The 72,089-nt window shown below is 36.7% G+C and overlaps 6 protein-coding genes and 1 pseudogene across 6 annotated transcripts in view; 3 read left to right on the top strand and 4 right to left on the bottom strand.

Moving 5' to 3' along the window:
- Positions 1-362, bottom strand: part of LOC132618466 (putative UDP-rhamnose:rhamnosyltransferase 1) — a 1,539-nt gene extending 1,177 nt beyond the window's left edge. Inside the window, exon 1 of the mRNA XM_060333515.1 lies at positions 1-362. This exon is cut by the window's left edge and continues 1,177 nt beyond it. Within this exon, the coding sequence (XP_060189498.1) occupies positions 1-338 (338 nt within the window). The 5' untranslated portion in view covers positions 339-362.
- A 13,790-nt stretch (positions 363-14,152) lies between these two features.
- Positions 14,153-14,995, top strand: LOC132620249 (uncharacterized). The gene is made up of 2 exons (XM_060334928.1): positions 14,153-14,434; positions 14,534-14,995. Exons 1-2 carry the CDS (start codon positions 14,300-14,302, stop codon positions 14,993-14,995), a joined length of 597 nt encoding a protein of 198 aa, XP_060190911.1. The 5' UTR covers positions 14,153-14,299.
- Positions 14,996-26,711: 11,716 nt separating this feature from the next.
- On the top strand, positions 26,712-27,460 carry LOC132616610 (uncharacterized). Its single transcript, XM_060331150.1, has 2 exons — positions 26,712-26,825; positions 26,906-27,460. Exons 1-2 carry the CDS (start codon positions 26,717-26,719, stop codon positions 27,364-27,366), a joined length of 570 nt encoding a protein of 189 aa, XP_060187133.1. The 5' UTR covers positions 26,712-26,716; the 3' UTR covers positions 27,367-27,460.
- An 8,198-nt stretch (positions 27,461-35,658) lies between these two features.
- Positions 35,659-36,381, top strand: LOC132620248 (secreted RxLR effector protein 161-like). The gene has a single exon (XM_060334927.1). The coding sequence runs from the start codon at positions 35,659-35,661 to the stop codon at positions 36,379-36,381; it is 723 nt and encodes a 240-aa protein (XP_060190910.1).
- Positions 36,382-41,610: 5,229 nt separating this feature from the next.
- LOC132618085 (uncharacterized) lies at positions 41,611-42,856 on the bottom strand. Its single transcript, XM_060333139.1, has 3 exons — positions 42,725-42,856; positions 42,486-42,593; positions 41,611-41,945 (listed from the first exon to the last, which is right to left on the bottom strand). The coding sequence occupies exons 1-3, from the start codon at positions 42,806-42,808 to the stop codon at positions 41,694-41,696; spliced, it is 444 nt and encodes a 147-aa protein (XP_060189122.1). The 5' UTR covers positions 42,809-42,856; the 3' UTR covers positions 41,611-41,693.
- Positions 42,857-62,475: 19,619 nt separating this feature from the next.
- On the bottom strand, positions 62,476-67,001 carry LOC132618874 (UDP-glycosyltransferase 91C1-like; annotated as a pseudogene).
- Positions 67,002-71,650: 4,649 nt separating this feature from the next.
- The window catches only part of LOC132620247 (uncharacterized), a 4,243-nt gene continuing 3,804 nt past the window's right edge, over positions 71,651-72,089 (bottom strand). Inside the window, exons 2-3 of the mRNA XM_060334926.1 lie at positions 71,990-72,089; positions 71,651-71,659 (exon numbers count right to left, since the gene is read on the bottom strand). The exon at positions 71,990-72,089 is cut by the window's right edge and continues 853 nt beyond it. Of these exons, the coding sequence (XP_060190909.1) occupies positions 71,651-71,659; positions 71,990-72,089 (109 nt within the window). The remainder of the gene's footprint in view (positions 71,660-71,989) is intronic.

Below are 72,089 nucleotides of genomic sequence, written 5' to 3'. Positions count from 1 at the left end.
GGCCTTTCGCGCGTGATGAATCGCTTGATTGGCTCTTCAAGGAGATCATAAGCTACTTTTAAATAGCCTATTTTCTCATAAGGAATGTCAACAGATGCCTCAGCATCATCAGGCAAATCATCAACTTTTGGCAATGGAAATTCAACTAAATTTACTAATGATGCTAAATTAATGGGAACTTTAGGGAGTCTCTTAATATTTTTGGGGGTGGAAAGGAAAGAAACGTGAACTCCTTCTTTGGCTAGAGCTATAGAAAGTTGAAAAAAGGGCTGCATGTGACCAAATGCTAACCACGGCAACATTACAACATGAACAACACCATCTTTTCTCATGTTCATTGTTTTGTTTGTTTGAATGAAACTTTTTGCTCTATATTGTTTCAAGTGCATAGTGAGCAAAAAATTAACGTCCCTCTACATATATTGAATTATGATTTAATTAGGTTACTTAAATTAAAATGGCAGGTAATCTATTTATCTATATATCTAAATCATTCTACTAGGAAAGTCATTGAATTATGATTTATTTAGGTTACTTAAATGAAACTGGCAGGTAATCTATTTATCTATCTATATATATATATATCATTCTACTAGGAAAGTCATTTATCTTTTCCTTTTTATATTATGATTTAGGTGACTTAGATGATAATGGCAGATAACATATCTATATCTATCTATCTATCTATCTAATTGGAGATAAGAGAGGTGATGTGACACTCTCTACGACTAGAAAAGTCATTTATATATGTATATATTTTTTTATTATGATTAATTAGGTGACTTAAATAATAGTTTTAGGTAATCTATTTATACATCTATATTATTATGGAGAGATGATGTGGCATTCTCTATGACTAGGAAAGTCATTTGTCTTTTTCTTTTTAAAATTATGATTTAGGTGATTAGTTAAATGATAATGACAGGTAATTCTATCTACATTTGTATATTTTTGGACTTAAAGAGAGATGATGTGGCACTCTCTATGTCTAGGAAAGTCATTTATCTTTTTTTTTTTTTTTAAAAAAAACTATGATTTAATTAGGTGACTTAAATGATAATGCCAAGTAATCCATCTTTCTATATATCTATCTTTTTAAATCTATATAAGTGTAAGAGAGAGTATATTTTTATTTAATTATTCATATTCTCAACCATCTCAAATACCTAAAACGTGAGAAAATTTAAAATTTAAGAGGGAGTAAAAAAGAAATCCCTTTACGAGATATTGGATCTTGTATGGACATATATATATGGTTCCATTTGAGAAAGAAGTAGAACCAATTAATTAAATATTTTTGGTGATTTGTTCATCAATCTGAAACTAAAGAAATGCAGGGCAATTCTCCCTTGGCAAGAAAAATAATAATGCAATAAGCATAGCTTTCTTGCTAAAGGAGAATAGCCTGCTATTCTTGTACTCCAATTCTTGAAATTTCCTTGACATACTTCATATTTGTTCACCATCATTTATATAGTCACTTCATTCGCATAATTCACTTGGATATATGCTGAAGAAAAGAATGCCATATGGCTATTGTCTATATTAAAAGAATCTTAACATTCCCATGGTGGCCAATAGAACATATAACTCCATCATGACTTTGTTATCGTCTTGTATTTTAGTGTATAAAAAAGTAAATATACAAAGAAACTAATGAAATTTAACATCTATTATATATATAGAGAAAATAGTTATAGCCTTACAATGTAATTCTCTGTATAAGGAGATTCTTATGAACCCCCTTGCAGCGAGGCGATGACGTTGAGGGAAAATGTCCAAATTTGCCCCACGTACTAGATAAATTTTTCAAGTTTGCTTCGTTACACTTTTGTTCGGTTCATAACCTTGCCGTTATATATCAAATTGTTTCGCCTTAACTGTTGCCTTTAATGGAGCTCCAATGCGTTAAATGGATGGACTCCACATGTCCAAATTTTTTGAGAAAAATGATATTACAAATTTACCCCTCAACCTTTTACTACGATTAAAATTACCCTCAGATTGGTGTCCCATTAGGGGGTCAACGGCAAAAATAACGACACAAGTAATATTAGACCAAAAGTTTGATGACAGAACAAAATTGCTCAATTTGGAATTGTATATAGGTGTTTATATTGCACGGACTATACAAAAATGCAATACTTTTAGAGAATCCGATACATAACCATCGGTATTTTTGAAGAGTTCGAAACAACATAGGTTGGCGTCACTTTCATTCTCAAAAGGAGAACGCCTTTCCATAGAAAACTTGGCTCCTAATGTCGGACATCCTAAGATAACAAGAAAGCATATACCAATAAATGCCATTAAGACTACAACAGCTATATATTCTCATGACTTTAATTTCTTTTTTCATGGAATCTTGGTCAAAAGCTTTAGAGATCTCTGCCTTTTACCCTTTTGAGATATTATGCTGTACAAAAATAAAGATTGGACATAGGTTTTTTGTTGCTTTATCAGAAGTGTCACAATGATTTGTTAATGGTGACATAATTCTGATCATAAACTCTAAAATACACTTTACTTCTAATTGGAAGGTAAAGATATTCCAATGATATTCTACCTCATTTTTTACTAGTTATATATGAAAAACTTGGAAACTTGTAAAAATAGAGGAAGGGGACAAGAAAAGGAACTCTTTTTTCATTACCAAACAAGAGAAAAGGTCCAGATTCGTCTTCGTATTTTGTGTAAAGGCCGAACTTCATCTTTTGTTAAAAGTTTGATTCATTTATGTCCTCGCCATAATGTTGACTGAATATTTGCCCTGATTAGTCACTAATGGACCTATATTATATAGGGAAAAGGTCTTAAAATTGTTCTTCTTGGTTAGAGAAAGATCTAGTCATCTAGCCTTGCCATCCAGCAAAATAGATTACACAGAGATTGCACTCGTTTCCATTGCACATCCTTTTACCACGTCAGCGCTGGTCAGTCCATCATCAATCATTTTACTTGTCACAGGAGCAACTTAATTTCTATGTCCCAACTTGACTCATCAGCCTAGATAACCTTTAAATTATTTTTCGGTAGTTAGATTAATATTGCAACGAAAATAAAGAACACAAGGGGAAAATGTTAGGATTTAAATCCCAAATCCGACCTTTGTAAGCAGGTTCCCAGGAAAGATTGGAGGGTCACAGCTGGACCACTTAAATACCAACCTCCTTAGGCAGAACCTACTTACGCAGTGATGTAAGTGAAGAATAAATAGCACACACAGATTTATAGTGGTTCACCCTCAATGTGAGAGCTACGTCCACGTTGCTGCTGCAGATCTTATTAAAGAAGAAATATTACAAGTGTTTACAACACTCAACCTCACAACCCCAATCCCAATTACACTCAAGAATTTTACCACAGAAAATTCTCTCAAAGACCTTCTCTTACTTAGGCCTTTCACTAAGAGTATTTCTCTTAGATTTTTTCTCTCTTGGGATGTGTATAGCAAATGATCTTAATGATCTCTTACAAATGAACCATAAGCTACCTATTTATAGGAATGAATTTCCTATGATGAGGTAAGCGCTTACATCACAACTATTATGAGGTAAGCGCTTACATCACGACTATGTGAACAAAAGAATTGACTTGTTTGGCCAATTCCACACCTAACAAATCTCCCACTTGAAGACTAATTTTAATTTGTCTTCACACTTTGATCGATGCAGCAGCTCTTTCCTACTTTCATACTTCGTGCAGGCCAACTGAAGTTGAGCATAGATTCAGTTTGTCTATCGTCACTGCCTTTGTCAGCATGTCTGCTGGATTCTGACTCCCTGCGATCTTCTCAAGCACTAGCGCTCCATCTTCCAAAGCTGATCTAATGAAATGGTACCGGAGTTGTATGTGCTTCGTTCGAGCATGGTAAACCGGGTTCTTTGCCAAATGAATGGCGCTTTGGCTATCACAATATAGCACACTTCCCTCGTGGTCCTGATCCAATTCCCGCAGAAAAGATTGTAGCCACATCATTTCCTTTGTGGCCTCCGTCACAGCAACGTACTCAGCCTCACAACTAGAGAGAGCTACTATCTTTTGCAACTTGGAAACCCAAGAGATTGCAGTACCTCCGAAGGTGTAAACATACCCGGATGTGCTCTTTCTGCTATCAATATCACCACCGTTGTCAGCATCAACATACCTTTGCAATCCTGTTTTTGATTTTCGGAAATACAGAGCTGAACTCGAGCTGCCTTTCAGATATCTGAATATCCACTTCACAGCCTCCCAGTGTTGCTTTCCCGGATTGCTCATAAATCGGCCGACAACTCCCACTGCATGTGCAATGTCTGGCCTTGTACATATCATTGCATACATAAGACTACCGATTGCAGATGCATAAGGTATCTTGTCCATCTGCCTCTTCTCATCCTCGGTTGTCGGCGACTGATCCTTTGACAACCGAAAGTGTCCAGCCAAGGGAGTGCTGACTGGCTTGGCATCATGCATGTTAAACCTTTTGATAACTTTCCTCACATATTCTTCTTGTGAGAGTTTGATGCCCTCCTTGCTTCGGTCGATTCGCATCCCAAGGATTTGCTTTGCAGCTCCCAAATCCTTCATTGCAAACTCTTCCGATAACCCCTTTTTCAACCGATCAATCTCCTGTAGGTTTGCTCCTACGATTAGCATGTCGTCGACATAGAGTAGCAGTATCATGTACGAGTCTTCAATTTTTTTGAAGTAACAGCAGTGATCTGCCTCGCACCTTGAAAAATCAGCTTTCTTCATAAAGCTGTCAAACTTTAAATACCACTGTCTTGGAGCCTGTTTTAGTCCGTACAGACTCTTTTGAAGTTTGCACACCAGATTCTCCTTTCCTTTGATTTTGAATCCCTTCGGCTGTCGCATGTAGATTTCCTCGTCTAGATCACCGTGAAGAAATTCAGTTTTCACGTTCATCTGTTGCAGATGTAGATTTTCCTTTGCTACCAGCCCAAGAACAGTTCTGATAGTCACCATCTTGACTACGGGAGAGAAGATCTCCGTATAGTCAATGCCTTCTTTCTGTTGAAATCCCTTTGCAACCAGCCTTGCTTTATAACGCTTGCTTCCATTGGGTTCTTCCTTTATCCGATAAACCCATTTGTTTTGCAATGCCTTTTTATCCTTTGGCAACTCGGATAATTCCCATGTATGATTTGCCGATAGTGAATCCATTTCATCCTTCATTGCCAGCTCCCACTTAGTCGATTCATCGACTTGCATTGCTTCTTCATAACATTCCGGCTCCCCTCTATCAGTGAGTAGAATGTAGTTGAGGGATGGAGAGTACCTGTGAAGCGGCTTCCTGATCCTGGATGATCTACGCAGCTCTGTGATTGGCGTCTGTTCATTTGTTTCAGAATCAGCACTTTCATCAGCATCTTCTCGGATTGTTTGTTCCTCTGCCTCGGTTGTACCTGGCTGCGGCTCAGGTGCCGGAAAGTCCCTCAAATCGACTATTTTCGATTCCTTGTCCTGACATTCTGAATTCTTTTGCAGCTTGTCTTTGTACAGTACCTCTTCGTTAAAGACAACATTCCTGCTTCGGATGATCTTCCGATTTTGTTCATCCCAAAATCGGTACCCAAGCTCGGTGTCACCATAGCCAATAAAGTAACACTTCTTTGATTTTGGATCAAGCTTGCTTCTAGCCGTATCATCATTATGAACATATGATAAGCAACCGAACACTTTCAGAAATGAAAGATTTACCTTCTTGCCACTCCAGACTTCTTCTGGAATTCTGAAATCCAAGGGAACTGACGGTCCTCGGTTAATTAAGAAGGCCGCGGTATTGACTGCATCTGCCCAGAATGTCTTGGGCAGTCCAGAGTGTATTCTCATACTCCGAGCACGCTCGTTCAACGTTCGGTTCATTCTTTCGGCTACTCCATTCTGTTGCGGCGTTCCAGGAATAGTCTTCATCATCTTGATCCCATTATCGGCACAGTACCGTTTGAAATCACCATCAGTGTATTCTCCGCCGTTGTCGGACCTCAAACACTTCAACTTGAGGTTTGTTTCATTCTCGACCATGGATTTCCATCTTTTGAATACACTAAACACATCGGATTTATTTTTCATAAAATAAACCCATACCTTCCTGGTTGAATCATCAATGAAGGTCACGTAGTAGTGTGATCCTCCAAGGGAGGGTACAGTGGTAGGTCCCCACACGTCTGTGTGCACCAATTCCAGCTTTTCGACCTTCAACTCTCTGCCTGCACTTGAGAAGCTTACTCGCTTTTGTTTTCCGAGAATGCAGCTCTCACACGTATGAAGGTCCACCGTCTTCAGCTCCGGAATTAAACCATTTGTCACCAACAGATTCATCCCCTTCTGGCTGATATGCCCCAGCTGACAATGCCACAAATCTGTCTTCTTTGTGTTGTCAACCACAGCAACAGTATCACGACAGCTAGCCGTCATGTAGAGAGTGCCAATCTTCTTTCCTCGGCCAACTACCATAGCACCTTTTGCCACCTTCCAAGACCCATTACCAAAGTTGAGATCATATCCTTCATCATCAAGCTGACCTACTGAGATCAGGTTTCGCATCAGCTTTGGAACATGTCTAACTTTTGTAATCTTCCACGAGGATCCATTTGACATCTTCAAATTAATGTCTCCCATGCCAACAACGTCTAGCGGCTCTCCATCAGCTAAATAAACTTTGCCAAGATTCTCAGCCACGTAGTTTGTCATTATATCATGATGTGGGGTGGTATGAAAGGACGCTCCTGAGTCAAGCACCCAAGAGTCTATCGGGCTGTCAACCGATAGCAACAACGCATCGCCAATGTCTTCCGTAGCAGCGTTGATTCCAGCCCCCTTGTTGTCCTCCTTCTTTGGCGCCCTGCAGTTCTTCTTGAAGTGACCTGGTTTTCCACAGTTCCAACAATCAAATGTTCGTCCTGGTCTGGATTGACCCCTGCCATTCCTTGACTTCGATCTGCCCCTATTTCGGTTGTAGTTTCTGTCATAATTTCTGCTTCTGTTTTCAACATTAAAAGCAGAACTCGTCGATGCCTCTCCAGAATCTGTCCTGCGCACTTCCTCAGCAAGGATACGATCCCTAACATCGTTGAACTTTAGTTTGTCACTGCCGACAGAATTACTAACCGCTGCTCTCATTGGCTCCCAGCTATTTGGTAGGGATGCCAACAAAATTAGAGCTTGCACTTCATCATCGAAGTCAATTTTTACCGATGACAATTGATTTACAATGGTATTGAATTCATTTACGTGTGCAGCAACATGAGCATTTTCCATCATCTTTAGATGAAATAGTTTCTTCATGAGAAATACCTTATTATTTGCCGAAGGTTTCTCATACATGTCAGACAATACCTTCATCATATCTGCAGTGGTCTTCTCCTTTGCCACATTGTGAGCAACGTTCTTTGACAGCGTCAGCCGAATGACTCCCAGAACTTGTCTGTCGAGGAGATTCCAATCTGCTTGCTTCATCTCCTCTGGTTTCGGACTCAGAGGTTCATGAAGCTTTCTGCCATATAAATAATCTTCAATTTGCATTCTCCAGAACGCAAAGTCTGTACCATCGAATTTACCGATGCCGTGCGTCGTACCATCTTCGCCTCCCATCGTTTCTAAATCACAACACAACCTGTTGCTCTGATACCAGTTGTTAGGATTTAAATCCCAAATCCGACCTTTGTAAGCAGGTTCCCAGGAAAGATTGGAGGGTCACAGCTGGACCACTTAAATACCAACCTCCTTAGGAAGAACCTACTTACGCAGTGATGTAAGTGAAGAATAAATAGCACACACAGATTTATAGTGGTTCACCCTCAATGTGAGAGCTACGTCCACGTTGCTGCTGCAGATCTTATTAAAGAAGAAATATTACAAGTGTTTACAACACTCAACCTCACAACCCCAATCCCAATTACACTCAAGAATTTTACCACAGAAAATTCTCTCAAAGACCTTCTCTTACTTAGGCCTTTCACTAAGAGTATTTCTCTTAGATTTTTTCTCTCTTGGGATGTGTATAGCAAATGATCTTAATGATCTCTTACAAATGAACCATAAGCTACCTATTTATAGGAATGAATTTCCTATGATGAGGTAAGCGCTTACATCACAACTATTATGAGGTAAGCGCTTACATCACGACTATGTGAACAAAAGAATTGACTTGTTTGGCCAATTCCACACCTAACAGAAAATCCCCACCTTTACATTAATACAAAACATACAAAGCACACCCTCACTTGCTATGGCCACAGTTCATCCAAATCCTACTTCCACTCGACAATATCACAAGCCAATCAATGCCACAATAATACTTCTCAAGCCTAATTAGACTTTAGAATACTCTTTTGAAACCCTCACATTTCTTTTTAGTATTACTTGTAGAATGCCTCACGATTTTCCCACCTCTCTGACTAAGTACAAAGCTACACCTATACTACCTCCATTTCAATTTATGTGAACCTTTTCGGAGTACGAGGGTCAAATTTTATAACTTTGACCATAAATTTTAACATAGATTTTTCAAGTTTGTAAAAATAAAATTTATATATTTAGAAACTACGTAAAAAGTAGTTAAGTCATGATAATTTATAATTCAAATAATTTAGAAAAAATGTATGAAAAACATGGCCAAAGAACCACCTCGTAGACTCCCCAAATAGTAACATGTTCACATAAATTGAAACAGAGGGAGTATAACACATCTGACAACCTTTGACTTTTGCAAGCTTGTTGTACCAACTAGGGGGTGGGCATAGTTTGGATCAACTTGAAATCCAAATCGAAATCCGAATATTTTGTATATTTGGTTTAGATTTTTAGATTATGGATTGGACTTAGGACTTTATTTTTATAATTTTTAGATTTCGGATTGGATATTGGGTTTAGTTCAAACAATTTTATACCTTATATTTTGCCCTACCGATATTGTATGTGTCCAATACTAATTATTCCAAAGACAATCGATTAGTATTAGTACGCTACAGCCCTACCCATTATAATATTACGTCCAATATAAAATTTTCTACCAAATTAAACAATAAAGCTTGCAAAGGTGGAGTTTACTTCACTACTTTAAGAATAAGACAACTTCTAATGAAACAAATGGAGTAATGTAGAATACTATGTGAATTGATACCTCTTGATTTAGTGGTAACAACTCTTGCTGAATCAACATATTTGGTTTCACATTATGCTAAGACCTGTAACTTGGTAACTGCGGCACATGAGTTTCGAATCTAATAAGCTAAGCCTGCCTTGGAGGCTTAAAAGTCAAAACCGAAAATGTGAAATATCCAAACCGATTAACCCAAAATCGAACTTAAAAAATCCAACCCAATCCGAACTTATTTGGATTGGATTTGGATTGTAATTTCTTCAATCCGAAAATCGTAAATCCCAAATTTTCATATTCAATCCGACGGCCCCAACGCCCACCCTAAGTATCAACTCTTTGTTCTAGTCCCATTCATTGTCCCGCATGTTGATTTCGTCTGCACATAGGATCCATGACTAGGTTATCATGCCAACCCCTTTGCTGCCATCCTGCCACGTCCAATGCCAAAGAGCCAAGATAGTCAAAGCCAGATTTCTTTGTTAGTTAAGTACAACTCCTTTCTAATTTGGTAGTCTCGTACGTATTATAAAGAAGAAGATTCCCGTGAGAGGGTGGTTGTAATTCAGCTCGAACGAAGTGAGAGGGCGACTGAAAAGGGGACTCGACCTAGGGAAAAGGCAAGGAACTTTCAACAGGCATGGTACGAGAGGAAAGAGGCCAAGAGCCGTAGTAACGCAAAGGCTGCCCTGTCAAGAATCCCACTGAACCCATTCCCTTATCCAAAGGAAGGAAATCCATTTATGTCGCTAAAGTGTGTGACTATTTAATCTAAAAGTTGAAGATGTTATAGAAAGTTCACTTCTCTTTATTTACTTAATAACGTCTTAACATGCCCCTCACGTGTGGGCCCGATTCTTTAAGCCAAGCACATGAAAATTCTTTTTGATAAATAATGAGAGCCTAGGAGACTTGAATCCAAAACCTCTATTGCCTGGGAGACTTGAATCCAAAACCTCTGTTTACTCAGATACCGCGTTAAAGTGTGTGCCCATCTTTTTTATTTCTTAATTATGTCTTCAACACCTTCATTGCGAAAAGTATTATAAGCATTTTATTACATTTTTGTTGATTGTTCAGCAATCTGGAACTGAAGAAACGCAGGGCAATTCTCCCTTGGCAAGAAACAAAGTTATGCAAAAGCATAGCATTCTTGCTAAAGGAGAATAGCCTGCCATTCTTGTGCTACATTAATCTTCAATTGTTGAAATTTCCTTGAGTAGCTTCTCATTTGTTCACCACCATTATATAGTCACTTGACAGTCGCATAATTCATTTGAATATGCTGAAAAAAAGAAGACCATGTGGCTATTTTTGTTAAATGGTCTTTACCTTCACATGAGAGGCCAAATACTTCACTATGACTTCATTTTCTTGATTTATTCCTTCCTTTTGTTGAATCAAGATATGCTGAAGAAGCTGCACTGCATATTCCTTCAATCACCTAAATTTATGAAAGGACCAACTTTTCGTTTATGAAAAGACTTCTAGGTATGTCGCAAAGGCGAATTTATGATTTAAACTCTATAGTTCAATCTTTTAAAATTCTTAGCATTGAACCAATTATATTTTTAAAATTATAGGTTCATGTCTACTATTTACGCATAAATTTATGTATGCTTTGCATTAAAAGTTATGGGTTCATATGAAGCCGTACTTATAGTGGTACATACACCCTTGCTTTCTATTTCCGCGCTTCAAAACCAGGGAACACATGGCCGGCACCAGATGTCTTAACTTGCACCATGCAAATTCATTTACAGAATGCAATACTCATTTGCCCAAACGGAAAGTTATTTGCATACGATCATACACATATATTTCCTGTGTCTTATTGTGTATGACACTGTTATTTCTTTTCTAGTTTGTGCTAACAGTGTTCTTTATTTAGTATAATTTCTCAATTCAATTTAATATCTTTTATATTACAAATTACGTTACAATCCCCTGCTAGTTTGTTACACTTCTTATAATAGCATGCATACCAAAGAGTATCTTATAGTAATGTGTTTGAACTTTCCAATATTAGTGTAAATACTTTAATGTTCTGGAAGTTAGTGATATCTTTAAATATTTGAACCACAACTCTATGTGTCAAAATCAAAAATATCACACACATGATATTATTTAGTAGCTTAGAAACCCAGTATTTTCTTTTGCACTTTTGGGGTCGTGTGCTCATCTTGATTCCATGAATACTTACAAGACCAACCCAATAAGTCTTGCATGAAGCGGTAGCACTTCAATATTCATATTGGTGAAATTAGCACTACAAAAAAATGAGTAATTTGTGGAGGTTGAAAATTCCAATTCGCTGAGGCTAGTTGCTAGAAGAGGCTAAAAACTCCGCGAATTGCAACTTTCAACTCCGCAAATTACTCATTTTATTTTGTAGTGTAGCTACTATGTCCTTGTTACTGCAGACATTTACTAAATTCATTTAGAATAAATTCAACCTCTTCTCGTAACAGTTTGCACTATGGAGTTTGTTACTATGCCTTGTTATTTCAGGCATTTAACAACTCCTTAACTCCTCACGTTACAGTATGCAATATATTTGGAATCAAAGCTTTAAAATAGGAAACTCGTGCTTTAGCACAAAGTAACTTGTTATTACCCGTTGAACTTGTTTTGTTAGAGTGTATATAACACCTCGTACCTTCGGGCTAAGGTATGAACCTTATGACGGGAATATAATGGAACCAAGATGAGTGTGTATAGGAAGTTTTTCGAAAACCAATCAAGTTATAAGAAGAGTCTATGGGCAAGTATAGTCAAAAGCTACTCGATGGGCCATGTTTTCAAGTGAGTTTGCACAAGGCCTCACTAAAGCGAGTAGTCGGAAAAATATATAAGGAATTTGAGAAAACTCAAAAAATGAAAGTTGTAACCCTTTGAAATACTTTTCCAATGATATATGGTGCAGCTCAAACAGAACTCTATGCTAAGAAATATGTCTGTTTTACTAATGTTGGTCGGAGTAGAATTTCCAGATCTCAGGTTATGTTTTTTTTGTCTTTTTCCGACTCGAATTGGGACTCCTTATTTTATTATTTTATGAATTAAAAACGTCCCTAACACTACTCTAAACCCTAAGAGACTATTTATTCTCTCTCTAGAGACTATTTATTCTCTCGACCTCAATCCCTAAAAAATCTAGGCACTGCAATTCTTCAAGAACAAAAATTCATTAAGAATCAAGTTCTTGAAGGTTAAGAGAAAAAAAAAATAGGGGTGATATTGAAAAAAAAAAAATTTTAAAAAGTTTTGGATGACTGGATGACTGTTGTGTATATTAAATTTTAACAATCCTATTCGGTACTTTCTCACTCTTTGTATATCTTTTCATCATGTAATTGTCTTTATATTGCTAAGTTTCTGAGTTTTCTCCTTTTTTTTTTTAATCTGGACTTAGTCGAGTTAGGATTCTTCTTACCCTGTTCATCTCTTTATCTTAACCTTTGTTCTTAATAATTCTCTTCTTTAACCACACCCCGGACATGACCAATATTTCTTCCTTTATTTTCTGGACATTTTCAAGGCCTCTCAAAACCTAGGAATTTACAGGTTAATCCATCGAGTTTAAGAAATTAAGAGAATAACCATATACTGAGAGTAATAGATCATAACAACAAGTACTTACTTAAACATGGATTTATATAACATAGATTTTTACAACAAACAAACTAATAATATACATAAACGGGAGAGTAATACAGAAACATAGTTATAACGATTTACATGACTTAAAGATGGAGAGAGGTTTCCCCTTCAGGGAGCCCCAAAAAAGACATGATATAGAGGGGTGATATTGAATATATATATTCATGTCAGATGATAGTCATGTTCATATTCAGCTTACAGTTTCAGTACTATTATTTCATGTGTCATGTTATTTCATTCCTCAGTTGCTTACATACCAGTACAATTCAAATGTATTGACTGTTGACACCTAATTTTTGACCTCCCATAAATTATTTTTATTACCAAGAGTCATTGGATATCAAACGGAGTGAAATGTGTATTTTCTATAAGTCAAAATGATTTTATAAAATGTTTCGATAATATTTTTCCATTTTATCTGGAAAAATAACTTCAATAATACTAGATCATTTAGAAAAATAATTTACATATTTTATACTCCCTCCGTTTCAATTTATGTGAACGCATTTGACTGGGCATGGAGTTTAAGAAAGTGGAGATGACTTTTAAACTTGTGGGGTTAAATGAGTCACATATATTTTGTGCGACTATAAATCATTGCATAAAGGTAAATTGTTTTCAAATATAGAAAGAGATCATTTTTTTGGCACGAACTAATAAGGAAATAGGTTCACATATACTGAAACAGAGGGTAATTGATATGAAGCCTTTGCCAAATTTAATCGGGAAATAGTTCAAAATAATTATTTAATTAATTGTTTAAATTATTGAAAGTTCAGTTAGCAAGCATTTTACTCCGTTTAATTCAAGAAATCTGATTAATTAAATAAGTTAATCATTTTACTTCTCAAATTTTAATTCTGCGTAATCAATTTGCATCTGTGCAATTCTTAGATTTAATCATAATTAATTGAGCACTTAATTGTGGTTATATTTATGAATTATTCACTATGTGATTAATTGTGACCTTAATTAAAATAGCCAACTTCATGGCTTAAGTCAATTGGGGTCACATTTTGTAAAATTAGCCTTCTGTTGGTTAAATAATGTCTTAATTGAAATAGCCAACCTCATGGCCTAAGTCAATTGAGGTCATCTTTGAAAAATTAATTTTGAATCATTTGAGTAGGTTAATCATGACCATAATTGAAATGACCAAACTCATGATTTAAGTTCAATTGAGGTCATAATTGCAAATTGCATAATTATCCGTGTCTTTATGTGGGCTAATTGGTTAATACTTGTGTTTAATCATAATTAAGGAGCCTAAATTAATTATCATTTTCACTATGACCTTTCTTTTAGTCTAATATGCTATGATGATCATTAGAATTTTATATTTCAGTTATGAAACAAGCTAATGAAAATTCAAGATTGACTTGGAGATTGGAGGTAGTAAAAACATTTTAAGAAACTTGTATTCAAGAAGTGTCATTGAATGGGAGACAAGGAAGTAGTTTGAAGCCAGATTCATAGAACAAGGTTAAGGTTGTTCTGCAAACTTCTCATGACTTTATAGTCACACAAAAGAAGATGAAGAACCATTATGATTATTTAAAAGAAAAATATCAAGCTTGGTTGCCAATAACTAAAAAGACCGGTAATATTTATGATCCAGCAACCAATACCATTCGAATGTCTAACGAGGAGTGGGATGAGTACATAAAGGTTAGTTCATTATCTAGTAATTTTTTTGTTTTTTTTTTGTTTAAGGAGAAACGGTTTGAAGTGTATATTGAAAGTATGATCTCTTATATTTGGATATAGGCTCATCCAAAAGCCAAGGCATTGAGGAGTGCACCTCTACCCTTTCCGGAACTTTGTACAACATTATTTGAGGGTTCTACTGCAACAGGCATTCATGGTTGGAGTCCAAGTTGTACAACTCCGCGGCCCGGTGCCTCTTCTGTAGCTACTAATATAGACATAGATTCACTTGATGACATTGAGGATCTACTTGGTGACAAAAATGATGGAGCTTCTAAAGATTTTCCATCTCAATCTTCAATTCCAATTGAAAAAAAGAATCTGGGAAAGAAAAGAAAAAACGCATCGTCCCGATTAGAAATTGATGAGAAGATGAGTGCTGCATTGGAGTTACTAATTAACAAAAACAACGGGCCTGATGTTGAAGAATGTATAGAAAAACTAGACAAGCTTGGATGGGAAGAGCCATTGTACTATGAAGCTCTTAGTATGTTTTGTGAAGGTGATAGCTACACAAACTGAGAGGGGTCGACAAATTAGAGAATTATGTCAGAACCATGGGGTAAAAATTGGGAATTCTTTAATTTTTGTAATTAGCTAGTATCTATGCTAGATAAAGATTTTATGGAATCTAGTCTTTATTTTATTTTTTTTGGTTTTTTAATTATAACCTCTGGAACTTTTTGGTAATATATTATGCTTATGGAACGTATTTTATTGGTGAAAAATGCTACTTGTATGTCTTGTTATGCTTGATGAGTATAGAATAATTTTTTATAACCATTGTATACTTTTTTATCTTGATGAAATACATAGGTAGTTGTGCTTACGATTGTGTATTGCATCTTTTTTTCTTGGTAAAACAGATTCAACATGGATATCGATGATCAAATATTATGGTTGATGAGCTTGTATTGGCAAAGAAATCGTTATAGACTCAAGTATGATAGAAGAATTAGAGATTTAACATCATCTTTATCTGGTCAAGAGTATACATTAGAACTATTATCTGGCTCTAATCGACAATGTATAGAATTGATGCGCATGTCACGTGATGCATATGTTCGGCTATGTCAACATTTTAGACATAATGGATGGCTCATAGATAGCAAACATATATCCGTCGAAGAGAAGATAGCAATATTCTTAACTATTATAGGACATAACGAGCGTTACGTCGTAATCAAGAGAAGATTTCAACATTCTTTGCAGACAATTCACAAGTATTTTCACGAGGTTCTTGAGGCAATGATGAATTTTGCAAAAGAGATGATAGCACCTACAACATTTGATTCGAATATGAATATTCCTGGTGCTCATAACAGGTTACGAAGAATTTTTAAGGTATTATTTGTTAAACGATCATTAAAGAATTTCACAAGTTTTTTTTTTATTCATTTTGTTGACATATATTTATATATTGGCAGGGACCAATAGGTGCACTAGACGGGACATTAGTACATGCTGTTGTTCCCGCTAATCAACAAATTGTTTACAGAGGAATGGGAAAAGGTAAATGCTATCAGAATGTTCTGGCAATATGTGTAACACCTCGTAACTTCGGACGAAGTTTGAATCATAAGATGATAATATAATGGAACCAATATGAGGGTTATAGGAAGTGTTTTGAAAACCAATTAAGTCATAATAAATGTCTTTGGGCAAAGAAAAGTTGGAAGCCACTCTACGGGGCATGTTTGCAAGTGAGTTTATGGAAGATCTTACTTACAACGACCATAACCCTTCTATTAATTTGGATTTTGGGAAAACTTTCTTGATGAAAGTTTTATCCCCTTGAAATAGATTTCCAATGGTATATTATGGGCCTCAAACAGACATTTGTGCAAAGAGTTATGCCCATTATACGACAGACTGTCCGTATAACATTTTGACGGTCCGTAAAACAATTATACGATCCGTAAAATGGTCACAGAGGATCATATTTTGTTGGTCAGTTTTACGGTTCATTTTGACGGTCCGTAAAACAATTATACGGTCCGTCAAATTGACTTAGGCCAGCGTAAAATGGTCACAGAAAACCATATTTTGCTGGGCAGTTTTACGGTTCATTTTGACGGTCCGTAAAACAATTATACGGTCCGTCAAATTGATTCAAGCCAGCGTAAAATGGTAACAGAAACTCAATTTTTGCTGGGTAGTTTTACGGACCATTTTGACGGTCCGTCAAACAGTTTGACGGTCCGTAAAAGTGGGCGTAGAATTGCCCGATGGGTCAGATTTTAAGATGTTAATAAGAGACCCAAACCCATTTTTTTTTCATTCCCATTTCTCCTACACGACTCAAGGGTTCTCTAGAGCCATCCAAACACTTCATATGCAAGAATCCAAGTGAAACTAAAGATCCACTTCATCAATCCACAAAACTAAGTGTGAGAAACATATCAAATCCATTAAAGTCAAGAAATTACATAGAAGGTGGAACTAGGGTTTTGTTCAAGTGAAGTATTTCAACTCAAGGCTTATTCCTACAATAACCAAGGTACGTTTTATGATATTTCATGATGATTAAAGTGTTGATAAGTTCTTGGGAGAATAGTAAATGGGTTTGATAAAGAGAATTATATGAACTATGCTAGGGTTTTTGGATTGTTGACTTGGGATTGTTGTATTCATATGGGTGATGAAGAATGATGTCAATTACATCTAATTGAGATTGTAGAATCAGCTAGAAGTAATAGAATGGGGATTGGGGGAAGAAAACACCATTAATGAAGGTTGTGGAGCTTCATGCCCACCAAGTGTTTGATAAAATGCTTAGATGAACAAAACATGGATATTGTTGCTAATATAGAGTCCCTATGACCTGTATTGCTATAGATTAAAGTTGAAGGGATTGAAGGACATTGTGATACGCTCAAAAGCAGGAAGTTAAGATATGTAGAACTTCCATCCACATGTGGGAATCTCTACGTTCTTCCCCATGATCCGTTTTCGTAAAATCTATGAAGTTCAAATCCTAGGGCATTAAACCCAACATATTGGTAGCCCGTAATTATGTATGTATGTACATGAATTTTGTATCTATATTCGTTATTGTATTCCTAATCTTCCATTACGGATATTAGGCATCCTAGCTTAATCCATGAATCATGAATTCTTCCTCATGTGTTCTCATTATGTTTATATGAAACTTTATGATTTCATCCAGCAAGTTACAAGCATGTTTTCAAGACAAGTATATATATATGATTTCAAACTATTGTTATTACTCATGAACCAAAAACATGTTTTGCAAGACTATGACAAGTTATCTTATGAAACTATACAAGCAAGTTATGATTCATGAAAATCATGTACAAGCAAGTTATGATTCATGAACACTATGTACAAGCAAGTTATGATTCATGATCTACCATGGGCAGCAAGTGCCACTATTTTACATGTTCATGTTTTGGGAGTTGCATTAATTACCGAGGAGGGCTTCAGATAGCCTGAAACTACGTAGCCACCGTAGGATGAGGATCGCTCCACCCATGTCCCGGACGATCTCTCATAATGACTGGATCCTTTCATATTTTATCAAATCTCATGTTCCCTGGCAAGGACTGAGTGTTCTGCTAGTGGGACACAAGCACCAGACCATGGATCGGTTATAAGTTATTGCTCTCCCTACTTATCATGTTTTTACTAATGTTATATATATACATATGTACTCATGCTCATGTTCATGTCCAGGTTTTCAGTTTCAGTTCTTATCATGTTATTCCCTGTCCCATGTTATTTCTTTCAGTTGCTTTACATACCAGTACATTCAATGTGCTGACGTCCCCTTTTATTGCCCGGGGGCCTGCATTTCACGATACAGGTACTGATACACAGGACGACACATCTGCCCAGTAGGACAACATTCGTATCAGCTTATTGGTGAGCCCCATCTCATTCGGGGTTTAGTCAACTTTTGTTTTATGATTAATTATGCATCTAAAGGTATGCTGGGGGTCTTGTCGCAGTAAGTATGTTTTTCAGTCAGACTCATGATAGAGGTTTCATAGACTAGACAAGTCAGTTATGTCATGTCAGAAATTTGGAGTCGTATAGCCATTTTGGCTCAGTCATGTTTAAACAAGTATTTTATTAAGTATTATGACTTACCATGTTTTATAAAGGCTCATCATGCATTCACGTTATATTCCGCTTATGTTATGTATCATGATGATTCAGCAAGCCATGTGGTTCGCTCGGTCACATGCAGTCAGGCACCGAGTGCCGTGTTACGTCCAGGCCATGGTTCGGGGCATGACAAAGCTTGGTATCAGAGCCTAGGTTCAAGGATCTTTAGGGAGTCTATGAAACCGTGTCCAGTGGGGTCTCTTTTATATGTGTGAGGGCCCCACGCATATAAACAATTGACCACCAAGACATTCAGGATTGTCTCATTTCTTTCATATTCTAGATCGTGCAGTTAGAGTAGTATTTTTAGGATGACTTCCTAATTCGTGCGTGTACGTGTTTTCAGAAAATGCCTTACAAAAGAACTTACAAGAATAAAAAGACAGCCAACAGCCAAAGAGCTGCCGCTGGAGTAGCTCACGAATAGACTGTTCCGACTCAAACAACAGTCCCCACTACTCCTACGGCTACACCTCCTAACACTTCTGACATGGATATGAGAGGAGCCATCCAGCTGCTTACTCATATTGTTGCCAACCAGGCACAGCGACAAGAATCAGACCCTAGCTTAAGTGCTAGTGGTGGGTCAAATAGTTCAAGAACTCAGGAATTCTTGCGAATGAAACCTCCAACTTTCACAGGGACTAAGGCTGAGGAGGATCCGCAAAATTTTATTGATGGCCTACAAAAAGTGTTTCGTGTTATGCATGTCACTGAGACTGAGGCAGCAGAGTTTGGTGCTTTTCAATTACAGGATGTTGCTCAAATTTGGTATGAGACATGGGAACAATCTCGAGGGGAGGAAGCATCTTCTGCTACTTGGGATGAGTTCGTTGACGCTTTCCTTGGCCATTTCATGCCTATCGAGGTTCGGGAAGCAAAGGCTATGGAATTTGAGAGGTTGAGGCAGGGTAGCTTAACCGTTCAAGAGTACTATCTCAAATTTATTTCGTTGTCCAGATATGCTCCTCATATGGTTCCCGACATGAGGGCAACGGTTAGGAGATTTGTACTGGGGTTGAAACCCGAATTGCATAGAGATGCCAAGACTGCTGCTCAGAATGATAAGATGACTATATCTAAGATCTTGGCATTTGTGCAAGGTAATGAAGCTGAACTGAAGGAGGAGGAAGCTCTGCAGAAACAAAAGGATAGAGAATTCAACAAGAGGGCTAAATCTTCAAGTAACTTTAGTCAGGGAGGAGGTAGGCGGTTCTTTAAGAACAGGTCAGCAGGACCCGCTCCATCCGCAGCTAGTGCCCAGTCCCTAATTTCAGAAATGACAAGAAGCAGAACTTTAGACCATCGAGTTCTCATTCTCAGGCTAGTGTGGGTCAGTCAGTCTATACTATTCCAGCTTGTACCAAGTGTACCAAGAGACACTTAGGTGAGTGTCGTATGGGTACAAATGTGTGCTATGGTTGCGGACAGAAGGGCCACTTTCAGAGGTACTGTCCATCAGCCAGACAGGGAACCGGAGGTAATGTGATGCAGTCCATAAATTCAGCGGCTCCTCGTCACAATCAGGCCCAGCAGGGGCGTGGAACGGCAAGGTCCGGCAATACAGGTGGTGGTCAGAACCGTTTGTATGCATTGACAGGTCGTCAGGATACAGAGGCTAGAGCAGATGTTGTCACAGGTACCCTCACAGTTTTCACCTTTGAAGTATATGCCCTTATTGATCCAGGATCTACCCTATCTTATGTAACCCCTTTTGTTGCTAAGAAATTTGGTATTGAACCTGAAAAATTGTATGAACCCTTCGAGGTGTCCACCCCAGTTGGGGAATCAGTCATAGTTAGACGTATGTACAGGGCTTGCCCAGTTTTAGTCTATCACCGCAGAACCATAGCTGATTTAGCGGAATTAGAAATGGTAGACTTCGCTGTGATCATGGGTATGGATTGGTTAGCTTCATGTTATGCCACAGTATGTTGTAGAACTAAAGTGGTAAGATTCGAGTTTCCTAATGAGCCAGTCATAGAATGGAAGGGTAATTCAGTAGTACCCAGGGGTAGATTCATTTCTTACCTAAAAGCCAGAAAAATGATTACCAATGGTTATATCTATCACCTAGTTCGAGTCAAGGTCAGATGCCCAAACTCAAACTCTCCAGTCCGTACCAGTTGTAAATGAATTTCCAGAGGTCTTTCCCGAAGATCTTCCAGGAGTCCCTCCTGACAGGGAGATTGAGTTTGGAATCGATTTACTTCCCGATACTCAGCCGATATCCATTCCGTCATACAGAATGGCTCCGGCAGAGTTAAAAGAGTTAAAAGCCCAGTTGAAGGATCTTCTTGACAAGGGGTTTATTAGGCCCAGTGTTTCGCCTTGGGGTGCGCCAGTCTTATTTGTCCGAAAGAAGGATGGTTCTTTACGCATGTGTATAGACTACAGTCAGCTGAACAAGGTCACCATTAAGAACAGGTACCCTCTTCCTAGAATAGATGATTTATTTGACCAACTGCAGGGCGCCCAATGTTATTCCAAGATTGATCTCAGAACAGGCTATCATTAGTTAAAGGTTAAGGAAGTTGATATTCCGAAGACCGCTTTCAGAACCCGTTATGGCCATTTTGAATTTCTTGTTATGTCATTTGGGTTGACAAATGCGCCAGCTGCTTTCATGGATCTTATGAACAGGGTCTTCAAGCCTTATCTCGATTTATTCGTCATTGTCTTCATTGATGATATTTTGGTGTATTCCCGTAATGAGGCCGATCATGCAGAACACCTCAGAATAGTGTTGCAGACTCTTAAAGATCGCGAGCTTTTTGCAAAATTCTCAAAGTGTGAGTTTTGGCTTAAATCAGTGGCATTCTTAGGCCATGTGATCTCGGGTGAAGGTGTTAAAGTTGATTCTCAAAAGATTGACGCCATAAAGAGTTGGCCCAGACCCACCTCAGTTTTTGATATAAGAAGTTTCTTGGGTCTGGCAGGCTATTATCGACGCTTCGTAGAAGGATTTTCTTCTATCTCTGCTCCGTTGACTAAGTTGACACAGAAGAAAGTTAAGTTCCAATGGTCAGATGCTTGTGAGCGAAGCTTTGAGGAGTTGAAGAAAAGATTGACTTCTGCTCCAGTTTTGACTTTGCCAGAGGGAACTGAAGGGTTCGTGGTTTATTGTGATGCTTCGGGAGTTGGTCTCGGATGTGTCTTAATGCAGCATGGTAAGGTTGTAGCTTATGCATCTCGTCAGCTCAAGGTTCACGAAAAGAATTGTCCGACTCATGACTTAGAGTTGGCAGCTATAATTTTTGCACTTAAGATATGGCGTCATTATTTGTATGGAGTGCATGTTTATATTTTCACAGATCATAAAAGCCTGCAGTATATCTTCAAGCAAAGGGAGCTAAATCTTAGACAGAGGAGATGGCTCGAATTTCTTAAGGATTATGATGTGGATATTCTCTATCATCCGGGGAAAGCGAATGTTGTAGCTGATGCTCTTAGTCGGCATTCCATGGGAAGTTTAGCCCATGTGGACGTGGATAAGAGAGTTATGACAAAGGAAGTTCACCGTTTGGCCAATCTTGGAGTTCGACTTTTGGACTCCGAGGATGGTGGTGTGGTTGTTCAGAATAGTGCTCTTTCCTCTTTAGTCGTTGAAGTCAAGGAGAAACAGTTTAATGCTCCCTACTTGTTGCAGCTGAAAGAGGGGATTCACAAGCATAAGACGACGACTTTTGAACAAGGGGGAGATGATGGTACCTTGAGGTACCAAGGCAGATTATGTGTCCCAGATGTAGATGGACTCAGAGAGCGAATCATGTCAGAAGCTCACAATTCCAAGTATTCCATTCACCCAGGTTCCACTAAGATGTATCATGATCTCAAGGAGATTTACTGGTGGAACGATATGAAGAAGAATGTGGCAGATTTTGTAGCTAAGTGCCCGAATTGTTAGCAGGTGAAAGCCGAACACCAGAGGCCTGGTGGCTTGGCTCAGAATATTGATATTCCTGTCTGGAAATGGGAAATGATCAATATGGATTTTGTATCAGGTTTACCTCGTTCAGCTAGGAGACATGACTCTATTTGGGTGATCGTTGACCGGCTTACTAAGTCAGCACACTTTTTGCCAGTCAAGACCACATATTCAGCAGAAGATTATGCCAAGCCGTATGTTAATGAGATTGTCAGATTGCATGGGACACCAGTGTCCATTATTTCAGATCGTGGTTCTCAGTTTACAGCGAACTTCTGGAAATCCTTTCAGAAAGGATTGGGTACCAAAGTGAACCTCAACACAGCTTTTCATCCATAGACACATGGCCAGGCAGAGCGTACTATTCAGACTCTGGAGGATATGTTGAGAGCATGCGTCTTGGATTTCAAAGGTAATTGGGATGATCACTTGCCTCTCATTGAGTTTTCTTGTAATAACAGTTATCATGCCAGTATTGGGATGGCACCATTTGAAGCTCTGTATGGGCGAAGGTGTAGATCACCAATTGGTTGGTTCGAAGTTGGTGAAGCAGGGTTGTTAGGACCAGATTTGGTTTATCAGGCTATGGAGAAAGTCAAGTTAATACAGGAGCGTTTGAAAACAGCTCAGAGTCGCCAGAAGTCTTATACAGATGTGAGACGATGGGATTTAGAATTTTTAGTTGATGATTGGGTGTTCCTTAAAGTCTCACCCATGAAAGGTGTTATGAGATTTGGCAAGAAAGGGAAGCTTAGTCCCAGATATATTGGACCTTACAGAATTCTACGAAAGGTTGGTCTAGTAGCTTATGAACTTGAGTTGCCACAAGAGTTAGCTGCTGTTCATCCAGTGTTTCATGTATCCATGTTGAAGAAGTGTGTGGGTGACCCTTCGTTGGTTGTTCCTGCTGATGCTATAACAGTTAAGGATGGCCTCACCTATGAGGAAACCCTTGTAGCCATTCTTGATCGTCAAGTTCGCAAGTTGAGAACTAAGGAAGTAGCCTCAGTGAAAGTCCTGTGGAGGAGTCAGAAAGTTGAGGAAGCTACATGGGAAGCCGAGGAGGATATGAAATCCAGGTACCCGCACTTGTTTCAGCCTGCAGAAGAAATTTATGATGAAGCACCAAGATTTTGAGGTATGTAAGCTTTCTTTTCATGCTTTTGGTCGTGCGTGGACAATTATGATATTGTGATGTATCCCTGTGAGGCAGTGATATTATGGGTTGTTGTGACAGGTTGGTAGTGCCTTATTACAGGGGAAACTCTGGCGAAATTTTTGTAGAATCCCGAATGGTTATCATTCGAGGACGAATGATCCCAAGGGGGAGATATTGTAACACCTTGTAACTTCGGGCGAAGTTTGAATCATAAGATGATAATATAATGGAACCAATATGAGGGTTATAGGAAGTGTTTTGAAAACCAATTAAGTCATAATAAATTTCTTTGGGCAAAGAAAAGTTGGAAGCCACTCTACGGGGCATGTTTGCAAGTGAGTTTATGGAAGGTCTAGTTACAACGACCATAACCCTTCTATTAATTTGGATTTTGGGCAAACATGCTTGATGAAAGTTGGAGCCCCTTGGAATATCTTTCCAACGGTATATTATAGGCCTCAAACGGACATTTGTGCAAAGAGTTATGCCCATTATACGACAGACTGTCCGAGCAGAGGAATTTTGACGGACCATTTGACGGTCCGTAAAACATTTATACGGTCCGTCAAATGGTCACAAAGGATCATTTTTTTGTTGGTTAGTTTTACGGTTCATTTTACGGTCCGTATAACATTTTGACGGTCCGTAAAACAATTATACGGTCCGTAAAATGGTCACAGAGGATCATATTTTGTTGGTCAGTTTTACGGTTCATTTTGACGGTCCGTAAAACAATTATACGGTCCGTCAAATTGACTTAGGCCAGCGTAAAATGGTCACAGAAAACCATATTTTGCTGGGCAGTTTTACGGTTCATTTTGACGGTCCGTAAAACAATTATACGGTCCGTCAAATTGATTCAAGCCAGCGTAAAATGGTAACAGAAACTCAATTTTTGCTGGGTAGTTTTACGGACCATTTTGACGGTCCGTCAAACAGTTTGACGGTCCGTAAAAATGGGCGTAGAATTGCCCGATGGGTCAGATTTTAAGATGTTAATAAGAGACCCAAACCCATGTTTTTTTCATTCCCATTTCTCCTACACGACTCAAGGGTTCTCTAGAGCCATCCAAACACTTCATATGCAAGAATCCAAGTGAAACTAAAGATCCACTTCATCAATCCACAAAACTAAGTGTGAGAAACATATCAAATCCATTAAAGTCAAGAAATTACATAGAAGGTGGAACTAGGGTTTTGTTCAAGTGAAGTATTTCAACTCAAGGCTTATTCCTACAATAACCAAGGTACGTTTTATGATATTTCATGATGATTAAAGTGTTGATAAGTTCTTGGGAGAATAGTAAATGAGTTTGATAAGGAGAATTATATGAACTATGCTAGGGTTTTTGGATTGTTGACTTGGGATTGTTGTATTCATATGGGTGATGAAGAATGATGTCAATTACATCTAATTGAGATTGTAGAATCAGCTAGAAGTAATAGAATGGGGATTGGGGGAAGAAAACACCATTAATGAAGGTTGTGGAGCTTTATGCCCACTAAGTGTTTGATAAAATGCTTAGATGAACAAAACATGGATATTGTTGCTAATATAGAGTCCCTATGACCTGTATTGCTATAGATTAAAGTTGAAGGGATTGAAGGACATTGTGATACGCTCAAAAGCAGGAAGTTAAGGTATGTAGAACTTCCATCCACATGTGGGAATCTCTACGTTCTTCCCCATGATCCGTTTTCGTAAAATCTATGAAGTTCAAATCCTAGGGCATTAAACCCAACATATTGGTAGCCCGTAATTATGTATGTATGTACATGAATTTTGTATCTATGTTCGTTATTGTATTCCTAATCTTCCATTACGGATATTAGGCATCCTAGCTTAATCCATGAATCATGAATTCTTCCTCATGTGTTCTCATTATGTTTATATGAAACTTTATGATTTCATCCAGCAAGTTACAAGCATGTTTTCAAGACAAGTATATATATATGATTTCGAACTATTGTTATTACTCATGAACCAAAAACATGTTTTGCAAGACTATGACAAGTTATCTTGTGAAACTATACAAGAAAGTTATGATTCATGAAAACCATGTACAAGCAAGTTATGATTCATGAACACTATGTACAAGCAAGTTATGATTCATGATCTACCATGGGCAGCAAGTGCCACTATTTTACATGTTCATGTTTTGGGAGTTGCATTAATTACCGAGGAGGGCTTCAGATAGCCTGAAACTACGTAGCCACCGTAGGATGAGGATCGCTCCACCCATGTCCCGGACGATCTCTCATAATGACTGGATCCTTTCATATTTTATCAAATCTCATGTTCCCCGGCAAGGACTGAGTGTTCTGCTGGCGGGACGCAAGCACCAGACCATGGATCGGTTATAAGTTATTGCTCTCCCTACTTATCATGTTTTTACTAATGTTATATATATACATATGTACTCATGCTCATGTTCATGTCCAGGTTTTCAGTTTCAGTTCTTATCATGTTATTCCCTGTCCCATGTTATTTTTTTCAGTTGCTTTACATACCAGTACATTCAATGTGCTGACGTCCCCTTTTATTGCCCGGGGGCCTGCATTTCACGATGCAGGTACTGATACACAGGACGACACATCTGCCTAGTAGGACAACATTCGTATCAGCTTATTGGTGAGCCCCATCTCATTCGGGGTTTAGTCAACTTTTGTTTTATGATTAATTATGCATCTAAAGGTATGCTGGGGGCCTTGTCCCAGTAAGTATGTTTTTCAGTCAGACTCATGATAGAGGTTTCATAGACTAGACAAGTCAGTTATGTCATGTCAAAAATTTGGAGTCGTATAGCCATTTTGGCTCACTCATGTTTAAACAAGTATTTTATTAAGTATTATGACTTACCATGTTTTATAAAGGCTCATCATGCATTCACGTTATATTCCGCTTATGTTATGTATCATGATGATTCAGCAAGCCATGTGGTTCGCTCGATCACATGCAGTCAGGCACCGAGTGCCGTGTTACGTCCAGGCCATGGTTCGGGGCGTGACAATATGTGACTTCAATATGGTCTTCACTTATGTTTATGCTGGATGGGAAGGGGTAGCACATGATGCACGCGTTCTAACTGAGATTGCATCTAATCCAGATAATGGCTTTCCATTTCCACCACCTAGTAAGTCATACACTTAAACAATTGAAATGCTTATTTAGCTTTTCGATATGATCGCCTAACTTATTTTATTTTAATGTCAGATAAATACTATCTATGTGATGCGGCATATCCTAATACTCGAGGATTTCTAGCACCGTATCATAATATTCGATATTGGTTAGGAGATTATCATCGTAGGCGTGCCATAACGAAGGAGGAAAATTTTAATCATGCTCATGCACAACTTAGAAACGTTATCGAACGTTCCTATGGAGTACTGAAAGCAAGATTTCCTATATTGGACAAGATGGCTCCATATCCTATTAATATCCTAAGAGATGTTGTTATTGCATGTTTTGCCGTTAATAATTTTATCAGGAAGGAGCGCATCAATGATGACTTGTTTAATCATTTTGATACGCCTCAAGTGATATTTGATGAAGAAGGACAACAAGAAGAAGCATTAGATGAAACAAATGGAGCTAGTTGGACAGTTGAAGATTCTCAGATAATGACTGATATGAGGGAGCAACTTGCACTCCAACTAATGCAAAGAAGATGAAATACTTGAGAGTTCTATATTTTAGTTATTTGAATTTTTTTTCCAGTGTTGGAGTGTTACAATTTGATGATTGTTAGTTAATTATTCAAATACTCTAATATTTATGTGTCTAAATCATAACTGCATTTGAGATATTGTTTTACTTTGTTGGATAGGTTTGATTTATAGATTAATTTATGTTAAATTTAAATTTTTTGATTGCATTTTATAAAAAATTTATTTTTAAGGATATATAATTTTTTGAATAATTCAGATAGTTCAATAATTGTATCAAACATAAAATATTCATTTATATCTTTAAATACTTTAATTTATCTCTCAAATAGTATTTTTTTGCTTATCTTAATATTTATTTGATATAATTTTTAATTTGAATTATATATTTATTATGCTTAAATATTGATATATTATACAGATTCAGATGATGAAAAACAAACAGTCTTAATCATTCAGTGTTCAGATCTATATATCATATCTTAATATTCAGATGTTAATAAAAAAAAAAACAAATGCAGCCTAAATTAATTATCTTCCCTGATTAGGCCCATTTGTTTAAACAATTTTTATATCTAACATTAAATTTTTCACAAAAAAAAACTTTGCTCGAACAATAGTGGATATATTCTACTTCTATTACAAGAGAATTAGATGCAATGGAATACCAAAATGCGCATAGACAGACCAAAATGCGCAAAGACAGACCAAATTTTCACCGAAGTGACGGTTCAATTTCTCCATTATTAATGCCTAAAGGGTATATCCATTAATACAAGGTAACACTGGTACATTGTGCACTAATATAAAAGTAATAAATTTAACATTCAAGAAAAGATCATCTGGGGATTACAGTTACTAAAAGCAAATGTCTAAATTTAATGCATAATATGAACCTGATGCAAGGACTAATAACTTTATCTCTTATCAAATGCATAAATTTAACGCATACTATGAACGTGGTGCAAGGATTAACTTTATTGGAATGAACTTTTTAAAGTGTATATCTACATATGTGTACAAAAATATAATTGAAGTAGTGCTGACTTGAAGGAAAAAAATATCGTTCAACATTTGAAGGACGTAAAATTTGGTCTTTCTAACATTTTACTAAGACGCTTCCTACCAAACGAACACTAGTAATAAAATTCTGCATTAATGTGTAATAAACAATGAAATAAAGAAGAGATAATGAAAAGACCATTCTTATATTCATCTTCCTAACCTACCTAGAGGAAATAAATGATATGATAAAGAATACATTCAACTCTTAAAGAGTAAACCGTGGGATTAATATAGTCACTAAAGACCAGTAAATTTTTCAGTTTTACCTGGTACAATTCACTGTAAAATGATTTAGGTAATATATTTACGTAAATGAAATAGAAATTTTTAATTAGATTTACTATTTAGTTAAATTTTAATTTAGTGTAGGGGTAAAATGGTAATCTAACTTTGGAGGTAGGAGCTTTCCACTTTTAGTATTATATGATGATAAAGACACTCTTGAAGTAACATATAGAAAAATCTGCAGGTAAAAACATGGGCTTTGTTGTATCTTGAAGGGAATTGCTTGTATTTTCCCCAATATGTATACAGACAATATCTCTTTAAGAAAGTCAATTCTTCCCCCTATTTACATATATAGTTTTTCATTAATCAAGGGGATTCAATTAAACCCCCCCCCCCCCACCCCTCTGCATCCGCATCTGCCTATCACACCGCAAAATCGTAGGGTCGTATCACCGACATCTAATGGCTTAAACCCTCATCGAGCGAACCATCACTACCATATTTATCATTCATAACCAATGCATGCATCATTTCATAAAAATGTAGTACAGTATATCATAAAAAATCATAAACTTTGGCTTGTCCGCCTCATTATTCATGAAATCAATACATTATTATGTAAACTTTCCCAAAGAACATCAACGACTTGGGATATCGTGGAGCTTCTAAGGACATACAATTACACCATGTGCTGGATCGGGATAATTAGAGATTTTTTTTTCTTTTGATCATATTTCGTTTGTTAATACGATATATAAAGATCACTACTATATACAATGAGTCTTACACCCCGTGGCATTCATTCAATCAAATTTTTTATGCCTATGCTGGCTCAAACTAACTTACTCTTTTTGGGAGCCCCCTTTAATGAAGTATTCTCGCCTCGCTTCCTATTCATTTGTGAGTCTCAACCCGAGGGTCTTCTTTGATCCTTCATATCATAACATAAGAAATTTGTGGTGTGCAAAATCCCTTTAGAAATAGGGGAGACTTTCTCGTGGTAGTAATTACGAATAAGCAAGTAGGGGCCGGAAACCCAACTCAACAATTTAGAAATGAAGAAACGTAGGGCAATTCTCCCTTGGCAAGAAAATAAATTATGCAAAAGCATAGCTTTCTTGCCAAAGGAGAATAGCCTGCGATTCTTGTGCTCTATTAATCTTCACTTCTTGAAATTTTCTCGAGATTCAGAAATGAGCCATTCTTTTTAGAACATCCTAAAATGGAAAGTCACATAATAATTAACTGAAACAACAAGAGGATTTCACATTGACACGAATATCACTTGTAAAAGAAGTAGAAACCATTAATTTTACTTTTTGTGGAAATTAAGAAACGTAGGGCAATTCTCCCTTGGCAAGAAAAAAACTATGCAAAAGCATAGTTGTTCTTGCTAAAAGAGAATACCCTGCAAAAGCATAGTTGTTCTTGCTAAAAGAGAATACCCTGCGATTCTTTTGCTCCATTCGTTAATCTTCTATTCTTGAAATTTTCTTTGACATACTTCACATTTGTCCATAAAAATTTATAGTCTCTTGATATTCGCACAATTCATTTGGATATGCTGGAGAATAGAAGGCCATGTGGCTATTCTTTGTTAAATGATCTTTTACCTTCCAATGAAAGGCCAACAGGTTTAAAAAGAAAACATGGAAGGCCAAAACGTCCTATTTCCCTTTACCAGTATAGATCGGCCATATAATTCCACTATGACCATTATCTTCTCACCTTTCCTTTCCAATTATTGTAAGTGTTCATATAGAGCATGCAGCTGCAGCGGCGAAGCCAGAAATCTGGCTAAGAGTGTTCAAACTATAAAGTAAATAATTTTTTTTAATGGGTAAGTTGCACATTTGATTTTAAATCAAAATACATAACACTTTTAGTTTTACCATTTCCTTCGTAATTTGTCCTTAGAGTATTATCCGAGCACTAAAATTTATTGAGTATTCTCCAAGCACTGAAATTTGAAATGTGTTTTTGAGTTTTCACTTAAAGTTTTAGTTGAGCAAAGAAAATTATTCAAGGGAGTCAGTAAAGAACATGACCAGCTACCAATAAAAATAAAAAGTTAAAAGTAACAAAAGAATCAGAGAGGGGTGAACCATGCAACCAACTTTTGACGGCATCCGACAAGTGTTAGTGTCAAGTTTTTATGATGACAATTTTATTTGTGCAGCTAAAATAACTGAATCGCACAAGGAACCAAAGAGCCCAAGGCAGCCCAAACGCGATGGGCTTACAAGAGTCAACTGTTCAGGGGGAGCTTGCAAGGACAAGTCAACTGATCAGATTAGATGGGCTTACACAAGTGAAATCAGACGAGATAGGCTAACACAAGTTGAACTCAGTGAAAAATTTCCCAGCCCTACAATTGGATACTGCGATATTATAGATATTGTGGGGATTGACAAGATACGCTCCAGCAGTACAAAATCAGTTCAAGGAAGGAAAGAATATCTGCGCATTAAAGAAGGAATATTCTGAGCATGTAACGATCTTAATGACTGATTAATGCAGCCTCATTACACAAGGAAAGAAGCAATAGCTCCAGCCTTATTCTTGGAAATAGGATCACTAATTCTTTTTTCCAAGGATCAAATCCCTTGGGTTGATTTCTCTGCGTGAAGAGCCTGACCAGCCATAAAAGGGCTGCTTCACAAAAACAACATATGTGAAGTCTCATTCCACAGTGCTCTGCTTTACTTTTCATAAGCATTATTTGTCTGAGTGATTTATAGCGTAAGAAAAAATGAAAGAAGAGTTATAATATAGCTTGTGAGGCTTTGTATCAAAAAAACTAAGAGTGATTTGAGTGTAGACGTAGGAACTCCATTCAAACCTCCATTGTACCAAATCTTTAAACAAAGAGCTGCAGAGAACACCCTTGCAACCCAAGGGGACTGGACTAGGATTCACATTGAATCTGAACCAGTATAAAATACCTGTGTCATTTATTTTCTGTAATTTACTTTAGCATTCTCTGACCAAACAGTCGACTGCCGATTCAACCTAGTCGACTAACAAATAGAAAAATTTACAATTAACCCCCCCCCCCCGCACTTTCAATTGGTATCAGAGTAAGGTCTCACTTTCAGTTACCGCACGTGAGAAAAGACCAAATGGCTGGATATCAAATTCTTGGAGCAATATTACAAGATAGGCACTCCACAACAAGACCACCATACTTCAATGGTGAACACTATTGTCATTGGAAGGAAAGGTTTAAAATCTATGTGCAGTCAACTGATTATCAGGCCTGGATTGTGATTAAGAAAGGACCTAAACCTATTCCAAGAGCCGACACTGAAAACAAGGAAGACGCAGATACTTCGACAATTGATCTAGAATCACATGACATTACTAAGGAACAACAAGAGACACTGCAAATAAATATCAGGGCAATAGCCTTGCTCTACTGCGCAGTAAGTGGAGAAGAGTATGCAAAAATTTCAAATTGTGACACTGCCAAAGAAATGTGGGATAAACTTGAGGTCACCTATGAAGGAACATCAAAAGTAAGAGAAACAAAAATTGATGCTTTAAGACACGACTATTAAGCCTTTATGATGAAGGACGATGAGAACATCGAATCAATGTTCACAAGATTCAGCAAGATCATTGGAGAACTCAAATCCCTTGGAGTAACTTATACCAACTCTCAACAAGTTAGAAAGCTTGTTAGAAGTCTACCAAAGACTTAGGAAACTAAAGCAATTGTTCTTAAAGATGGAAATCTGGATAAGTTCACTTATGATGAATTAAGAGGAAATCTGATAGCATTTGAAAAGAATCACATTCAAAGATATCAGAAGGATGAAAAAAGGAAAGTGGTTGCTTTCAAGGCTCAAGTTGAAGAATCTGATGATGAATTTAAAGAAGAAGAAGTGGACATGATTTCTAGGCATGTGATAGAAGCCATGAGAAGATCAAGAAATAATAGAAAAGGAAGTTCAAACTTTACAACAGGTAAGACTTCCACTGGGCAGCAAAAGAATGATGGAAAGTGTATGAATGCAGAAAATATGGCCATATCGCATCTGAATGTCCTGAGAATAGAAAGAAACCAACTAGAAGTTATCAAAAACAAAGGACCTTCAGTAGCTGGAGTGAAGATGAAATTTCAGATGAAGAATCTGAAGAGATTGAAAATGTGTGTTTCATGGCTCTCGAAGGAGGCAGTAAGGTAATCTCCCATCCCTACTCTAAATATGAAGAAACTCAAGAATTATTAGATCAAACTCTTATAGACCTGAATAATGTCTTTGATGAATATAGGAAACTAACGAGAGAGAGAGAGAAAAGAATGGGAATCAAAATTAGAAATTTGCGTAAAAGAAAAAAAAATTCTATTCAAAATGAAGTTTACAATTTACAATCTAAAATGGATATTTTACTGAAACCTTCCAGTCAAAATTATGCCAAGTTAAACCAGTCAACGTACACATATATGTCCACTGGGAAAAAGGTCTTACCAATGACTAATAATTTGGAAGGTAAGACAACTGTTTTTTTAAAGACTGATCATTCAACTAGAACCTCTAAGTCGACTGAAAGAAAGTCTGAAATATTTAGGCCAACAAATCCTCGTAAAGTTAAAGGAAAACCCTTTCAAACATGTTTTTGTTGTGGAAAACTTAGCCATGACTATCATAATTGTAGATTTCATTTCTCCACCGCACCTGGTTGGGTATGAAAACCCAAGAAAAGTAAGTATTTTGAAACTAACCATCAAGGACCCAACAACCCTTGGGTACCTAAACAAAAGTAAAAATTATATTTTGCAGGAACACCACAAGAAAAGAAAAAAGGGAAAATGGTATCTAGACAGTGCGTGTTTTACACTTATAAGTATTTTAACCACCTAATTTTAGACTAAGAAAAAAATAAAACTTATACATTTAAATCTGGTTAAAAAGGAAAGAATTTTTTTTTTTGAAAAATTTCTCTTTATCTTAACTACAACTCTATTTTTGTTTTATATTTTTTTATTTCCACAACAAAATCACTAAAATGAGATAAATTTGAAAAAAAGCAAGATTAAGCCAAAACCTAATATTTAATGTTAAAATCGTGTAAAACAACTCGGGGAGGGTAAAAAATTACGTGTCTACAACATGATCTTGTAATAGGATTGCCAAAACGCAACTACACTAAAGATCATTTATGAAATTCGTGTCAAAAAGGTAAACAAACTAGAAACTCTTTTAATTCAAAACATATTATGTCTACATCCAAGCCCTTGCAGCTACTTCATATGGATTTTGTTGGTCCCAACAGAACTTCTAGCATTGGAGGAAAAAGGTATACATTTTTTATAATAGATGACTTTTCTCGCTTTACCTGGATAATATTTCTTGCTCATAAAGATGATACTCTAAAGAATTTTAAGTTTTTTTTTTGTGAGAAAATTCAGCGTGAAAAAGGATATTACATCACTTCTATCAGAAGTGATCATGGAGGAGAATTTCAAAATAAAGCTTTTGAAGAATTCTGCAATGACCAAGGGTACACACACAATTTCTCCTCACCTCGATCTCCATAACAAAATGGTGTGGTTGAACGAAAGAACAGGACCCTTCAAGATATGGCAAGAACAGTGATCATAGAAACAAACTTACCACATCACTTTTGGGCCGAAGCGGTAAGTACAGCTTGTCATATTTTGAACAGATGTCTAATCAAACCAATTCTCAAGAAAAATCCTTATGAACTATGAACTGGTAAGAAACCAAATATTAGCTACTTTCATCCTTTTGGATGTAAGTGTTTTGCTCACAATAATGGAAAGGAAAATCTTGGTAAGTTTGATCCTCGAAGTGATGAAGGTATATTTCTTGGTTATTCTCCTACTAGTAGATCCTATAGAATTTTTAACAAACGTTCCTTATCTATTGAAGAATCTATTCATGTTGTATTTGATGATACTAATCACATGGCCGAGAAAAGAAAAATTGCAGATGAAGAAGACAGTCAAATACCTAGTGCAGTGGTTACAAGACCCACTGAAGAAAAGGCATCCTGTGAGTCGACTTCTGATACACCTCAGTTGACTGATGTTACTATTGGAACAGTTCCAAATGAATGGAGAAGCTAACCTGACTATCCAAAGAAATTTGTTATTGGTGACATAAATGAAGGGATGAAAACTAGAGCATCTAGTAAAAATAATGTAAATCTGGCTCTTATCTCTCAACATGAACCAAAGAAAGTTGGTGATGCCTTAAAAGATGAACACTGGGTAAAAGCTATGGAAGAGGAACTTGATCAATTTGAAAAGAACAAGGTATGGAATCTAGTTCCCAAACCTGAAAATGCTTCTATCATTGGCACAAAATGGGTATACAGGAACAAGCTAAATAAGGCCGGAGAAGTAGTCAGAAACAAAGCCCGACTAGTTACTCAAGGATACTCACAACAAGAAGGAGTTGACTATGATGAAACTTTTGCTCCTGTTGCCAGGTTGGAATCCATTAGAATTTTTCTTGCGTATGCCTCTTTTAAAAAATTCAAACTTTTTCAAATGGATGTCAAAAGTGCTTTTCTAAATGGCTTCATTGAAGAAGAAGTGTTTGTCAAACAACCTCCAGGTTTTGAAAATCTAAAATTTTCCTATCACGTTTTTAAATTAAGTAAAGCTTTATATGGTCTTAAACAAGCCCCTAGGGCATGGTCTGATCGTTTAAGCTCATTCTTGGTAAGTCACGGTTTCTTCCGAGGAAAGATTGATATAACTCTTTTTATTAAACGATCCTCTTTAGGGAATCTCATTATACAGATATATATTGATGATATTATTTTTGGAAGCTCTAACCCTTCTATGTGCAAGGAATTTTTTGATCTTATGCAAAGCGAGTTCGAAATGAGTATGATGGGAGAATTAAAATTCTTCTTGGGACTACAAATCCATCAAACTGACAGTGGAGTATTTATATGTCAAGCAAAGTATGCCAAGGAACTCGTTCAAAAATTTGGAATGTTGACTCAAAAGCTATGGGAACTCCAATGAGTCCTACTTGTACTCTTGATAAGGATGAGACAGGAAAACCTGTTGATGAAACTAATTATCGCGGTATGATTGGATCGTTGCTTTACCTAAATGCTAGTCGACCAGATATTATGTTCAGTATATGCAGGTGTGCTAGATTCCAAGCTGCTCCAAAGGAATCTCATCTTACTGCTCTCAAGCGTATTATTAGATACCTTCATGGAACAACTAACTATGGTTTATGGTATCCTAACTCTAACAATTTTACACTTGAAGTTTTTTCAGACGCAGACTTTGCAAGTGATAAAGAGGATAGAAAAAGTACCAGTGGTACTTGCCAACTTCTAGGAAAATCTCTTATTTCCTGGAATAGCAAAAAACAGGGATTAGTCTCTCTCTCTACCACTAAGGCTGAATACATTGCTGTTGGTCAATGTTGCACACAGTTAATTTGGATGTCTTATCAATTAAGTGATTATGACTTGTTTTTTAAACCTATAAAGATTTTCTGTGATAATTCGAGTGCTATCTGTCTGTCCAAAAATCATGTGCATCATTCTAGGGCCAAGCATATAGATATTAAACATCATTTTATCATAAATTACGTTGCTCAGGGAGATTTTGAAATAGTTTTTGTTTACACCGAAAACCAGCTTGTTGATATTTTTACTAAACCTCTTCTTGAAGAACGTTTCTGCATGCTAAGAAAATCTTTGGGAATTATTGATCAATCTGTCTAATTTTTTTAGTAATCCGTGCCATAATTTTTGGCTATTCAAAATCCTTGCCATAAATTGTATTTTCATTCTCATGATGATCGTCCCATCTTCTCATGTTTTACTTTTTTACCTTCCCCATAAAATCTTTTCCTACATATCCCCATAAAATCTTTTCCCTTTCCCCTCTTCGTCTTCATCTTTACCCTTCCCGGCCAAACTCTCCTCTCTGTGTCTCGTCTCTTCAATGGCGAAAACTCAAAAAACCCACCTTCTCTCCACCCGCCAAAGTTCCAAGCTAAAGGAAATTGGTAAGAGCCTTTCTGCTGCTCCTCATGACTCAAACTCCAGCGACTCCTCTTCCTCTGACGCCTCTGACTCCGTTCCAATTTGCAATCTCGGCAAGCGAGCTTTTGCTGATGCTGCATGTTTAACCTCCTCAAAGAAACCCAAAACCATCACTGATAAACCCTTTGATCTTCACAAAAAAATTTGGGATGACCACCACCAAGAACTCTTCTTGTCTCTTGAAGACAAAACCATTGTATTTGGTAGGATTGTTGATCTTGACCATATGCTTTCTCTGTGTTGTAAGATAAAAAACTTATTTGTCTATCAAGGGTGGGAAATTTTTTCACAACCCCTCCTCATGTGTATGACACCCCTGTTCGTATGTTTTATGCAAATCTCCGGTCCTTTAAGGCTAAAGAACTCGAAACCATGGTCCTTGGTACCCACATTGTATTAAATTGCTCTATCCTTGATTCTATTCTTGGTTGCACCTGTACTGGGTTTTCCGAACTTCTAAAAAATTCTTGGCCTGAATCTCTTGAGGTTTTCTTTGATGATGTTAAGAAAACCCTTTCAAATTCCGCCTCTGTCCCTGCCCAAATTGGTCCGTCTAACATCTCTTTTGAGGCTCGTGTGTTAGCTCATATGGTTGCGACTACTATTGTTCCTCGTGCTGGGTCCTACTCTACTATCTCCCAATGTGATGCCATCTTTGCCTTTTTCCTTCTCTCCAAGAAGAAAATCAATTTGTCCTCCATAGTCATCAACTACATGATTGAGTGTATGTCAAATCCTTCTAGCCTCCCATATGGTATGCTCATCTCTCGCATCCTTGAAGTCCACAAAATTGACTTAGTCGACTATCCCATCACTCTCGTCAAGCAGTGTTACAACTCTAGGGAATTTGGTAGCATGGGGGTATGTCCTGAGCAATGACTCTTGGTGCTAAAGGAGGTCTATGAAGCATCTCAACCTGGTCCCTCGACCAAATGTTATGCAGACCTTCTCTCCAAATTGTCCTCTATGGATGAGAATATTGAGTCCATCAAAGACTTAATGGCATCCACTCTGTTTCAAGTCGAGAAAATTCGCGATACGATAAAGAAAACGGGTAATAATGTCTCTAAGCTGCGGGTTAAATTGGATGCTGTGATAAAGAAAGCTATCAAATTGTTTGCCAAGCTTCAAGCCAGTGTTGGTGCCATGCCTGAACGGCTCACTACTCCGTTTCCTGAAATAAAGGATGCTATTGTGAATACCTTGGCTTATTTCCTTCGTTGTCCCGTGTTCCGACGCTAGGAGTAGTTCTTTTAAATCTAGTTATCGTTTGGTCTATTTAAATAATGTTTTTTGGACCCTAAGGTCGTTTGTTTTGTTGCACTTTGGTTTACTCTTTTTGTGCTGTGTGGTTTACTCTTTCTGTGTTGTTTGTTTTCTAAGCCTATATATTATCTATGTATGTGCCTATATATTGTGTATGCGTCTATTTTTTTAGGGATGCCAAAGGGGGAGAAATAGACAGTCAACTGATCAAGCTAATCAGGGGGAGCATCCGCCACAGGGAAGTTGACTACATCTCATTCAAAATTGTCATCCTCAAAAAGGGGGAGATTGTTAGTTTCAATTTTTTATGATGACAATTTTATTTGTGCAGCTAAAATAACTGAATCGCACAAGGAACCAAAGAGCCCAAGGTAGCCCAAACGTGATGGGCTTATAAGAGTCAACTGTTCAGGGGGAGCTTGCAAGGACAAGTCAACTAATCAGATTAGATGGGCTTACACAAGTGAAATCAGACGAGATGGGCTTACACAAGTTGAACTCAGTGAAAAACTTCTCAGCCCTACAATTGGATACTGCGATATTATAGATATTGTGGGGATTGACAAGATACGCTCCAACAGTACAAAATCAGTTCAAGGAAGGAAAGAATATCTGCGCATTAAAGAAGGAGTATTCTGAGCATGTAACGATCTTGATGACTGATTAATGCGGCCTCATCACACAAGGAAAGAAGCAACAACTCCAGCCTTATTCTTGGAAATAGGATCACTAATTCCTTTTTCCAAGGATCAAATCCCTTGGGTTGATTTCTCTGCGTGAAGAGCCTGACCAGCCATAATAGGGCTGCTTCACAAAACCAACATATGCGAAGTCTCATTCCATAGTGCTCTGCTTTGCTTTTCATAAACATTATTTGTCTGAGTGATTTATAGTGTAAGAAAAAAGAAAAGAGAGTTATAATATAGCTCGTGAGGCTTTGTATCAAAAAGATTAAGAGTGATTTGAGTGTAGACGTAGGAACTCCATTGTACCAAATCTTTAAACAAAGTGCTGCAGAGAACACCCTTGCAACGCAAGGGGACTGGACTAGGATTCACATTGAATCTGAACCAGTATAAAATACCTGTGTCATTTATCTTCTGTACTTTACTTTAGCATTCTCTGACCAAACAGTCGACTACCGATTCAACCTAGTCGAGTAACAGATCGAAAAACTTACAATGCACCCCCCCCCCCCCCCCCACTTTCAACAAGTTCAGACATGAGGTTTTCAACAAACTTCTTGAGTAATTAAAAGTCAAGCCAAATGTACCTTGTTGTTAAATAAAACTAATAAACTTATTTTGCTTCGCGGTGTGGAAAACATTAGTAAATCCAAAATTATTATTTTTGTAAATATAATAGAGCACTTTCAGGTATATATATATATATATATAGAGAGAGAGAGAGAGAGAGATTGAAATCACAATTTTTTTTTATTAGATTTAAAGTTTCTATTGAACTGTAATTTTCCTTATCAACTTTTCTCATAAGAAATAAATTTAAAAGGTTTGATTGAAACCTTTCTGATTCTTATTTAAATAAGACAAACTTTTAGGAAAGTTACTTAAAACAATAGAAAGTAAAGGAGGGATATGAGAAAAATATTTAAAAGGTTTGAGTGAAACCTTTTTAATTTATTATTTTTATAAGAACAAACATTTAGAAAGAATACTTAAAACAATAGAAAGTAAAAAGGGAGGGCCTGTTAGCAACGTAAGTTCGCGGTGAGTTGTACTATAATGCTAACATTGAACACCCTTAACCATTGAGCTATAGCGCGTAATTGTTCAAGGGTGTTCATTGTCCGCTATATAACCAAATATTACAAAATTTCATCTATGTATTTGATATAATTTCCCGGCGAAGGGTGTTCGGATGACCACCCTTGGTATAGGGTGGCTCCGGCCCTAGCATGCGGGTAAAAACATTACCTACCAATTAGTAATTTTTTTTTTTATTACTCTTAGTTTGGGTGCACCTAGACTCAAGAGGATGGGTGAAATGTGTCGTATCGAATTTCGATAATCTCCTTAAATTTGCCTAACTTTTGTTTACTCGAACCTGCTTTTTGTATATATGTTTCTAGTTTAAACCACTAAAAACTGTAAACCGCAAATAAAATAAAGAGAGCGGGACTTTTACTCAGAAAACCACCCAGCTCATAAGGTGTAAGAACCATGACCGACATTAGTAAGATTTAACTCTAAATTTCACTGAAACAATGAGCCACAAATTCGGATGACAACGCTTGCAACCCAAGACTTTACTCATAGGCTTTCCTCAATCACTCGATTATTGCCCTCCACTTCAAGTCAACTCTGACTTGAAGCAAATTGTTTTCTCAACCCAAAATGTGATAATCTATAACAGCTTCCAATCAACAAAAGGTTACAATTAAAAAATCCAATTATAATTAAACTAGAATTGGACTCGATGAAATACAACAATAGAGAGGGACTGCGTATTATATTTTACTAAATTGATACCTAAATCGCATATCCTAGGACAAGAAGTAAGTATATGCCAAACGCCAATAAGACTAACCCAACAGCTAGATATTCTCTCAAATTTATAGCTTCTGCACAAGTCATGGTCTCAATCTTCAAAGATCTCTGGCCTTTTTCCCTTTTGTGATATATCATGCTGCTATGTGGCTCATATATAAGAGAAATTGATCTTTTTTCTTTAGAAGTAAGACACTTCACTACTATAAAAACAATTATTAGCCACGGATAAATTCTGTAGCTAAACAACAAAATCCGTCGGTAATCCTATTTAAAGATGAATTAGCGACAGATTAGAGAAAAAAATATGTTAGCTACGAGCAAATTAACAATGAATTAGAAAATAAATTCGTGGCTAACTTCAATCTTTTGTTGTGCTTCTTTATACTGGTTAACGTTTCAGAATGACTTGTTAAATGTTGACACTAGTTTTTTTTTTTTTTTTAAAATAAAATGTGCAAAAAAATCATAGTAAAGAAAGATTGAAATTGTTAAATATTGATGGCATTATTCTTTTTTCAAGACAGAGTAAATAGTAGTAGAGTTAATTACAAACATTATTGTCATTGAAAACATAAATATGTAAATAATAAGGAGATCTCTTTACCTGCTTTAAGTTTTTAGATGAGAAGATCATACAACCATCCGTTATAAAAAAAAAAAAGATTCATGTGTTTGCCTATGAACTATCACGTATTCATGTGAAAGAGTGTAAATATTTAAGACATAATTAACTAAATAATAGTGTGCTCTCTTTAACAGCTTAATTAATCATTTAGACGAAATGGTTGCACACTTCAATATTGTATCAGAGAAGGCTTGGTTCGAGTATCAGTGTCAACCTATAGTAAAAAAAGTACATGCTTCGCCCATGCAAAAGGAATCATGTCTGCACATGAAGGTAGTATTGATGACATATTTAACTACATAATATTATACTCTCTCTAATTGATTGCACTTTTAAATGAGATGGTTGCACATTTTAGTTTTAATATCGAAGTAGATTTATTTCATGTCTCACCGTAATCCATTATCAATTTTTTTTTTACATGATTGGCCCACGAAAAAAAAATATGTCTGAATGTGAAAGGGCACATTGAAGATATAATTGACTAAATTAAAAGAAGATGTGTTCTTTAAAAATTTAAAATTTTAGATGAGTTATAATAAGTTCCAATATCATATTCCTACAAGATTTTACTCAAAATATTTTCACTACATTATACTTTGCTTGTGGATAGCCATTTGAAGTGCTTTAGTCAAAGATTTTACATCCAAATTAGTTTCATTTTCAGCTTCCACAATAGCTTCCATCCCAAAGAAGTACTTCCTTGTAACCCTAGCTTGCACAACACTTAGTTTCATCTCTTCAAACGCCTGCAAAATTGATACTAGCACATCTTTCTCCTTTTTGCAAGTCACTTTCACCAAAAATCTTGTCCCAATAAGCTTCTCCACCTTCACTTCCTATTTTACAAAAGCACAAAATTTCCTCGATAAGACCAAAAGAAAAAAAAAACATTTTACAAGATCACATTATTTCATTTTAGTCTATTAAAAAAAGAACGATAACTTTCTATATTTGGAAATTTCATATCTTTAAACGTTCCATTTTATCCTCAAATGATATGTTCTCAGGATAGAACTACAGTTTTATCTACCGATTTGAAAGAATTCACTAATTTTGGCCCAGGATTTGTATTTGTATTAATGATTCACTCAATCTGTATAAATAATTTATTAGAACCAGGTTATAATCTGCCTTTTGTAGAACCAGAACCCTTAAATTCAAAATTCTGGCTGACTCTGCATGATCTAGCTAAAAAATGTCATTGTACGTCTAACGCCACAAGTTCTAAAGATACTTTTCGTCGTACCTGATTTCTTTTTTCTGTCTTAAATTTCATATCCATTCAAACACGATAATAAAAAATGATATGAAAGAAAGAAGTGAAAAAGTAAACACAAGTAAAGAGATAGATAGAGAGAGAGAGTGTGTGTGTGTACTTGGACATGGTTTAAGAAGTTGTGATACTCTCTTTGGATAGCTTCTAGCTGGAGTCTCAGCTTGATGATGTAAAGGAAGGCATCCAAAATTATAGAGCTCTTTTTAACCTTTAGAAACAAAACAAACAAAACATGATTTTAGTAACTTCTTTACTTTTTTTTTTGTACCCATGTTTTTGAAACTTTAAAGGGATATATTAAAGGAAAGATAAAAAAGTGTAACAGAATATTGGTATTACTGATTTGGAGTTAGTAAGTGTTCGTAATTGGTGAAGCTTACTGTGATCAACCATTTTTCTTTGCACCCTTCTTGATGATGCCATCTCTCTCTATTTTTTTCTTTTTTTGGTCTCTCTTATTAGTATGTTGACGGTAAGAATGAACAAAGGGAGTGAAAAGAAGAGGTTTTTATAGACGGAAATGATGTAATAGGTGATCACGGAATGTTAAGATATGTGCTGACATACTCTCTTTTTTCATCTCTAGGTTGTTTTTTCCCTGTTTGGTATCCATGCCCAGTTAATTCAGATTCGCGTTACACAAAATTCATTAATAAGGATAGGCTTTCTATTGGGACATTTTTCATTTTAGGGCTCGAACTCGAGATCACTAATACTCTTTCCATCTCATAAAAAGTGTTACCTTAGTCAAAAAAATTTGTCTCATGATAAGTATCACAGGAAACCAAGACATAAAATAAATTGACTAGTTTTTTCCAATTCTACCCTTAGACAAAAAAGACAAGTTAAAGTAACATCTAAATGATGATTGGAAAATCCACATAGTAACTTGGTATTGTTGGATTTCCAATGTCAAAAGAATTAAAACTTATGCATGCTCTAATCAAGAAGAAAAAGTAATTTGTTTTTGTTATATAGGGGTAATTTGGTAAATTTCACATTGCATTATTGATTTCTTAATATACATGTTTTAGGCTAAGATGATACTTATTATGGGACAGAAGAAGTGTAGTTAATAATGGAGAAATCCCATCCATTCTACTACAACTTATGGTGTCTCTAGGTTGTCATCCTCCTTTAGTTAATCTCTATATTGTGTGATTCCACTTATTTTTAATCTGTAAGAAGAAGATTGATCTTTAGAAACAATTTAATTTCTAACTTCTAATGTATTCTTAATGCATAAGTTTTTATAGCCATGCAACATTTTGCATATTTAAAATTGTAACTTTTTTTAAAAAAAACAATTCTTAAATTTGGTACCGTAAGATTTAGAATTAAAATTGAATAAAAATACTGATCAATAGCTGAAAATTGCAAAAGATATATACTAGCTCGCTCCATTCCGATTTCTGGATGAGTTTAAGAAAAAATAGACTTTTGAAACTTATGACTCAAGATAGACCACTAAAATCATGTCATTAAAGATCAAAGTGAGAAATTTAAACTAAATTAAATTTAAATATAAAAACCATACTCCTTTTTAGATTGACAAATAAATATTTTCATGAAAAAGAAGCCAAGTTAAAAGACAGACCAACGGATAGTAACTGGCAAATCGGCTAATATGGAATCAGTAGAAAAGGACGGATAGGAATGACAAATGCCAAATAACAAGACATCTTTCTGAATCCAGGTTAGGACCTGCAGCCTTATACCATTTGCTTCTTTCATCCCTTTCCTTTGGTTCTTGCTTGTTTTTTCTTTCTTTTTCATTTTTTTAACTTTTATTTTTTATAATAAAAAAATGATGGTGTTTGGCTTAACTTGTTGCACCTTGAATATTTACAGTATATCGATTTGTTACATTCCATTAATACCACTACAAAAAAACAGGAGTTAGCTATGGACTTCATCGCTGATCTATCGCTAAATTGTCGTAGCTAATAAAATCTTTTGATAATTTGTCACTAAAAAGGATTAGCAATGATTTTTTTTTTTTTAAATTTAGCTACAGAATTTATCCGTCACGAATTCCTACTTTTGAGTGGTTTACAAGTACTCAGGGGCCGATCCATCTTAGACTAAGCGGTGTCACTCGAAATCATTAGGTTGGGAAATTTTACATCTTGTCCTTTAGTGGGCGATAAAGAGCTAAAAAAAGAGAATAGGCTCACGCTCATGGCATATGGGCCCGAAGGTAAAAGAGTCGGGACCCCTCCCGTAGGCGAGATGTACGTGAGGAAATCACCAATACGAAAATATTATCTTTCTGTTTTGCAGTAGTAGTCATCACGAGAGCAATCAAGCATCCCCCAATGGCTGGACTTCATTTTGTCTTCCACCAAACTAGTCTTTTTTTGTAGGTCACATGCCCTGCCAATTAAAGCTCTTTCTGTTTTACTCAATGTTCTTTTCAGATATGTCTCACCAGCGTGGTATTCTCTCGCAATTCAAAAACCTCACTTTCTAACCATGTCCATGCACCTAAGTCTTTCTTCTTCTTCTCATCACGGCCTAACCTCATGTCACTTATTATTTGTTTTGGTCTAATGAACCTTACAAAATTTATTTCTTGAGTTTAGAATTTAGAATCCAACAACAAGAACAACATATTAGTGTAATCCACAAGTAAGGTCTGAAACGGGTAGAGTATACACAGATCTTACCTCTACCGTGGGAGATAGAGCGAGAGTCTGTTTCCGATAAATCCTCGGCTCAAGAGAAATCATATCAAAGCAGGTCAATGAAGAAACCATGATAAGATTCCATAAACAACATGACAAAGCATTATGTAAAAGCAGCAGTAACTGCAACAAAATAGTACGATAATTGAAGTACAAGAAACATCAAATAGTAACCGAAACCAATTTAGATTTAGAATTCATAAGTTTCATATACTAACTCTGCCTCTACTAATTTTTACTTAAATTGTCATATGCATTATTAAATTTTCAGAAGCTTCCTAGTCTAAATTTCTTCCAGTCACTTACCTTGACCTTCCCTAGTCAATCCGTCCTTCGCCAAAGGTGTCATAATTTTCTTTTTAATACTCTTTCAACATTGTCCTTGATTATACACATACGAGCTCCTATAATTGTTAGTTGTCATACATAAATTGGGACAAAGAAAAATACGCAGTACTCCTGGTAAATATGGTAGTGGTACTCTCAATAATGTAGACTATGGAACAAAAATAGTAGTGTCCATAATTGTCCTTTTGTTATTTCTCTTTCCTTCATTCCCTTTAGATAGAAAAAAGCCAAAAACACAGAACCGTATTTAGTTGATAGCTATGACAAGACATGTCTCTCCCTTTGCATTCTTATTTCTTGTTCACAGGCGTGCATATATGATCTGAGAATTACAAACACATACAAAAGCAAAAACAAAAAAGGCAAACTGGATTTTAGTCGTTACATACTTCCTTAAATCACTCTTTTCAGCTTTGTTCTTTAGTGTTATACTCCATATGTTATAAACCTCTTTCTAAGTGTAGGCAGAGTCCTTTTCTGTCTACTCATTTCTTGCTACTTCAATGTAGCCTTGTCTCCTTCTCCTTGACATGTCTTTCTCTCTAGCTTCTTAAAAATAAAAAGAATGAAAGAAAGGGAACCAAAAAAATTGAATAGTTACAAGGGAAGTTTAGTTGATTCACGTGATAAAGTGAAAACATACTAGTATGTTTGTAACCTTGTCAGATCCTTCAAAAGTAGATTTGGCAGGAATTCGCTAGCATTTTTGGAAAGCCAGAGCAACATAGTTTGTCACTGCTAGAAAAAATGACAAAACAATGGTTCCTTATGTTTGGGGTAGGTTTCAAATATTTTCTTGAATATATTCTTGAGCAATTTTTTATCCTTTAAGTTTGTCAAATTAATAACTTTCAGTCTCCATCAAATATTTAACAGATTTTAATTAACTATTAAAATTGACGCTAATTGTGAAAAAGACTTAACTAGAAATACTATGAAAGTACCGTCAAATCTCAAAAACTATAAACTTCAAGTGCATTTGTTGGAAGTTTGCTTACACAACTGCCAAGCTTCACACAATATTTAATTTGTAACTTCGGACATGAAATTTTACAACTTCAGTCGCATATGTATGAAGTTATTTACGAAGTGGCTAAACTAATAAAAAATGACAATATAAAAATTTCTTGCATTGACGATGCGGGTACCAGACACCAGATGGGAAACCAAAAAAAAAAAAGACGATGTATGTAGCGTAGGCTCTCTGATTAATGACTTGTGTTGCTTCGTTCAACAATGTGGAAATGAAGAAACGTAGGGCAATTCTCCTTTGGTAGGGCAATTCTCCTTTAGCAAGAAAAAATTAACTCATGTATAATTAAGCATATGTATCAATCTTGCTAAAGGAGAACACCCTGTGTTTCTTGTGCTCCATATTATTCTTCAAGTCTTGAAATTTCCTTGACATACTTCAGATATGTTCAGCGTAATTTATAGTCACTTGATATTCGCATAATTCATTTGGATATGCTGAAGAAACGAAAGACATGTAATGCTGTGGCTGTTCTCTTTGTTAAAAGTGTCTTTAATATAATTTTCTTGATTATTCTCTCTGTTCATTGAAAAGATGCTGAAGAAGGCGCACATGTTTCGTTCAAACTAGTCCTATTTTGTTCCCCTCGCTCTAATAATGTACAGTTGAACCTCTCTATAACAGCATCATTGGATCTGAATTTTTTGGGCTGTTACACACCTATATAAAGCATTGACATTTAAATAATATTTTATTGTTATATACAAAAAAAGACGCATAGAATCTAATTTTTCACTTTTAATTGCTAGATTCTAAGCTTAATCACACTTTGTATAAGGAAAGAAAATATTTTAATAATGAAAATATATATACATATTCATATGATAATCTTTGTCGCAAATAGTGCATTAAAGGATCAAATATTTGGTCAAAATCTCTACATTTATTATTGGTAATCACAAATATTCTATTTTTATAAAAATGGTTAAGTGTTATATTACCAAAAAAAGAAGATAGTTGTTATATGAGGGGTAATTTTACAAAGAGTGTACTGCTATAAAATTGGTTGTTGTTGTTATAAGTAAATTGTTGTTATAGAGAAGTAAAATATAATATAAAAAATGGGATCCGAAAAAATTGGGCTATTATAGAGAGATGTTGTTAAATGCGGATGATGTAATAGAGAGGTCTGACTGTATATCTTGCATGGATCACTTCAAATGAAATATGTATGCAAAGGTTATTAAATGGCGAATTCACAATTTTTAGTATATGGGTTCTGGATTTTAGAAAAGGTAACTTACTAGATTCTTAATAAATTGGAGATATGACCGTTGACCAACGACTAGAACATGGATAAATTCAATTTGCCCATGCCCCCTCCAAAACTATTTTCGCTTCTACCCCCACCGGCTGAAAATATTTACTCGACATACCCCTCAGCCAAACCCCTTCTTCTTGGTGATACCATCGGAGTATATTTATATATCACGATGATATCATTGAGGACTAAGAGAATGACTTGGGAAAACATCACTAATTTCCCCCAAAATACAAAATATTTACTCACCCATGCCCCCTCTCAAACTATTTTCGCTTCTACCCCCACCAACTAGAAATATTTACTCGACATTACCCCCCCCCCAGCCAAACCCCTTCCTCTCGGTGATACCATCTCAGCATATTTATATATTACGATGGTATCATAAAAGACTAAGAGAAGGACTGAAACAGTCCTCGATGATATCATCTCAGTATATTTATATATTATGATGGTACATGATCCCGAGGAGTGTCTCATTGAAGGACTGAAACAGTTCTTCAATGAGCTAGTTACACCTCTGCATAAGTGTCAGAATGATTTATGATGATGACATATATTCTTATCAAAATACTACAAAATTCTGTTTGCTTCAAATTAGATGGTCGACGAATAATTTCTACAATGACCACCTTGGCTTCCTCTTATGTCCCAAGGCAAAATGCCACAGTAACAATGAAGTAGAACCAATATTGGCTATCTTTAATGGGCATAAACTTGTGAAAGAATTATTAAAGTTATGCCGGACCCGACATACTTATGCCAAGTCTGTCCATAAGACATAAGTATGCCAGGTCCGGCATAACTTTGGTAATTCCTTCACAAGTGTATGTTGGTGGGGGCATAGCGAAATTTAAACTCTGACTTGCGATTTTTTTAAAAAAAAATTTGACTGTACGTGGGTTCGAACCTGGAACCCATGGATTATAGCCGAAGGGCAAAATTTAAAGATTTCAAATATATGGGGGGCAAAATTTAAAGACCACCCCAAAAGAAGGGCAATTCTGCGAATTGCCCAACTAGATGTGTGAGCGGTATGTATAGGGTATTTGCCCTTCTAAATTCAACCGTGGAGGTGTTATTGGGATTGTAAAGCCCAAAAAGACAAAACCGTGAGGCCCAAGGTCTTGAGGTTGGACCAAAATGAACAATATGCGTGTCATTTGCACTTTTGTCCATGTTTTGTGCCGGTCTTTAATTTTGTCCCTCGAAATTAATATTTTTTGCGGGGCATAAGTGTTATACCCCATTTTAACCGGGTCGAAGCGGAGTACAACATATTGGAGATTCCTAATTATTTTGTTTTAAGGAGTCGCCACCTAATTAATTTAACGGTGAATTAGGACACCTAGAGGTTAACTAAGGCAAAGTTAAAACTAAACCTCAATTGATAGTCTGCTTAACCAATGTGATTCCAGGTAAGGGCTCTATATTATCCTAAAGGGAAGGGATTAGGCATCCTTTAGAATCCGTTAACTTACGATTATCCGACCAAACTTAGGTTAATTAATTAATGCTTAAATAAGATGCCTGAAATTTAAGAAATGGGGCTAGGAAATGTTGCTAAGATTTTTAAGAAAATATAAGAATGTTGCTTAAGATAGGATTTAGAAAGAATATAATAATCCGCATAAAAATAAAATTTTAAATGCCTTTTAAAATAAGACTTATAAAAGTTGCTAGGGCTTTAAATAAAAATACTATTTAGAGTGGGATTTGTAGAAATTATAATAATTTGCATAAAAGGAAACTTCAAATGCCATTTAAAATAAACTTATAAATGTTGCGAAACTTTAGATAATAATGCTATTTAAAAAAATATGATTGCTTAAAATATATAAGTATAAAAAATGTGAATTTGTGCAATGTTTAATAAATATTTGAAATAACTGAAATGCCAGGATATTGATTAATTTTAGGAGTATAAAAATACGAAAATAGCTAATAAAAACTCTCTTTATCCTTTTCATTACTTCTTATTAACTGTGCTTCGCTAAAATTTTATGATTGATTCAAACTTGAAGAGCTATTTATAAAATATACTTGAATTTATGTTTACATATTAGTGACGTTTTGGAATTTTCTAGGATAATAAGAATAAAATATGATTCTCTTAACTCGAAATATAAAGTTGTGCTGTTTTGCAAATCAATCATTCCAAATAAAATAATATTAGACATTATAAATAGTTTTAACACATAAAAAAATAGACTTATGGAATTGATTGTTAATCTTCTTTAATCTAACTACCCATTGCTAAACTATTCATACTAATTTCCAATAATTCATCTAAGCCAAGGGACAACAGAATAAGGAAAAAGTGTTAGTCAAATAATATACAAGTTAAAGGCATAAAATAAAGCAGAGGCATAAATAAAGTTAAATGGGCTCAGCCCATTTTTTAGGACTGCTGCTGTTGGGAATGGGCTCAGCCCATTTTAAAGCTGCTGCGAACTGTTCATGCTTATTGGGCTTTGGCCCAAAATTTCTTTTTCCGCTGTAGACTGTTGCTGCCGTATGGGCCTCGGCCCAACATTATTTTTTATGCAACTGATACGGCTGACTCGATAAAGAGTTTCGTTGGGCTTTAGCCCAACATTGAATGCAGAAGAAGGACGAGTCCCTCGGACTCATATGCGATGGTCATGCATAAAACGGAAAGAAAAGAATTAGTACATAATCAAAGAATAGGGTCGAAACATACGAACTGTAAACTAGGAAATAGATCAATAGGTTGTACATATACCACGTGTATCAAGAATGAAATAGAGGCAGGGAGAAAAAAAGAAAGGCTTCAGAATAATTCAGGCAACCCACGGAAGGCTCAAATCAAATAAGTCACTTAAAATCAAATTCAGACTGGCCCAATATGAACTGAAAGTTTAGTACGTAAAGGAGGCCCAATAATAAATAACTAACAAGACTTGACCCAACTGCATGCATAGACTACAAATTTGTACTTGTACCAATGCTCTACCTGATTCATGCCAAATACACAAGTTCCCTTATGCTAACAGTGTGCGGGACTGCCTATATCTGGTATATTCAAGTATATCCGTGGTATACTTGCTCGTAAATCTACAACCAGACCCACATAGAGGAGGGGGAAGAAAGAAAGAAAAAAAAAGGCGAAGCAACAATTCCGATTCCTAGTAGCTGTTAGGCAAATTAATCTCAGTTACTCAAAACATGACACATAATTTCGAGGTATTACCATCCCAACAGAATCACTATAGCAGCAGTCTCAAAAGACTGCTGACTTCCAATTCACAAAAAAAAGTGATCTTCTTAAAATCTTTGTGGGTATTTAAACCAGTCACCAGGTCCTATGTATTAAACTTATTTTTTACTTAACAAACTTTCAGATAAGCACATAAAAATCTTTTATGCGACCACTGCAAGTTCAAATGAGGACACAATGACTTGTGCTTTTGACACACACACACACAAGCAAAGTCTACAGACCAACAACCAGACATTGTTAACTTGAAAGAAATCTAAACGAGGCAGCAGCCATGTGAAACAAGTTATGCTCTTAGGAAATATATCAAATCAGCTTTTCAGACACCAACCAATTGACTATTCATGCCTTCGATATCGAATCTGTTTCAGTGTCAGTGAATGCCAACAGTATGGTCGTATGTTTATCATCACTCAAGAAAACAACAAAGGAATGAAAAATCTAGACATCAGGTGCATGACTGAAGCAGACAACATCACTGATCAAGATGAGGTGCCCTAGAGGCCATGTGATTCACACAGACAAACACACAGCATGCATACTGTTGGAATAGAAGCTGAGGGGAGGAAAGCATTCAAGAGGACCCATATCAAGAGGAAACAAAGTTATCATATGAATATTACAAGGTAACTTGGGCTCAGGAAAATGCATAAGCATGCAACAAACATAATCAAAGAGGACAAGCAGCTATAAGCAATGCATGAGAACATACTAAACTTAGTTGAAGTCATCAGGTGAGATATTTTCAGCATGAAGTGAAATAACAGGCTATGGTTGGTGAAAAACTGAGTTACTGTGAAAAGACAAGATAAGGACATCCTGGCAGTCTATATCAATGACTGTCTCAAGCCAAACTCAACATACCAAAGCAAATACAAAGCACAATTACATGCATAACCAAAACACTTTCTCAGAGTCAAAGTAAACTTATTAAACTGTATGCAACATCTTATAGGTTGGTTTAGCTGGTCAACTTCAATTCTAAAATGGTTCCCTGAATTTGACACAATTTACATATACACCATATTTTAAAAGTTAACAGTTTCCACTTTTAACTTGGAACAAACTTTTGACTCTGAATCTAGTCTTCAAACTGGCCTTGACAAACTAATCCTTATTTTCTTTAACAGATCTCTCAAATGCATTTGAGCATATTATTACCAGTTTAATAAGTCTTCATTTTCCTAACTCATCTTAAACAAACACAATAGCATATTTGTCAAGAAAGGAAAGGAATACAATAAACCCTTTAATCAATTTAACCTTATGCTTAAACATACACTAGCTCATGGATTCTTGGTAATATTTGGCATCCTTTTATGATAGTGAGAAAGAGCCCACGATTCTTGCTAATGATGTTAATCAGTTCACAAGTGGCATAACTTAATGACGCATACACAGCTAATGATATCAACATAATTAGATAGACTGTGAGCCTTAAACATGCAAGATTAAGCCATTTAAGTATGCAAATATGATCCTTGAAGCTGATATAGGCGGATAGCGTATCATCTTGAGGGATTAATTTGAATTCAACTAATCACAGGGAACCAAGTCTGTACGAAAACTTATCAAATAATATAGGACTTCACAGAGATGAAATGAACACTAGCTAATCTTTTAACAAAACATGCCCTTGAAACACCGGATGGATCTAAACTGGCTTACAAAGCCAACATACTCACAGAATTAAACCAAACAAAACAGGTCATGCTTAATTCGACCAGAATAATTACGAATAAAATTGAAACGAAAACAAAAAATACAATTAAGCCAACCAATCGACAAAGACAGTTTAAAACATTCCAGCGGTCACTAAAATAACTTTAAAAGGAGGGAATTTACCTTCTTCGGGTGCAGCGAAGTGGGTACGAGTCCTAGATTCACACCCGAACACTTCAAAACTCGATTCCCAGAGATAAAAAGGACTGATAAAACTGAATTTTGCTTAGGAGGTTTTTTTTAGCGACAAAAACGAAAGCTTTCAATTTCTATAGAATTTTTTGGGCTAAAGAACTCAATTTTTTCAAGGGATTTTGTATGGCTCCGAATTTCCTCTTCGGGAATCTCTTCACTCCCCCCCCCCCCCCCCCCCCCCCGCTACTGACTTAGGAAAACATTATTTATAACATCAATCTTAGGTTTGAACTAGGCTTTTCGTCCGAAAAGGAAGAGAGAGAGGAGCGTGGGGGGGGGGGGGGGGGGGGGGGGGGGGACAATATGAAGTGGGAAGTGACAGACGGAGTGGGGAACAGAGTATGGTGGAGTGGAGCGGCAGGGGGAATGGGGGTGTCAGAGAGGTATGGGCGACGATGGGAGGGAGAAGAGAGGCGGAGAAAGAACGAAGGAGAAGAGAGGCGGAGAAAGAACGAAGGAGAAGAGGCGAAAAATGAAGGGAACCTAAAAGGTTTCCCTTATTTCTGAACGGAAATGGGTTGGACCGGTCCATTTATGGACTGGGTAAAATTAAAAGAGTGGGCTAGGGAATTAAAAACATGGACTGGTCTAAAACTTGAGATAAAAAATATGGGCCGGCCCAAAAATATTTAGGAGTCAATTGGACTTTGATTTGGAGTCCGATAAATACGGACCGAATGCACGAAATAGTTTGGCTTCTAAATTTAAATAAAAGACCTGTTTAAACAACTTGTGTTAAAATATTGCTCGATATGAAATATGCAATCCTTAATGCTCAGATAAAAAAATGGCGTTGTAATAGCCGTGCAATAATATTTCGAAAATCCACAGTAAATAAACAATATTATTTAATTATGCAAAGATAAATGCGATGCGTGTGCGTAAGCTGGTAAAATGCCGAAATGATAGAAATTGCGAATAGTAATAATAATAATAATAATAATAATGATGGCTAGTGACTGTAATAGAAAAATGAACGCCGGTATTGATAAGAGGCTAGTAATTATAGTAAAATACAATATATATATTTGTTTTAATTTTCCAAAAATATTAGAAGCGTAAATAGGTATTTCGGAGGAGAGACGGGACAAAATTGGGTGTCAACAATAAGTATATATTTTCTCATCATAACATACCATAAGTTATGCCCGCGCTCTTAAAGAATTTATGCCCGACTAGGCATAAATTTGCTTTTGAAAGGCAAACGTTAAAGACCAACCCATTTGTAAGACAAATAATGCAATTTCTTCATAATATGTACTTTGACGGTTGTGCCCCAATCATTGCCTCTTCTTTCTACCTTTAATTCCAAGATTTTTCTCCGACTTGGTGCTTAACTTTTGTCTCACTTAATAAAGAGAAACTGATATAAATATAGCCGCCCATCAAAATAATCGTTAGGAAATATATAATTTTGTATAATGTGTAATATACATGAAATATATATATATCAAATGTAATTATTTTGCCGACCGGACTATGGTGTAACTTGCCCTACTTAGGTTGTGCAAATATAGATACTCGCGAAACCTCTAGCTTCAGATCTAAACTAGAAAAGCCATCTCATATTGTATATTTCCACTAGCCAAATGACGGTTGTACCTAGGCTATCTTTGGCTAATTTTTTGATATTAGCTACAGAAGGTTATCTTCTAATCGAGTCTCTTCTCAATGATCATATAACAAGTTTGGGATGTCAAATTCAAGTTGTAAGTTTTTGAATTTCAATGATCAATGGAGGCAATTCAAATAATAATAAAAAAGTGGTGCAAATTTTGTGCTCAACTTATCAAAATATATAAATTGTGAGAGCACACAATTTTATTTTCTTAATATATGTTGCAACACGCCCTTTGTGCGGGTCTGACTTCTTTTAGTCCAAGCAGGTGATTTTTATTTTTTTATTTTTATATTAGTGACGGTGAAATTCGAACCAAGGATCTCTACCTGCTCAAGTATCATGTTTTAGTGCAGGCCCATCTTACGAAAAACTTTAATTTATTAAAAGAGAAGTACACTTTTATTTCTTAAAATTATGTCTTCTAACACCACTATTGTGCAAAACTTTAATATTAAAAAATGAGGACAAAGGAAATCCCTTTGCGAGATATAAATGGATTTTGAACATATATGGTTCAACAATTAAGTAGACTTTTGTTGATTTGTTCAACAATAACTTGAACTGAAGAAACGCAGGGCAATTCTGCCTTGGCAAGAAAAATTTTATGCAAAAGCATAGTTGTTCTTTTTTTGGTAACTAACTTTTTGTTAATCACCAATGTGAATAATTACAAGGCTATAGCTTCCCTAACTCAGGTTGTTATCTTAGCAATTAAACTCAAAGAAGTACAACAGTGATGAATTAGTCTAATAAACCAGCTGTTGCATTCTAGTACTAATGCACGCAGGGGCTCTCACACAACATACATAGGCAATCTCTCTTGCTACCGTCTGCCATGATCTCCTTTTATCTTCAAACGTTCTTTGGTTTCTTTCCATCCACACCGCGTATACGAATTCAGTATATAAAAACTTGAGGGTCTGTGCTGCTTGCGATTTACCTTTTGACTTGCTTCGGACCCATTGCAGGTGATTTCCCCAGTTAGCAGCAGCATAATAGTCCATGTGAACCCACCGGAGAAGTTTTATCCATATGGTTCTTGAGTACTCACAATGAACATATAAATGATCCCGCGTTTCCAAGTAGACATTGCAGAGTTTACACTGCAAATCGACGGCCAGTCCCCATTTCTGCAGTCTATCTGTAGTGGGTAGCCTGTTTTGTAGTTGCAACCAGAGGGTAAATTTTTATTTAGGTCGAGAACTATTATTAAACATCAGGTCTTTCCATTCCATTCTTGGCCGGTCTCCTACCATAGCTAAATATAACTTTCTGATGGTCAAGCTCTGTTCGTCCATTAAGAGATGTTGCTCCAATATGCTTCTTGAGTCTATAATCTTCCGTACCATCCACGAAGTCTGCTTAGGAATGGGGGAAGTAGCTAGCTGTTCTCCCTTGAGGTAATAACTATGAATCCACCGGATCCAAAGCTTGTCAGATTTGTGAGCCAAGTCCCAATAGGTTTTGTGATAGCTGCTTTATTCCAAATTTGCACATTGATAAGATTGAGGCCTCCAGCAGAGATAGGCAAGCACATTCTGTCCCAAGCTATTAAATCCCTCTTTGTGATAGTGTTAGTGCCTGACCATATGTAACTCCGACAAAAAACATCAATGATTTTAAGGACCTTTGAAGGAATCACAAACATCTGAGACTAGTAAGATCGGATACCAAATAATACTGATTGGACTAATTGAACCCGACCAGCATAAGAAAGTTTCTTCGCTGTCCATGAAGAGATTCTAGCTACCATCTTATCGATAAGTGGGGACCACTGGAGTGTAGTTAACTTTTTTGTGGAAAGGGGGATACCGAGATATTTAAAAGGTAGTTCACCAACACCAAAGCCAAGTTGTTGTTTGATTGCATTCTTCACCGCCTCTGTTACCCTCCAAAATACAAACTACTTTTGCCTCTGTTTGCTTGTAACCCTGAAGCTAGTGAGAAGCTTTGGAATTTGTCAAAGATAGCAGAAACAGAGTCTAGATCGCCCCTTTGTAAACAACAAAAGATCATCAGCGAAACATAAGTGTGTAATTCCATTTCTTCCACATTTAGGATGAAGTTTGAATTTCTTGCAATCCTTCAATTCCCTCAAGCATCGACTCATGTACTCCATGGAGATTGCAAATAGGTAGGGGGATATATGATCCCCCTGTCGAACTCCTCTAGCAGCAGCCCATGGTTCAGAAGGTTCCCCATTTATCATGATAGAATAGTTAACAGTGTAGATGCACTCCATGATCCATTGAACAAATTTGATAGGGAAACATAAAGCTTCGATCACTTGTTTTAAGTATCTCCATTCTACCGAGTCATACGCCTTCTGTAAATCAATTTTTAGCATGCACCTTGCTGAGATATGTTTCCTAGAATAAGCTCTTACCAGTTCGTTGGCTAGGATAATATTATCACCTATCTTTCTCCCGCGGATAAAACTAGATTGGGCTTCATTGATAATTGTAGGCATGACCTTCTTCAGCCTAGAAGCCAGGATCTTAGCAATAATCTTGTATAGAACAGAGCAACAGAAAATAGGTCTATATTCCTTGATGTTCGCAGGGTTAGGAGTTTTTGGAACAAGGGTGAGAAGGGTACAATTAATAGCTCTATGCATCTGTCCAGTGCGAAAAAAATCACTGATGGCAACAACTATTTCTGTTTTTATTATATTCCAGGACTTCTTGAAAAAGAATGCATTTTATCCATCTACTCCTGGAGATTTATCATCATTTATGGATTGTAGAGCTGTCCAGATTTCTACCTCAGTGATCTCTTTACATAACTCAATTCCCTGGGCACGTGACAAGACTGGGCCTTTCCTCATTATCTCTATATTTACTGCAGGAAGGGCTTGGCTGACAGTGCCCATGAGGGCCTTATAGAACTTTGTTATCTCCTTCTTTATAGCTGCGGGTGTAGACAATTTGATGCCTGATAAAGAGGTTAATTCTAGGAGCTGTTTTTTGTGAGTCCTTTCCTTGATCATAGCTGAAAAATATTTATTATTTCCATCTCCCAATCTGATCCAATGGGCTCTAGCTTTTTGTTGTAATGCACTCTCTTCGATGAGAGACCATCGTTCTAGATCCTGTAGATACTGTTTTTCTTTGGCTAGGAGGGTATCGTTGCACTGTTTATTGATCTAGTCTTGTGTGGATAGTAACTCCATTCTGGTGTGAGAAATTGTTTGAGAGAGACATTTGAATTCTTGCTCATTCAGCTTCCTCATTTCTCCTCTTATAGTTTTAAGCTTCTTCCATGTATTGCCCATCATATTCGAGTCTAACTTCTTTTCCCATACTGTTTCTACTATTCGAAGAAAGAAGTCATGACCTGCCCATATATTGAAAAATCTAAATGGATTTTTAATACTCCACTGGACTTCCTGAATATTTAGCAGCATTGGAGCGTGGTCAGAGATATGGGGTAAATCATAAGCTGTGGTTACATGACCCCATTTTATCATCCAATAAACATTACCAAAGAGCCTATCAATTCTGCTACATATTCAGTCAGTACCCAACAGTTTGTTTGACCAAGTGACGTATTCCCCTCTCCATGACAATTCGGTAATGTTCAATTGTTGAACACAATCATTAAAATCCTTCAGTTTAGTAGCAGTAACTGGTGCACCAAACAATCTATCAGATGGATGAAGAACAACATTGAAATCCCCTTCTAGGATCCAAGGTTGGTTTATACTTTGCCCAATATCTTGTAATTTCTCCCAAAGTTGTTTTCTTCCATCGAGAGAGTTGAACCCATATATGATAGTGATTAGGCAGTTCAGTTCCCCTTTATAATCTGCAATATGGCAATGGATTAGTTGCGAGGAAGAGTAAATAAACGACACCTTATAGACATTAGGATACCAGATAATCCAAGTTCTGCCATTAGGTGCTTCAGAGTAGTTGTTTAAGAAGCTCCACCCCGGAAACACATTTCTAACACTTTTGTTGCTTTGTGCTCTTTTAATCTAGTTTCTACGAGGCCTACAAGCTTTATTTGTTTGGACCTAAGATAAATCTTAAGCTCTTTTTTCTTGTGCCTTTTATTCAAACCTCTAATATTCCATACAAGCCAAGACATTAATTGGATTTAGAGGTATCCCCTTTGCTTGGAGGGGGCTGGGAATTCCCACTTGAATCGCATTGTATTCCACTATTTTTTTTCTTGGCAGCAGCTGTTCCTAGTTCAGGAAAATTTGTCAAGTCAAGTGTAGCACCTGGCTAATCCCTTTTGTCATTAATCCCAGTAGGTTGGGCTTGAGTCTTCTCCTGGACAGTACACTTTTTTTGCTGGTGAGTACACTCTTTTTGCTGCTGGACAGTAGGCTGCTGAGTTCCCACACTAGTTTGCTGCTTGCTTGCATTAGCTTGCTTTTGATTAGCAATTTTCTGGTCACCTGAACTGATATTGGAGCTGTTCCAATTACTAGGTGCCATTTGAACTATATCTTTACTCTTCCACTCCTGCCCGATCTTTCTTGGGACCTGCCTTGGTTTAGGCTGCACTTTAGACACTTTAGGTTGTTGTTTCTCCTTAGGAGGGCATTGGTGACCAACCACTTGTCAAAATGCACAAAAACTTGGCCTCCAGTCGTATGTCACTGCTTGTTTATACTTCTCACCTGCTGGTCCCAGGACTCTAACCTCATCCGAGAGAGTTTGAGTAATATTCACTTCAATCAACATTCGAGCATAGGTGATACGGGTCTATTTCGTTGTGCACTCGTCCGCATAAAAAGGAACTCCAATCACGCTAGCTACTCTGCTAAGCGAGTCCTTGCCCCAGTATGACATAGGTAATTGAGGGAACTTCACCCATAAAGGGATTTGTGTAGGGAATTCAGCATTGAAGTCGAAATCCATGGACCAAGGTTTAAGGATTATAGGGCGATTGTTAATGGTATAGGGTCCAGAGTAGAGTACCTCATTCCTATCATCTTCAGTGTGAAATTTGATGATATAGTACCCATCCTCATGATAGAATAACTCTGGTTCCCCTACTCCATTCCAATGCTGGGTGATGTTTCTCCTCATTGCATTATAGCCCGGTATTTCCCCAATAAAATATGCAATAAGGGCATTTTTCCACTTCTCTGTTTCTTTATCTACTTCCACTTTATCCAGTTGAGCCACCAGTTATCCATCAATTAATTGAGGCGGGATATAACTAAGTGACATACAATTAGCTGCTGCTCGATTTTTTGCAAATAGAGTATTCCAAGTAGCTACTGGCTTCAGAGTATCATCGTGACCCTCCTATATTATCTCTTCTTGTTGCATTTTTGTTTCAGTCAGATCAGGGTTATTCACCATATTAGCAAGGTTAGGGTTTGTACACCCAGGTGAATGACTAGGTAGCTTAGTAGTATAATTTGGTGAGGGAGTGAGGTTTAGTCTCTTCGAGATCCCACTCTGTCCCGACGAGGAGGTTGCCAGATCTACTGTTTGCACATCATTGTTCTCCATCTGAGCAGTTTGTTTACCCTTCTTCACAATGTCCACTTGCACTTGAGCTCCCACCGAGCTCCCAAACGTGATGATAGGTTCTTTCCGGGGCCGACCTGGGCCTTTTCCTCGTCCTCTTGCCATGGCAGCCACCAGCGGCGTACGTTTGACTAACGTGCGCCGATCGCCAAAGAGGGAGGGAGTTTTTTTCCATAGTTGTTCTTGCTAAAGGAGAATAACATGCAATTCTTTTGCTCCAATCAATCTTCAATTCTTGAAATTTCCTTGACATACTTCACATTTTGGTCACCACCATTATTTATAGTCACTTGATATTGGTATAATTCATTTGAATATTCTCTTTATTAAAGGGTCGCAATATTCCCATGCATGAGAGGCCAATTGGTCCCAATTCCTTCACTAGTCTGTAGAAAATATATTATCGTATATCGTCTCGTTTTCTTGATTTATAAAGATGTAAGCATATAAAGAAGTCAAGGGGATTCAACGTTTACTGTATGTATATACCAAATAAATAATTTTCACTTTGTACTGTAGCTTTTCGAAGAAGAGAGGTCGGATGAACCCCTTGTAGCACCTAGATCTACCCCGGTCTAGCTTTTAGTGAAGGTCCAAATTTGCCCCTTGCACCATATAAAATTGTTAGCTTTTGCTCCATTACACTTTTGGTCGATTCATAACTTTGCCATTATCAAATTATCTTGTACTTGTCATTGCCTTTTACAGGGATCCAACATAAAATGGGTGGATTCCACGAGTCTAAATTTTTAGAGAAAATTTTATACAAATTTAACCCTCAACCTCTAACTATGGTTTAAAATTACCTTCAGATTAGCTTTCCTTTAGGGGTTAAGGGCAGAAATAAGATTTTTCCTAACGGCATGAATTGTGAGCAATGTTCGACCAAAAATTAATGGAGGACAAAATTGCTCAATTTGAAATTTTTACGTTGTATGCCAATATTGGCTCCTAAATCGGACATCGTATGATAACAAGTAAGCATATGCCAATAAATGCCATTAATACTATTCAACGAATAGAGATTCCCGCGACTTTCGTTTTTCTTGGAATCATGGTCAAAATATTTAGAGATCTCCCTCTTTTTCCCTTTGGGGTATATTATGCAGCCATACGTTCAAAAGAAATGATTAACTGGAGAGACGGATTCAGAATTTAAAATTTATGAGTCTCTATAGTGAACTCAAATAAAATAGATACTATAATAATAATTGAGCTCATAGTAAAATATGCATAGATATTTGGTGAATTTCTTAATACAGATACAAGGTTTAAGGAAGAAAACTATTGGTTTCACATTGATGACGGGAATGGAATTCCACATCGGATTGGGATAAGAACCTTGGACTCCTTATATTGCTTAGGCAATCCTCATCCCTTTGAGCTAGCTTTTGAGGTGAGTTAGGCTCGGTCAATATTTAAGTATTTAACATGGTATCAGAGTCAGAAACATCCGATGTGGGCCCTAGACCGCATCGGGAGGGTGGGGGTGGGAGGGGGTTGATGAAATGCCCCCGGTTCATGGAAGTCCGAATCTGGGCGTGGACCATATTTAACACACATAAATCCGTAAATTATAAGCTAGTTACACCTCTGCATAAGTGTCAGAATGATTTATTATGATGAGATATATTCTTATCAAAATACTACAGAATTCAGTTTGCTTCAAATTAGATGGTCAAACGAATAATTTCTACAATGACCTACCTTGGCTTGCTCTTATGTCCCGAGGCCAAATGCCACAGTAACAATGAAGTAGAAGCAATATTGGCTGCCTTATATGGTATATTAAATTATGTACTACCGATGGTTACACTAAAGAAGCCTTTTAACTTGACAAAGCTCAAATGCGTAGCTAGTATAAAGTTTAGATATGATAAGACAAATTTTTATGTCAGCTAACTATTCTTTTGTATAATCTAGAGCAATGGCGAGCCTGGAATTCAAATAATATTAAAACATAAAGGTTTTTTTTTTTTTTGACAAGGAGATTCGACAACCCATATATATGTAAATAAAATCATTTCTATCTTATTACACAATCTAATTTTTCAACTAACGGGATTCAATTGAATACCCTTGCACCCCTCTACCTGCGCCCCTGATCTAGAGGTTAATAAGTTTAGGGGAATCCATCCCAATACAGCCTATGTTTTTCCTCTTGGACAGATTGAGCCATACAATTAATAGTATCTTGGAGGTCAGGCTTACCCCCCCCCCCCCCCACCCACCTTTCTTTTTGAAACAGTCTAATAAGAAAAGAATGTCACATAAATTAGCATTGGAGTATCTTAGTAAACCAAATTATAAGAGGAAAATTATCTTAGTAAACCAAATTATAAGAGGAAAAGTAAGCAATTCAACAATAAATACAAGGGAATTAAGTATACCACTCACGTTTTTTTCTTTCTAAATGTAATCACCCATTAGAGCTTGGGTGAGCTTTTATTCCATCATAGCAAAAACAGGAGGTGGCAAGCGGTCTTCCATTAATAATGAAAATAATCCTCAATAGGGATAAGAACAAGCAAAGGAGCTAGGTTTTACCTTACCAATCCTAATGAGGTAAACCTTTACTGACTAACAAGCATAAAGAAAATAAGAGATAGAGAGAACTTGGTATACTACGGTTTGTGATTTTCTAGGTGATGACTAAACCTTCATCTCACCATTACTTTTCAAATACTCCACAAAATTTCTAATGTAGGAGTCGTGAAGCTTTCGGTCACCAAAAATAGCAGCAGCCCTTTTTGCTCGAGCTCTTAGCTCTTCCCCTTCCTCTGAAACCATCGCTTCTCTTAATGACATTGCTATGTCATTTCCACTAAACGATCCATTTTCTTCGTTCCTCTTCACTTCGATCGCCAAGCCTTTCTCTACTAGTAATCTTGCATTCAATCCCTGATCGAAAATGAAAGGCAACACCACAAGAACATGCTCATGTTGTAAAGTTTCAATAGTCGAACCCCATCCTGCATGAAAAAGAGATCCTCCAATTGATGAATGTGCCAGAATTTCCTTCTGTGGGGCCCAACCAATGTGCACCAACCCTCTCCCTTCCGTTGCTTCGCCAAAGCCCGATGGCAAAGCATCAACATCATTTGAAGCGCATTCGGGCTTCTGTAATATCCACATAAACGGTAGTCCTGAGAGTCGTACTCCGTTTGCTATTTCATATAGTTGATTCTTACTAAATTTGCATTCACTCAGCATCATTAGGCAAAAGGCTCCTATCATCAAGTTTTGGCAATGGAAACTCCACTAAATTTACTAGTGGTGCTAAGTTGGGGGGAATTTTGGGAAGTCTCTTAATGTTTTTGGGAGTAGAAATGAAAGAGACATTAAATCCTTCTTTGGCTAAAGCTATAGAAAGCTGGAAAAATGGCTGCATGTGACCAAATGCTAACCATGGCAACATTGCAACATGAACAACGCCATCTTTTCTCATGTTCATTGTTTTGTTTGTTTGAATGCACTTTTTGCTCTATGTTTTTTCAAGTGCATAGTGAGGGAAAGACGTCCCTCTCTATATATATTGAATTGTGATTTAATTAGGTTACTTAAATGACAATATGGTAGGTAATCTTTTTATCTAATACCTATATCATTCCACTGGGAAAGTTATTTATCTTTTTCCTTTTTAAATTATGATTTAGGTGACTTAAATGGTAATGGCAGGTAATATAATCTATCGCGCGCGCGCACATATATATATATATATACACAATTCTGGACTAAAGAGAGTGGTGTGACACTCTCTATGACTAGAAAAGTCATTTATCTTTTTCTTTTAAATTTATTACTTAAGTAGGTGACTTAAATGACAATGGCAAATAATCTATCTATATATCCATGTAATTCTGGACATAAGAGAAGTGACATGACACTTTTTAAGACAAGAAAAGTCATTTATTTTGTTCCCTTTTCACTAAAAGCTTAATTAAGTTGTTAGAAAGAGTATACTTATATTTACTTAACCATATTCTCAATCATCACAAATCACCTAAAGTGAGAGAAAATTTAAAATTCTAAAAGGGAGTAGAAAAGTAATCCCTTTATGAGATATTGATTTCGTATGAGCTCCCGGAGCTTTGATCTAGTGGTAAGAGCGCAACACGTGATGTATCGGTTAGGCGCACGTCACGAGTTCAAACCCTGCTCTAGATAATATTCTAGTAAAGTGGAGAAGGCTGGAGGGGCGGGCTCACTATCCTATTTTAAAAAAGATGGCGGGCCCATTATCCTATTTTAAAAAAGATTTTGTAAGGACAAATATGGTTCCATATCCGAGAAAGAATAGAAACGATTAATTAAATTGTGTTAATTAGTTCAGCAATCTGGAACTAAAGAAATGCAGGGCAATTCTCCCTTGGCAAGAAAAATATTATGCATAACGCATAGGTTTCTTGCTAAAGGAGAATAGCCTGTTATTCTTGTGCTCCAATTCTTGCTAAAGGTGATTTTTGTTGATTTGTTCAACAATCTAGAATTAAAGAAATGCAAGGCAATTCTCCCTTGGCAAGAAAAAAAATTTATACATAAGCATTACTTTCTTGCCAAAGGAGAATAGCCTGCTATTCTTGTGCTCCAATTCTTAAAATTTCCTTGTGACACTTCATATTTGTGCACCACCATATATATAGTCACTTGAAATTCGCATAATTCATTTGGATATGCTAAAGAAAAGAATGCCATGTGGCTATTAAAGGATCTTTACTTTCCCATACATGAGAGGCCAATAGAACATATAACTCCATCATGACTTCGCTATCTTCTCATTTTTTAAATTATAAGGAAGTAAATATACAAAAAGATAAAAAAGATTTAACATCTATTATATATATAGAGAAAATAATTTCAGCTTCACAATGTAACTCTCTGTAAGAAGATTATGGATGAACCCCCTTGCGGCGAGGCGATAGCTTTTAAGGGAAATGCCCAAATTTTCTCCTTGTACTGTATAAAATTGTTTGATTTTGCTTCATTATACTTTGGTCGATTCATAACCTTGCCGTTATATATCAAAATGTCTCGTATTTGCTATTGCCTTTAATGGAGCTCCATCGTAAAATGGGGGGACTCCACACGTCCAATGTTTTTGAGAAAAGATAGTACAAATTTACTCTTCAACTTTTGGCTACAATTTACCCCAGATTGGCGTCCCTTTAGGGGTCAAGGGAAGAAATAAAATTTTATTTCAGACACAAGTAATATTAGACCAGAAGTTTAACGACCGCACAAAATTGCTCAATTTGGAATTGTATATAGCTGTCACTTTCATTGTCAAAACGAGAATGCCTTTCTATAGAAAACTTGGCTCCTAATATTGGGCATCCTAAGAAAACAAGAAAGCATATAAACCAAATTATAGATTCATTTCAATATAATACAAAACGTATCATTCTTTTAGAACGGATTAATAAGAAATAATGTCACATAAACTGAAATAGAAAGAGTAATATCTTATTAAACCAAATTATAGATTCATTTCAATATAATACTTGAAAAGCAAGAGCAAGTAAGATTATATCATCATATTGAAATGCATTGGGCGCATAGACATTTATTTGTAATTTGCTAGTTGATGACTAAGCCTTCATCTCACCATTACTTTTCAAATACTCGACAAAATTTCTAACATAGGAGTCTTGAAGCTTGCGGTCACCAAAAATAGCAGCAGCCTTTTTTTCTCGAGCTCTTAGCTCTTCCCCTTCCTCTGAAACCATAGCTTCTCTTAATAACATTGCTATGTCATTTCCACTAAGCGATCCATCTTCTTCGTTCCTCTTCACTTCAATCGCCACGCCTTTCTCTACTAGTAACCTTGCATTCAATCCCTGATCATAAACGAAAGGCAACACCACAAGAACATGACCATGTTGTAAAGTTTCAATGGCCGAACCCCATCCGTGAAAAAGAGAGACCCTCCAATTGATGAATGTGCAAGAATTTCCTTCTGTGGGGCCCAACCAATGTGGACCAACCCTCTCCCCTCAGTCGCTTTGCCAAAGCCCGATGGCAAAGCCTCAGCATCGTTAGAAGACCATTTGGGCTTCTGAATTATCCACATAAATGGTAGTTCTGAGAGTTGGACTCCGTTTGCTATTTCATATAGTTGATCCTTACTAAATTTACATTCACTCCCATCACAAACACAACGGATCTTGGCTTTTGTCGGTCGAGCCATTTGGAAATGTTCTGCCAATCTGGCTGACCGGCAAGAGTTCTTTCATCCAGGGGTAATATTTCTTCGGGTGGAAGCAATCCGATCGGAATAACTGGCTTCCCATAGATTCTTTTATGCGTCTCTAAGTAAGCTCCTTCCACTTCAGTGCAAGTACGTATAGCCACAATTCTATATGCGTCGTCTATTGGATCATGTCCCACAAAAGTTTCGCGTGTAGCACTCTCTCCAATTTGTAGGACAGTTATCATTTTCATAGCTTCGAATTTTCGGAAAGCGACCATAGAAGGGAAATCCACCCATGGTGGTAGTGTTGTCAAAAGTTTAAGTGATGGCTTTGATCTTTGTAGGGCCGGGCGGGGCTGGGGTCGAGGCTTTTGGGACCCGAAGAAGACCCTTAAAGCAGCATTGAAGACGCTGAAGCTAATGAGGGGATATCAAGATCTCGAACGATCTCAACTATCCAATTGGCGTTAAAATGGACGATGATCCAATCTGGCCTTTCACGCGCGATGAATCGCTTGATTGGCTCTTGAAGGAGATCATAAGCTACTTTTAAATAGCCTATTTTCTCATAAGGAATGTCAACAGATGCCTCAGCATCATCAGGCAAATCATCAACTTCTGGCAATGGAAATTCAACTAAATTTACTAATGATGCTAAATTAATGGGAACTTTAGGGAGTCTCTTAATATTTTTGGGGGTGGAAAGGAAAGAAACGTGAACTCCTTCTTTGGCTAGAGCTATAGAAAGTTGAAAAAAGGGCTGCATGTGACCAAATGCTAACCATGGCAACATTACAACATGAACAACACCATCGTTTCTCATGTTCATTGTTTTGTTTGTTTGAATGAAACCTTTTGCTCTATCTTGTTTCAAGTGCATAGTGAGAAAAAAATTGACGTCCCTCTACATATATTGAATTATGATTTAATTAGATCAGATTACTTAAATTAAAATGACAGGTAATCTATTTATCTATATATCTAAACAATTCTACTAGGAAAGTCACTGAATTATGATTTATTTAGGTTACTTAAATGAAAATGGCAGGTAATCTATTTATCTATATATCTATATCATTCTACTAGGAAAGTCATTTATCTTTTCCTTTTTATATTTTGATTTAGGTGACTTAAATGATAATGGCAAATAACATATCTATATCTATCTATCTAATTGGAGATAAGAGAGGTGATGTGGCACTCTCTACGACTAGAAATGTCATTTATATATGTATATATTTTTTTATTATGATTAATTAGGTGACTTAAATAATAGTTTTAGGTAATCTATTTATACATCTATATTATTACGGAGAGATGATGTGGCATTTTCTATGACTAGGAAAGTCATTTGTCTTTTTCTTTTTTAAATTATGATTTGGGTGATTAGTTAAATGATAATGACAGGTAATTCTATCTACATTTGTATATTTTTGGACTTAAAGAGAGATGACATGGCACTCTCTATGTCTGGGAAAGTCATTTATCTTTTTTTTTTTTTAAAAAAAAAAAACTATGAATTAATTAGGTGACTTAAATGATAATGCCAAGTAATCCATCTTTCTATATATCTGTCTTTTTAAATCTATATAATTGTTAGAGAGAGTATATTTTTATTTGATTATTCATATTCTTGTACTCCAATTCTTGAAATTTCCTTGACATACTTCATATTTGTTCACCATCATTTATATAGTCACTTCATTCGCATAATTCACTTGGATATATGCTGAAGAAAAGAATGTCATATGGCTATTGTCTATATTAAAAGAACCTTAACATACCCATGGTGGCCAATAGAACATACAACTCCATCATGACTTTGTTATCGTCTTGTATTTTAGTGTATAAAAATGTAAATATACAAAGAAACTAATGAGATTTAACATCTACTATATATATAGAGAGAAAATAGTTATAGCCTTACAATGTAATTCTCTGTATAAGGAGATTCTTATGAACCCCCTTGCAGCGAGGCGATGACGTTGAGGGGAAATGTCCAATTTGCCCCTCGTACTAGATAAATTTTTCAAGTTTGCTTCGTTACACTTTTGTTCGGTTCATAACCTTGCCGTTATATATCAAATTGTTTCGCCTTTACTGTTGCCTTTAATGGAGATCCAATGCGTTAAATGGATGGACTCCACATGTCCAAATTTTTTGAGAAAAATGATATTACAAATTTACCCCTCAACCTTTTACTACGATTAAAATTACCCTCAGATTGGCGTCCCATTAGGGGATCAACGGCAAAAATAACGACACAATTAATATTAGATCAAAGGTTTGATGACAGAACAAAATTGCTCAATTTGGAATTGTATATAGGTGTTTATATTGCACGATGTAGAAACTACACAATCTTGACTTGTTCCCTTCATTCACCAAGAGAGAATATATATAGGATACAATCTTGAACCCTAGGATCTCTCCAGATCTTAGTGAAGCAAGGAAACTAAGATCCTAGTGAAACAAGGACACTAACTAATATATGGTAAGTATCTCCCTACAAATATGCTACCAAATAATATCAAATAATACAATGATATTATACCGCAATACCCCCCCTCCCCCCCTCAAGTTGGAGCATGGGAATCAAAAATGCCCAACTTGGAAAGCAAGAAGTCAAACTGAGTTTTGCCGAGAGCTTTGGTAAAAATGTCTGCCATTTGTGAAGATGTTGGAACGTGTGACGGAGAAATCAAACCTTCATTAATTGCATCACTAACAAAGTGACAGTCTACCTTAATGTGCTTTGTTCGTTTATGAAAAACCGGATTTTTTGCAATGTGCAAAGCGGACTGACTATCACAAAACAATTTGATCGCATTGGGATATTGTATACCTAAACTCAACAACAGACCTCTCAGCAACTTCAACTCACAAGTGACCGCAGCCATGGACCTATATTCAGCTTCTGCAGAAGATCTAGAAACTGTGTGCTGCTTCTTTATCTTCCAAGAGATGGGAGATTGACCTAGAAATACTAGCCAACCTGTCAACGAACGACGAGTAAGCGGACAAGCCGCCCAATCAGAATCACACCATCCCTGCAAAGTCAACTCACTGTCGGCACGTAACAAAATACCCTGTCCTAGTGTGGCTTTCAAATAACAGACCACTCGTAAGGTTGCTTCCCAATGCTCAATCCGGGGTTCTTGCATGATTTGAGATAAAATATGAACAGAATATGCCAAGTCCAGTCGAGTGACCCCCAAATAAATCAAACGCACGACTAATCTACGGTAAACCTCCGGATCCGACAACAAATCTCCATTTGCAAGGCCAAGTTTATGATTTTGCTCAATAGGGAACCCACTTGGCTTTACACCTAACAATCCTGCTTCAGAGACAATATCAAGAGTATACTTGCGTTGACACAAAAACAACCCTGATGAACTACAAGCTACTTCAATATCCAAAAAATATTTGAGAGACCCAAGGTCTTTCATTTTGAAACAGTCACTCAAATAGGCTTTGAAAGTTGCAAGTGCAGCGGAATAATTCCCAAAAATAATAAGATCATCATCATAAACCAAGATATTAATCTGAATATTCCCTCTAGTAAATGTAAAAAGAGAATAATCCGAATAAGATTGAAGGAAACCGTACCCTTTCAAAGCAGTCACCAATTTTGCAAACCAACATCTAGGGGCCTGTTTCAACCCATATAACGATTTGCGCAAACGACACACCAACGTAGGAAGGCTCGAACAGTAGTCATCTTGGTGACCGGAGCAAAAGTTTCATTATAGTCAATCCCCGCTTGTTAATGATTTTCCAACACAACCAAGCACGATTTGAGCCGTTCCACATCTCCATTTGACAAAAACTTGATCTTGTACACCCATTGATTACCAAGTGCTTTCTTACCCGGAGGAAGATGTTCCAAAGTCCATGTACCATTGTCTTCCAATGCACGCATCTCTTCTTTCATTGAACGTCTCCAACCTTCGTGTTTCATGGCTTCTTTGAAGGTCTTAGGATCCTTACTCGAAATAATAGCTGCAAGAAACTTACGATAATTTACAGAAAAATTGTCACAATTAATATAGTGTGCTAAAGGATAGGGAGTACCTGAGGAGTGATTGTTAACCGGAGTTGTAGGAGACGGACTATTAGCAAAAACTGAGTGTGTCACATAATCACGAAGCACAACAGAGGGAAATTTCTCCCGAAAAACACGCCCCAAGCCACCTTCCACATCTGTGACTGGGGCATGGTGTTGCTGCCCCCCCCCCCCCCCCCCCGCTCCCAGCGAGCGCTGGGTTCCCAGCGGGCTGTGCAATGGCTGTTGGCAGCCGCTCAGCGTCGCTGCCAGCGGGCTAGACAGTGGCCGTTGGCTGCAGCTCGGCCTGGCTACCAGCAGGCGCTGGTTGGGCTGTGGTTTGCGGCTGCTGCTCGGCAGCCTCCGAACTATCAACTTCGCCACCTAATTCATCCCCGTACACCATAAAATCACGATCAATTTCAGCACCCTCATCAAAAAGACTAGACGAAACATTAACATCTTTTGGACAAGCAAAAGGAAACGCATCCTCCACAAACTTTACAAGACAAAAAATTCCTTCGTATCAAGATCAAACAACCGCCACCCCTTCTTACCAAATGGATATCCCACAAACAAACACTTTCTGCTCCGACTAGCAAATTTGTCCCCCTGAGTTTTTTGATTATGAGTAAAGCACAAACACCCAGAAGTACGAATAGCATCAAAAGAAGGAGGTTTATTGAATAAAATTTCAAAAGGTGTTTTATTTTCCAATTTGGGTGTGGGGGTATGATTTATGAGATGAGATGCAGCAAAAAAACATTCACCCAGAAAAAAAAAAAATAGGCAAATTGGCCTAAAATTTTAGAGCCCTCGCAACATTCAACATATATTTATGCTTCCTCTCTACTCTCCCATTCTGTTGTGGAGTACCCACACAAGAGGTTTGAAACAAAATACCAGTGGCGGTAAAATAATCGATCAAACAATTAAATTCGGTACCATTATCACTTTGTACAACTTTAATTGTTTGATTAAATTGTCGATCAACCATAGCAACAAAAGCCATAAAAATCGGAAACACTTCTATTTAATCAACCAACAAGTAAATCCAAACAGCTCCGGAAAAATCATCAACAATTGTTAAAAAATACGAGCTCCGCACGACGAAACATGGTGATATGGGCACCACAAATCACAATGTATTTTCTCAAATATTCTAGATGTTTTATTATCACTTAAAGGAAATTTGTCTCTAGGATGCTTAGCACGTAAACATACTTCACAATCCTTTGCTAAACTACTCTTATCACTACTGACATGAGGAAGCAACTTAACTACTCTCTCGGAAGGATGCCCCAATCGTCGATGCCACAATTCCAATGCGAACGTTGCCACGACAGTAGACACATGTTCCACCGCGTCCGGTTTGCTAAAATAGTATAGTCCGTCCCTCCTAACTCCCTTTCCAATCAGCTCCTTCAGTGGTCCTGAATAGCACACATAAAAGAATTAAAAGAGACAATAGTATGTAAATTATCAGTAAGTTGAGGGACGGAGAGTAAGTTGCACCGTAAATAAGGCACATAAAGGACATGACGTAAGGTGATTTTATCTGATAGTCGAACAGAGCCTTCCAAAGAAGCAAGCACCTTTTCACCATTAGGCAAACCAACAGGACAATCAACAGTATGGACATCAAACAACCAAGATTTCTCACTGGTAACATGATGAGTAGCACCAGTGTCAATAATCCAAGAAAAAACATCAAACTTACCATTCAAGCGATTTTCTGGAATTGTAGCATTACCAAAAAATGCCGTAATAGCCTTCCATTGATCAGAAGTAAAGTGCTGACCCACAACAGCGTTATTTGATGCGGTTGTTACACAATTTGCCACGGGTGAAGGCGTGGAGGTG

The sequence above is a fragment of the Lycium barbarum genome, chromosome 11 (assembly GCF_019175385.1).
Source record: "Lycium barbarum isolate Lr01 chromosome 11, ASM1917538v2, whole genome shotgun sequence".
Taxonomy (NCBI): domain Eukaryota; kingdom Viridiplantae; phylum Streptophyta; class Magnoliopsida; order Solanales; family Solanaceae; genus Lycium; species Lycium barbarum.
This window is presented reverse-complemented; position numbering and strand designations above follow the sequence as displayed.

Bases quoted from the DNA above. Each gene is read 5' to 3' on its own strand.
- LOC132620248 (XM_060334927.1), top strand. From the start codon at position 35,659: ATGAGTCCTACTTGTACTCTTGATAAGGATGAGACAGGAAAACCTGTT.
- LOC132616610 (XM_060331150.1), top strand. From the start codon at position 26,717: ATGGTCTTCACTTATGTTTATGCTGGATGGGAAGGGGTAGCACATGAT. The intron at 26,826-26,905 runs GTAAGTCATACA...TTTTAATGTCAG, and splicing joins CTTTCCATTTCCACCACCTA to ATAAATACTATCTATGTGAT.
- LOC132620249 (XM_060334928.1), top strand. From the start codon at position 14,300: ATGAAGAACCATTATGATTATTTAAAAGAAAAATATCAAGCTTGGTTG. The intron at 14,435-14,533 runs GTTAGTTCATTA...ATTTGGATATAG, and splicing joins AGTGGGATGAGTACATAAAG to GCTCATCCAAAAGCCAAGGC.
- LOC132618085 (XM_060333139.1), bottom strand. From the start codon at position 42,808: ATGGCATCATCAAGAAGGGTGCAAAGAAAAATGGTTGATCACAGTAAG. The intron at 42,594-42,724 runs GTAATACCAATA...TTGTTTCTAAAG, and splicing joins CACTTACTAACTCCAAATCA to GTTAAAAAGAGCTCTATAAT. The intron at 41,946-42,485 runs GTACACACACAC...TTTGTAAAATAG, and splicing joins ACTTCTTAAACCATGTCCAA to GAAGTGAAGGTGGAGAAGCT.